Source organism: Thermobia domestica, chromosome 11, assembly GCF_964235325.1.
Source record: "Thermobia domestica chromosome 11, izTheDome1.hap1.1, whole genome shotgun sequence".
In the NCBI taxonomy this organism is placed as follows: Eukaryota; Metazoa; Arthropoda; class Insecta; order Zygentoma; family Lepismatidae; genus Thermobia; species Thermobia domestica.
Genome location: NC_137464.1, coordinates 191,484,112 through 191,556,200, shown reverse-complemented (window position 1 = coordinate 191,556,200; position 72,089 = coordinate 191,484,112). Strand labels below are relative to the sequence as shown.

At 36.9% G+C, this 72,089-nt stretch overlaps 1 protein-coding gene across 1 annotated transcript; it reads right to left on the bottom strand.

The window, feature by feature from the left end:
• Positions 1-24,161: 24,161 nt before the first annotated feature.
• LOC145664622 (tRNA (cytidine(32)/guanosine(34)-2'-O)-methyltransferase-like) lies at positions 24,162-68,482 on the bottom strand. Its single transcript, XM_081731444.1, has 7 exons — positions 68,074-68,482; positions 60,947-61,016; positions 48,712-48,893; positions 43,558-43,767; positions 32,811-32,986; positions 29,605-29,682; positions 24,162-24,765 (listed from the first exon to the last, which is right to left on the bottom strand). Exons 1-6 carry the CDS (start codon positions 68,192-68,194, stop codon positions 29,614-29,616), a joined length of 828 nt encoding a protein of 275 aa, XP_081587570.1. The 5' UTR covers positions 68,195-68,482; the 3' UTR covers positions 24,162-24,765; positions 29,605-29,613.
• Positions 68,483-72,089: the final 3,607 nt, after the last annotated feature.

The following is a 72,089-nucleotide window of genomic DNA, read 5'->3' as shown; positions in this document are numbered from 1 at the left end:
TGTACTTGAAACATTTCTTCTATGTTTTATCATTTTTCAGATATTTCCGTGGATTAATTAAAATGGCCCACCCTGTATATTATGTTAACAGTCATAACATTGATAACGTATATCGTCTTTCGCCGCTGTAGCTTATTAGTCAGAACCCTGATCTCCAGATATGATGTCGAAAGAAAAAATAAATTGATATGAACAGTGATGTGATTAATTTTACTGCGCCCTGGATCGATCTATCTTCGATTTACTCATACTCCTCCAAGCCCCCTGCCCCAGGTATTTCAGCTGCTGCGTTATATATTCGGTTCCATGTCAAACGGGCCTGACAAAAGGGAAAAGACCCAAAGGCCAGAGTCAATATGGCCTGCAACAAAAGGACCCGAGTCAAAACGGCCCTGCTTCAAACGGACCCGGGTTGAAAGGGGCCCCGCTACAAAGGGGCCCGAGTCAAAATGGCCCATGTGAAAATGACTCAGGTCGAAACGTCTCCGCAACAAAAGGGCCCGAGTCAAAAGGGACCACGCTACAAAAGAGCCAGACCACAATGACCCCGCAACAAAAGTACTCGAGTCAAAAGGGGCCGAATCAAAACGGCCCTCATAAAAAGAGCCCGGGTAAAAAGAGACCCACGACAAAGTAACCCAAGTCAAAAGGCCCCGGATCAAAAAGGGGCATCGCTGTAAAATGGCCCGAGTCAAACGGCTCGGCGTCAAAAGGTGTCCGGAACAAAAGGGCCCGAGTCAAAAAGGACCGAAACGAAACGCCCCTCACGAAAATGGCCAGGATCAAAAGAGTCCCGCTACAAAAGAGCCCGAGTCAAAACTTTCCCACGTCGAATGGGCCCGGGTCAAAAGGTCTCCACAACAAAAGGGCAGAAGTCAAAAGTGGCCCCTCTACAAAGGGCACGAGTCAAAACGGGCCCGCGAAAAAAGGGCTTGGGTCAAACTTCTCCGCAAGAAAAGGGCAAGAGTCAAAAGGGCAAGAATCAAAAGGGCCGCGTCAAAAGGGTCCCACGACAAAAGAGCCTGAGTCAAAAGAGACCTGCCTGAAACGAACCCGGGTCAAAAGGTGCCGCGCTACAAGAGGGCTCGAGTCAAAATGGCCCTCGTCAAAATTGCCCGGGTCAAAACCTCTCCGCAACAAAAGGGTTTGAGTCAAAAAGACAAGAATCAAAACGCCCTTCATTTAAAGAGCCCGTGTCAAAAGGATCCCACGACAAAATGACCCGAGTCAGAATGCCCCGCGTCAAACGGGCTCGAATCAAAACACCTCTCATCAATAGAGCCCGAGTCAAAGGTTCCCAGTACAAAGGGGCTCGAGTCGCAAGGGCTCTGCGTCGAACGGGTCCGAGTGAAAAGAAACCCCGCTACAAAAGGACCCGAGTCAAATGGCCCCCTTTCAAAAGGGCCTGGGTCAAAAGGTCTACGCAACAAAAGGACCCGAGTCAAAAGGGGCCGAATCAAAACGCTCCTCATAAAAAGGGCCTGGGTCAAAAGAGTACCACGACAAAAGGGTCCGAGTCAAAAGGGCCCTGCGTCAAACGGACCCGAGTCAAAAGGGGGCCCGCTACAAAATGCCCGAGTCAAAACAGCCCGCGTCGAAAGGGCCTAGGTAAAAAGGTCTCCGCGACAAAATGGCCCTGCGTTAAAAGGGCCTGGGTCAAAAAAGATCTGCAACAAAAGGAGCCGAGTTATAAGGACGCTGCTCAAAAGAGCCCGGGTCCAAAGGGTTCTGCGACAAAAGGGCCAAAATCAACAAGAAACTTCGTCAAACGGGCCCTGATTAAAAGGGGCACCACTACAATAGGGCACGGGTCAAAACGGACAGGCGTCAACTGGGTGTGAGTCAAAAGGGCCCTGCGTCAAAAAGGCACAAGTCAGAAAGACCCCGCGTCTAAAGGGCCCGGTAAATACGGTTCTACGTGTAAAAAGCTTGAGATCAAAGCAAGAATGGAGATCAGGCATGCAAAAGAGGATTGTGTCCCCTTAGTAAGTTGAAGTGTTTATGTAAATGAAGGAAATATATCTGTGGTTATTAATAACAAATAGGAAATTTGAATGATAATATTAGTTTTGTTTGCTTGTTGATTGTTTTGGAACAATCGCTATCGCTTAAGTCGTTCTCCATGAAAGTTTGCTTGCACTCCCGTCATAGGCGGACTGGGTGTATTAGGGCCTAGGCCGCGGTTACTATGGAGGGAGCTCAGTCTATAACACCAATTTCTAAAATAACGTACAATCAGTGGCGCAACGAGCTATGAACTCGGGGGCCCATGCCCTCTCCGAAGCAAACCTGGTCTATCTTATACAGCAGCGTTGCAGACAAATTTTGGTGAAATTTGAAAATAGATCAAAGCATAAATGAATATTGAATTAAGTCAAAGCACTGTACGAAAGGAGAAATACCCAGTGAAAACACCTACATTAATTTCTTAGAGTAATAAATGTTAGTAAAGAGTGCGTCATTTTATGCAAAAATAAAGATGTTCAAAATATTTATTATAGCGCAAATTTTAAAACTTGTAACCGTTAATAATAGGGAATTTGTGAATTGGAATTTTCATTTTAAGGTTTTTTTAGCATGTTAATAATAAGGATAATTAAATTGCTTGTAATGAGGAGAATTCAAACTTTCAATTTTGTCCACATCAAATGATGCAGCACGTCGTTTGCAGACTACTGTACTGGATATTTTTGGCCCCTCCCGAAATAAAATCCTGGTTGCGCCACTGCGTACAATGAACATCTGCGATGAGCCATCGCGTTGTGCAGTTGTAAATTCGTTGTTACTTGATAGTTTTTGCAAGCTATAATTTATCATTGGTCGTTGAAAATTTGATGTCACAGCAAGCACAGGATTTCCAGAAACAAACTTTCAAGAGAATATTTTATAATTATTATTGCATTGCCACACGGGGTGTCTAAAAAGTCCCCTGACATGGATAACTCTGTTGTTGTCAGAGTTACAACAAAATGTAAGAGGGAAAACCGCCTACAAATATAATGTTTTTAATAGACAGTAACTTCATTCATTTATGTTGTGGGTCCGGGTAAATGGTAACGTTGCATTTTCATGTAACATTGGGCGCATATAGAGTGTTCAGCCCAATCTGCTTGTCCGATTTGAAAAATTCTTTCACTTTAGATTGAAAACATCATATTAGGAGACCGTTTCCCCGCCTATATTTTGTTGTAACTCTGATAATAAGAGAGTTATCGTATGTCACGGGACTTTTGAGACACTCTGTATAGTAGCTGAAACACTAAAAAAATAATAGCGAATAACTTTTACTATGGAATGAACAGGACAGCTTACTAAAAATTGTAACACTAAACAACTAATAATAACTTTTGACTGTGGAATGAACACGACAGTTTTACTGACAATGATAAACACTGCTGAACTACTAAACAACTAATAATTTTAAAAAGTTAAGATTCTTTGCAGTTCAGCTTATGAATCGCGGAGTTCCTGAATAACTTCGTTCACAGACACTAAATTTAACATATCTCTTTCCATATTCATTAGCAAAAATGTGTCCAAATGTCTTCACACAAACTAGCTCTGAGATTTGTTTACTCTAACTTTAACTTTGAGAAGCACCTTCCACATGTCACTTGTGTGCATGGTAGAGACAACGCATGTTTGTATACAATGTATAAATTATTAAAGCAACTACACTGACGGAAATTGGTACAAAATTTTACCTGCACATGACACACAAATTTTATACAAGGTGTTTGCAGCATCATTATCACTCTTACCGTGAATCCCGTCCAAAGATGTTCCATCTTCCATAGCATGCTCAGATGCATAATCATCATCATCTTCTACGGATTCAGGGGCATCATTCTCTTCAGGATCATCAAAAACAAGAACGTTTTGTGAGAGTGAAATACACGACAGAGAACTGCTGGAGCTTTTTGTATATTTTCTCCTGTTTTATATTTAGTTTTTTTTCGGAAGAACTCTGAAAGCTCTTGCAGATACACCATTCTTCTTGATTTCTGGAAAGTGCTTAGGTTCCAGTATTTGGAGTTCTTTCGGCTGCTGAAATCTATCACTGACACATGTAACAACTGTATTCAGAATTTTCGTTGAAGTTTTTTTATTCTGAATAAATCATTTTCACTTATATTTAAGTTCTTTTCCAGTTCATCTGCTCTCCTGGCATTTTCTTCTTCTTTAAGATTCTTCTGTGCAAAAAGTCTTTTTCCATTGCTATCTCTACACCAGATTGCGCAAGCTGTTGATTTATTTTCACACAAAATATTTTTGTGTTTTCGTAAAGCATTAAACAGACATTTTTTGCCTCTATTTTCTTCTGAAGCTGCTGCTGCAAATTGTCTAGAAGTCTCTAGGTGGTAAGATAGTCCAATCCGTGAGACTGCAGGTATTTTGAAACAGGCTCCGTTTCCGTAAATAAGTCCAGAAACATAGAAGTCCTCATACAGTGTTAAATTCTGTCCATTTATTCAGAAAAGTTTAGCTTAAAATTTTCATTTCGCATTAAAACTCCTGTTCTGTACATCATCACTGAGGAACAATAAAAATGAAAGAAATCTTGATGATAGACAGTCGTCCTCGTCTTGGCTTCATATTTCGTAGCGAAACTCATTAGTGTCCACTACTGCATTCAGTGCCTTGTTTCTTCTCCATCATCAGGTTGCACCAACTTGTTGAACTTTTCGTAGTCTGTCATGTCCCTCGTGGCTTGCATCAATCATTTTCTTACAAACATCCTTTCTTTTGTTGTATTCAGACAGAACATGGCACTGGTTTCAAATAAATTTGCAGCTTCAGGGACCTACTCAATCGAATTTGTCATAACGAAATTAAGAGCATAACCCATGCATTGGGTGTAAATGATTTCAGGATTATCCTTCTCCAGTAATGCTTTAGCTCCTTAATAGCATCCACTGAAGTTAGCAGCTCCATCAAAAAAGCAACTTACAATATCATCACAAACATCAAAACATTTTTGTCACAAAGTACTCTTTTGATTTCATTATAAGTTACTTGTTTTGTAGTGTCACTGTTTACCACTGGCGTCTCTGGCATATACAATTTGGGGAGGACATCAAAGAAAGTTATTTAAATGGTACTATCTAGCCGAACCTGTTTATTATCTTTAATTCCATTTGTTACATTTCTGCTTACCTTCACGGACCCCGTGAGGCATATCAAGAGCTCTGTTACACAGCCTGAATATTATATGACAAATAAATATAATTATTATTATTTATATGTTATTCTGGCGTTAGTAAATAAATTAAATTAGAACAAAATATTGAATATTTTGTACTTCAAAATATTGGGTGACGCGTCCCCCTCGTCCCCCCGCCAGAGACGCCCAAGGTGTTTACGACAACTACTAACAGCCGCTCAAATACTTGACCGTTTATAACGCAGAGAATTACTATAGAAAGCTGATTAAGCCCTGAAACACCTTGGATAGAATCAACCATTATGTTGAAAATGCCTGCTTTCTTGGCGTCTTCCACTGTTTTCTCCTGTTATTTTGTAAACTTTTTGATAGAAAATAAATTTTTAAAAATGCGCTGTTTTCCCATTTTTGAATTATCAAATATAGAACTACAAGGTGTATTAACATCCATAAAGAACCAATCAGCCTGTGGTTAAATATGAACCTAGCTACAAACTAGGCACTAGTCTTCAACCTTGAAAGGGCCGCAACTACCCAACATTATGAAAAAAGGTCCCAGGTCCCAACAGCTCAACATGATGAAAAACATGCCTAGGACCGCAACTGCTCAATGAGATGAAAGAAAGGCCCCAACTGCCCAATATAATGAATAAAGGGCCCAGGGCCCCAATTTCTCAATGTAATGAAAGAAGGACCCAACTGTCCAGTATATTGAAAGAAGGGCCCAAGGCCCCAGGTACAAACTAAATCACAGTTTCTGATAATAAAAGACCATAGTGAAAGATGGACCTAGCCACAAATCTAGTAACGAAAGGACCCTATTAAAAAAAGATAACTTACTGATTGATGGAAGGATGGAAGAGGAGTGTGTGTTGGTAGCATAATAACACTGAGCTGCCGAATTATTTAGCTCTCTTTTGTTTTAGCTTTTCTTTCTCTTTCTTTCTTTATTCTTTCATCATTGTTTTCTTAGAGGGCCTAGGCCGCGATTGCGACCTAAGGGCCCTGGCCAGTCCGCCCCTAACTACCGTCTTTCTGAGTTTGTATTCTCGTGACATAGCCCAATCAAACTTTATCTATTGCTGACTTTTCCCTTACTTCTAAAATTCCATTTCTACTCCTGGATCAAAGTATAAAAATACATATTAGTATGAAAAATATTCTGTGGAAAACATTAGTTTAATTTTGCTGTGAGAAGACATGTGGATCTGTATACAGGGTTACTGAAAAGTATTGGGACAGAACAATAATAACGACATGTCAATTGCATTGATTTGGAGTGTGGTCACCACGGAAGGCATCTTGAATTCCGCCATATTGCATATCACACAATATTGCTTTAAATGTAAAAGGTTATGATTTTACACTTCAACTTAGACTTGAATATTCCCACAAATGAGAAGGTGAATTCATTTTTGACACTTCATCTGTTTGAGACAGGGTGTGCTATGTTTTACATATGTATCAAATTGGGAAAGCATTATGACAGGGCTGTAACAAAGAGACGCATAGACGGAGTAAAAGCAAATGTTACAATTTGGCATTGGTGTATAAACTGCGTTAAATGATTTAGTGCACATCATGGCAGCCATCTTGAATTCCGAATATTGTATACCACCCAATATTTTTAAATAGAAAGAGGTATGTGTTGAGTTTTGATTTAGAGTTTAACGTCCCGTTCAACAGCGATGTTATATGAAAAGAGGTATGTGTGTCACATAAATTGATGCTAGAATCTTCGTACAAACTACATTCATCGTCCGTTTCAAAAGCATCGGAGTCTACATTATCTATTATTTCCATAATTTCTCCGGACGAAAATACGCCTCTATCATAAGAACCACGACTTGTCGCGGTGGTATTCATTAGGGATGGCGTTTTTAAAAAATCTGTTTTTTGATTTTCGGAAATTTCATTTCTCGTGTTTTCGTTCGTTTTTCGAAAAAAAAATGTTTTTCGTTTTTCGGAAATTTTTTCGTCTTTCATTTTTCGAAAAAAAAATGTTTTCCGTTTTTTCGAAAGCATGTTCGTTTTTCGAAAAAAAATCGTTTTTCGTTTTTTCGAAAAAATCGTTTTTCGAAAAATTCGTTTTCCCTTTTTTGATGATTTTTCGTTTCTTGAAAAGTTTTCGGAATTCGTGGAATGATAATGTGGGAGGAAATGGGAGTACCCCGGGAAAATACACGGACACGATATTGTCTGCCACGAACTTACTTGGTCTGGGATCAAATGCACAAGAGGTAAGCGTTCTAACACTGAGCTACCGTGCTCCTTGGATTTGGATCTAATGAAAGGTTGAGTTGATTTTGAGTTTAACGTCCCGTTCAGCAGCGAGGCTATATGAGACGTGGACCTACTGATTAACATGGAATCCGAACCACATGAGCTCCCGCCGGGAATCGAACCAGGGTCTCACATGCCAAAGGCGCGTACGCTAACCGCTAAGCCACGGAGGAGCTCGATCTAATGAAAGGATAGTGTGTAGTGCCTACTATTGATGAAACTCATCCAATCACGACCAAAATTAGTATGGTTATGGACTGCAATGTATTTAGTACACATGTTAAATATTATGGTATTTGGAACTTTGGTTCCAGAGTTATTGCTAATCAAATTTGTGTTTTAAGTTAGTGATATCAAGAAATTTCACTAAGTCGCATTTGATTAAACTCAAATGATCTTGACGAAAGTTGATAGGATCGTAAATATTGACAAGCTTGGTATGCATGGAAGCTCATATAAAATATTATGATGTACAGACTTTTTGTTCCTGAGTTATTAGCTATCAATGTTAGGTTTGGAATCAGTGAAATCAAGAAATTTCATTAAAGCGCGAAAGATGGAACTCATCCCATTTTTACCAAACTTGGTAAGGTGGTAGATCTTGACGAGGTTAGTAACTATAAAGGTAACCAAGAAAGATCTGTCGCTTTTTCACCCAACACCTTCAAACATCGATATTTAACCTAAGACATACCTGGAAGATCAAAAATAGTCTCCTTCTGCCAACGTTTTGGAAGGCAATGTATTCCATCGCGGTAGAACTTGATGGGCCGTGAATCGAAAAAGGTATCAAGTGCATTTTGCACCTCTACTAGGGATTTCAACTGGTGTCCTCTAAGCTGATTGTCCAAGGAATGGAACAGGTAGTAATCGGACGGTGCAATGTCCGGGGAGTATGGCGGATGCAACAGTGTTTCCCATCCAAAGTGTAGAATGGTGTCCCGGGTTATCCTAGCCACGTGGGGCTTAGCGTTGTCCTGTAAGAGGAGGACCCCTTTGGGATCCAGAAGTGCTGGCTCCAGAGTCTTGAGTTTTTTTTTTAACACGGCTCAACTGCTGACAGTACACAGTTGCATTGATGCTCTGACTAGCCTGTAGCAGTATTTTTTTCTCAAAATACTGTTCAGAAAATTTTGACTTGAACTTAGTTAAATGAATAAATTTCATTAAAACGCGTTAATCTCATCCGATATTGGCCAAAGTTGATATGGTCATAGACTTTAACAAGTCTGGTACGCGTGCGAGCTCAGCATGAAATATTGTGATCCACAGACCCTTGGTTCTCGGTTCTTGAGGGATATAAATTAGAAATAATAATTCACAAAGATAAACAGTGTAAAATTTATATTTTACAGAATATTAAAAAATAATTATTTACTAGTGATTATTAATGTGTTATCGACAATATGGCATTACTGCTGAATCGCCGGACCAATTTGAAAATCGAAAAAAATGGAGCAAAATATACTGCATTCGGTTATATTTGGTTGGATTACATTAAGTTACGTTAGATTATGTTATTAGGTGCGCAGTTTTACTATACGGATCCATAGTATAAGTAGGAGTAGCAGTAGTAGTAGTAGGAGGAGTAGGAGTAGGGGTAGTGATAGTAGTAGGAACGGATTAGAAGCCCCACAGGGGTTTGTTGGTTTCTGTTCTCGACATGAAATGGGCAAATTAAAGATTTGCTCAAATTTATCTATACATTTTACAATCTATGGATCCGTATAGTAAAACAAGTGTACCTCTCCGCGAAATAGTCCATCCGTCTTCACATACAGTGCCGCTTACGACATCAAAAACAACCAGCAAATACAATCACTATCTGAGCTTTTACTATTCCCCTTACCTGACTTTCAATCACTCTTCCTCATAAACTTAAATAAATTCTCCAATTGACCCGATAAATTTCCTAAAATTAGTCTGGCGATACAGCAATTAGCCCGACATTATATTTTATAATGTAAAAAAAAAAAAAAAAAAAAAAAAGACTAACAAATTACCAAATAGAAGGATCCTGTATAAACTGATCGTGATAGTATCAGGCAACTCTGTAATAAATTCATTTTTAACAATTGATTTTAACAAAATATGAAACATGAAGTGATTATATGTACTGATACTAAAGACTTCTCACTAAGATCCCCCAGTCATTTCTCTTATTTTCTATAACTAATTAAGTCAGTATCAAAAACAACTTGATTGCTTTCAAAAATAGGCAATTTAATACTAACAAAATACTATTGAATGGTTTATTTGTTCTAAAGATGTTTTATATACGGTAAGACAAAGAACTAAGTATCTGACTATAATTATCTCATCAAACGAGAATTCAAATTTTAAACAGGTGGGTCTTCGTTTTCGTATTAGTTTTTACTGCTACTAACTTCAGTAGAAGAATACTACTAAGATGAAATATTTTTTATTTAGTTGTTTTTTGAAGTTCAGCGTCCCTTTTCAGAATCGAGCAAGACTATACAAGACGTGAACCTACATTATAAAGTGGAATCCGAACCACCATAACACGTTCAATGTTTTCCCACTCGGGACCCAGTGCATCAAAGGAATACGCGCTAGCCACTAGACCAGTTGCAGGGCTTGAAATCTTTTCTTGGAATTATGAAATTATATATTGAAAAGAAACGTTTGTCGCTTCCTAGTACTTCTCTCGTTCTATGAGAAAAAAATATTGTAACCAGAGATATAGTAAGTATTTATCACTTTCGGTTACATTAAACTTAGAGATGGAAACTACCATTGTGGCACAGAATCCATATCAAAAACTGCTTCCGGCTATCGTCTTTTCTTTACTATGAAATCGGAAATGGTAGTTTCTCACTATTTTCGGTTTACATAGAGGGATAGCGATCGATATGACAATCTTCGAATCCTGGATTCATATATATAAACATATCTCATTATCTCTTATTAGTTTTGCTCTATGGTGATCACTATTGAAATTAGAAGTGGTAGTAAATTTCTACCACAGGATAAAACTTGGAGATAGTCTATTGCGAAGAAACTGAATTCATGCTTCTCGCTATTACCATGCTTGCTCTATGGTGATCAATACTGAAACCGGGAGTTGTGATCAGGGGCGGATCCAGGACGGACTTCTGGGGGGGTTGTAATACTGCTACTTAGAGCTATTTTTACGAGCTCCAACTCTGGGATGGGTTTTATTTATATATAAAATAGGAGTGTTCTCTTCTGGGGGGCGATCGACCCCTGGATCCCCCCTAATTGTGATACATTTTTCCTACTTCCTGTTTTTGTAGAGAAACAAATGAGTTTCGTTTCACAGTGTAAAACTGCGGCAGACTAGCAATCCATGCGAATTGAATATTCAAAACTTCAGTACAACAAATAGCACAACTAAAACTCTTGGTTGGAATAGATTATTAAGATCAAAGATAGAATCTGTTCCTCGGATGCTGAATCCATATCAAAAAGCCATTATTAGCTATCACTTATCGTTTTTGTTCTATGGCGATAAAGATTGAAAGCAGGAATGGCTAATTTGAACCACTTCCGGCTTGAATAGAGGGTTAAGGGAGGAGACGGAATCTATTTTTAGGATGCTGAATCGATTTCAGAAAACTTCTCGATATCTTTTATAGTTTTTGTTCTATGAATATAAGTATTGGAACCGAAAGTAGTAGTAAATATCAAGCATTTCCGGTTTCAGAAGAGTGGTGCAGGTTATGAAGATATGTTCTCTTAAAACCCTGAATTGATTCCAGAAAATTGCTTGTCGCTATCTATTACAATTTTGTTTTATCGCGACAAGTGTTAACACCGGAAATGGTTAATTTGAGCACTTTCGGTTCAAATAAAGTGTTAACGAAGAAGGTGGAATCTATTCTTGGGATGCTGGATTAATTTTTTTTTGAAAAATGCATCTCGATATCTCTGACCGATTTTGCTCTATGGAAATTAGTATTACCTATAAAATCAAAAATAGTAATAACCTTCAACCATTTCTGCCTTTGTGGAGTGTTGTGGATTGTAATTGTATTTCCTCTTGAGAACCTGAATCGATTGTAGATGAACCACTTGTCGCTATCTATTACCAATTTTGTTCTGTGGCGATTAATGTTGAAACTTGTAATCGTTAATTTCAACCACTTCTGGTGTGAATATAGATCAAGGGAGAAGGTAGAGCCTATTCTTAGAACGCTTAGTCGATCGCGAAAAACCGCATCACTATTTCATCAATCTTTTGCTTTATAAAAATCCGTATTGAATCCCTATTGAATATACTAGTAAATTCAGCCACTTTCAATTTCGATAGTATTGTGCGTTGAGATGATACATAGCTTATATACTCTTGAGACGCTGTATAGATTCGTTTTTTTTTTTTAAACAAAACACTTGTGGCTCTATTACTATTTTTGTTCTATATCGATCAATGTTAAACCGAAAATGATTATTTTAAACAACTTCCGATCTGAATAGAGGATTAATGGAAAAGATACAGCTATTTCTAGGTAGTTGAATCGATTGCCAAAATCTACATCTCGATATCTCGTAATTCAGTATTGAAACCGGAAATAATAGTAAATATAAACAATTTCTGGTTTTGATTGAATGTTGTGGATAGTTGTATGTTGTTTTAAGACGTTAAATTGTTTGCAACAAATCGCTTCTCGCTATCTCTTACTCTTTTCGTTCTATAGCGATACAAATTGAAATCAAAAATGGTATTAGAACCACTTACGGTTCTAAATGGAGGGTTAATTTAGGAGATCGAACCTATTTTAGGGGCTCTAAATCGACCGCAAGAAACGACTTCTCAATATTTGTTACTGTTTTGCTCTGACACCTCTCGACAGACAGACGGACAAAGCCATTCTCAAGATTTCCGACACTTATGCATAGCTTAAGCTGCAAGTGTAATAGGGCGAACATTGAATATATTCTTGGGACACTGAATTGGTTCTGGAAAACCGCGTCTTTCTATATGTTACCGTTTGTGTTCTGTGTTGATCAACAATGTAGCAGAAAGCGATAGATCTCTACCACTTCTGGATTATTAAATAAAAGTCAAATGCATTAGATGAATCTATTCGTGTTGCAAACCCACATGTATGCTTCTCGCTATTTCTTGCCGCTCTTGCTCTGATACCAGCTGACAGACGAACGGATGGATAGGCAGACAGATGAACATAGCCCTTCTATAAGACTTCCTATACGTATGCATAGTATACTATAGTTTGGAAGTACTAACAAATGAAATAAACTCAGTTTGTTTTCCGTTTCTCGGTAGTTTTCGTTTTCGGAAAAATTTCGTTTTTCGTTTTTTCGAAAAAAAATCGTTTTTCGTTTTTCGAAAAAATTTTCGTTTTTGAAAAATTCATTTTTCGAAAAAAGTATTTTTCGAAAAAATGTGGCCATCCCTAGTATTCATAGCCGAAAGCTCAACTAAAAAGAAGAAGTGAAGGCTAAGCAAGCTACAAGAAGGATGTTGAAACAATGCTTCCACTGGCTAATAGAAAAATGAAAACAAAAGTAGCTACAGGTTTTTGCCTTTTGAGTACTCATCTTTTTGGGAATATATACTTGACACAGCATGCCTTTTAAATGTACGCCAGACGTGACCTGTACACATGAAGGTGAAAAATATTCGTGAAAAGTAAACAGAAGAGACTAGTTATATGCTTCTGTTTTCTAACAGTCAACTTCGTGTTCAACTGCAGGAACTGATGACCTTGATAACTACTACTTGACTCAACGCCTTGTAATAAGAGGGCAACTGTAGTTACCCATAGGTCTCTTGCAGCTACACAACGAGCTGTGTGTGTTCTGTCTCTCTCTCTCTGCCCCTGGTTGTGTTCGCGAAAATATTGTTTGCTTTTCATGCTTTGAGGAAGAGGGAAGACACCCTTGCACACCTTCGAACATAAAATGATCGAAAGCCGACCTATGTTAATGTAGAGTTCATAGTTTCAAACAGTGGCGTATACTGGTTTGAAGGCATGGGCTACCACTGACCTTGCATATTATTATTAATAAAAATGGTAATAATAATAAAAGTAATATAATAATAATAATAATAATAATAATAATAATAATAATCACAATATGCATAACAATGAACAAAAAGTGATTGATGTGTTTTGTTTAGTGATGAGCAAATGCAAGGTCTTGGTCTTGGTCTTGCACATCGAGCCTTGGTCTTGGTCTTGCACATCGAGTCTTGGTCTTGGTCCTGCACTGGAACCCTTGGTCTTCGTCTTGGTTTTGCATGCAAGAGTCTTGCAAGTCTTGCATTTAAGAAATTTCAAGCTTTTCATAGGTAAATTTTACTATGGATATAAGGGATAATAAACTCTACAAAGCACCAGTAGTAACGGAAATAGAATGTATGTTTCTAAATGTAATATAATTTAACGTCGTGTAAGTATGATAGCGTACAACATAGGTTATGACCTTTATTTTTTTTAATGGGTGCCCATGCTTCACTACTTATAAGATATGCCTAAATCACAAAGTTTCGTAATCTGTTTATATATATTTTTTAACAGATCCAACACTCCACTGGTTCCCAAACTGAGGAGGCTACCCCTGAAACGCATGAAAGAAAATCAGACGGAACAGATTATTGAAATACCATGAATTGCAAAATTATTTTTACACTCTAAAGGCGTCAGATTTTTCTTTCCAACCACGATTAGCTAATTCTTGTATTAAACAAACTTCCAATTAAATATTGAATCTTTGTTTTACTGATTCCAATATGTACTCTATGGGGCAGAGACATTCACATTACGCAAAAGCGATGAAAAAATTGCAGACTTTCGAAACATGGGCATGGAGAAAAAAGGAGAGAATTAGCCGTGTTGAACGAAAACGAATGAGGTGTTAGAAATATTAGCATAAATTAAACATAATTTTCTTACAAGGCTGTCTAAATTCTTTATTATAAATTAACGAGAAATGTTACAGTTTCGGAAGTATATCACTTCCTTCTTCAGAGTACTATTCCAACTGAAATCATAGATAACAAATTATGTTACGTTATCTATGATTTCAGTTGGAATAGTACTCTGAAGAAGGAAGTGATATAATGTAACATTTCTCGTTAATTTATAATAAAGAATATAGACAGCCTTGTAAGAAAATTATGTTTAATTTATGTTTAAGATGGACACAAGACCTTTTTATAAAAATAAATATTAGCAGTAGGAGCAAAAAAGAAGAATTTTAGATATTGTTAAGAGGGGGAAAGGGAACTGTTTAGGATATTGGCTGACGAGGAACTGTATTACGATGGACGTGCTAGAGAAAAATGAAATCTTTAAGTTTTACGTCCCACGTTTGTGCCGGTTAGGCTAAAGGAGACGGTGATGATGAGAGATGAGTGAAATGGTGGAATGAAGAAAGTGGGAGGAAACGGGAGAACCCCGAGAAAACCCACGAGCACGGTGTTTGTCCACCACAAGGTTCACTTGGCGGGGGCTGGGATCGAACCCGGGACCCCAAGCACCAGAGGTAAACGCTCTACCACTGAGCCACCGCGCCCCCCAGGACGTGCTAGAGAGTATTGTGGAAGGAAAAAGAGGGAGGGAGTGAAACAGATTAGTTGAAGGAAGGTATTGAAACAGAAAATTGCCACGTCAAGTCGAAGAGACTAGCTGAGGACCACCGAACGTCGAACCTTGTCTGTTGAAGCAAATAACCTGCCAATAATAGCAGAATAGCTATTATGATGATGATATGTTTAGCAATAATGACCGAAAAAATAGGGAAAGAAAATTAAAATAATAATTAATCAAACCTCTTAATATTTTAGAATAATTTGAGGGAAAACTGAAAATGACTCAACTGTCTATGTCTTTTGTGTAGACTCAATTTATATAAATACTGTTGACCTGTATTAGAAATACAAAATAAGGGCATCAAACTCCAAGTTATTTGAAGACTCACTTGTGAATATGGATTACTAGCATCAAGTATCTACTTTGTTGGGTTAAACTAAGATATAATATATATATATTTCGTTAGTCAATCACTTTTTTACTATTAGTAAAGCGCTCTCTAATATCGGTCATCTTCGATTATTTTTGTTTCCCTCTCTTCCTCCTCCCCAAGTTGCTGGACTGAATTTGGATTTAAACGGCATCACAAGTGTCACTGTTCGTGTCAGAGACCACGAAAACTATGGATTCGGCACTAATATTTGGTCACTTTTAATCATTATTATGCATCTCCCTCTTCCCCAAATTACGAGGCTGAATTTGGTCGTAAATGGTATAGGAAGTCTCAGTATTCAACTCAGTGACCTCGAAAACTATGGATTCGACACTAATATTCGCCATTTTCGATCATTTTTATATATCTCCCCTCCCCTCCGCCAAGCTACGGAGCTGAATTTTGATTTAAACAGCACCGGAAGTATCATTGTTTACCTTAGCGGTCCCCAAAACTATAGATTCCATTTCAATGTCGACCATTTTCCATCATTTTTAAATATCTTTCCTCTCCCTCTCCCCTAAACGATTCTCGGGCCCTTTTGTTGAGGAGACCTTTCGACCCGGGCCCTTTAGACGCGGGGCCGTTTGACTCCGGCTTTATTTGACCCGGGTCCGTTTGACGCAGGGTCTTTTGACTCAGTTAACTTTGTCGTGGAACCCTTTTGACCCGGACTCTTTTTATGAGGTGCGTTTTGATTTGGCCCCTTTTGACTAGGGCCTTTTTAATCCGCGACCTTTTGACTTAACGGCCGTTTGACTCGGGCCTTTTCGTAGCGGGGCCCCTTTTGATTCTGCTCCTTTTCATGAAGTGCGTTTTGACTCGGGACCTTTTGACTTGGGACTTATGTTGTGGAGACCTTTTGACCCGGGCCCTTTTGATGTGGGGTCGTTTTCACTCGGACCCTTTTGTAGCAGAGCCCCTTTTGACCCGGGCTCATTTGACGCAGGGCCCTTTGACTCGGATCTTTTCTCGTGGGCTCCTTTTGACTATGGCTCTTTTTATGAGGAGCGTTTTGATTCGGCCACTTTTGACTCGGTCCCTTTTGACGCAGAGTCGTTTGACTCTGGCTCCTTTGTAGCGGAGTCCCTTTTGACTCGGGCTTTTTATGAGGGACGTTTTGATTCGGGGCCTTTTGACTCGGGCCCTTTTGCTGCGGAGACCTTTCGACCCGGGTCCTTTTTATGAGGGGCGTTTTGATTCGGGCCCTTTTGACCCGAGCCCGTTTGACGCAGGGCCTTTTGACTCGTGCCCTTTTGTTGCGGAGATCTTTTGACTCGGGCCCATTTGACGCAGGGCCCTTTTGACTCGGGTCTTTCTCTCTTTGCCCTTTTGTTTGGCCCTTCTGACATGGAACCATATATATAATGCAGCAGCTGAAATACCTGTGGCAGGGGGCCTGGGGGAGTATGAGTAAATCGATGATTGATCGATCCAGGGCGCAGTAAAATTAGTTACACCACTGTTCATATCTATTTCTTTCTATTCTCTCGACATCATGTCTGGAGATGAATGTTCTGACTAATAGGCTACAGTGGCGAAAGACGATATACGCTATCAATGATAAATGTTATGACTGTTAATATATATAGGGAATAAAACGAAAAATTCTATATCGGACTTCCCCTCCACCCGTTGGAAAAAATCCTGCGGGCGTTAGTGATTATGATGTTGCTTAGTTACTGTATTATATTGTTCTATACACAGAATAAATACTTATGCATAATAATGAGAAACTTATTTACATTTATTACGACCCTTGTTTTATGAGAAACATTTTCACGTTCAGCGTAATCAGTTTCCATTCTAAAATAATTACAGTGAAGCGAATGAAATAATTCACGCACAGATTTAGGACTTAGAATAATGTCTTGCGAACATGTCGTAGTAAATCCCTGAAGATTAAAAAGCGCTAGTAGCAGTAATTAGATTAGTCGTTTCCTATAGTCCCTTAGTGAATTACATAAATCTTACAGATGTTGTATCTCTTTCTTTCTCCTCTTTATACATCATGTCTGGAGATTAATGTATGGACAAATAGGCTACAGAGGCAATTTTAAAAAGTAAGATGATCTACGCTATCAGTGACAGATGTTGTGGTGTTTAACTTAACATATAAGGCAATAATACGAATTTTTTCAGAGATGACAGTGCACTGATGCTTCAAATCTGTGCCTTTACTCCCCATACCTACGTTATTTTCCTAGTCAAAATAAAAACTCTTCAAAATTAATCACAATTTCTTATGCAACCATCCCTTCTTTAGAGTACTGCGCTGTCACATACCCGTCACGGCGATGTAAAGGCACTTTTGGCGACGAGGATACTTGGGAAATCATCCAGACATCTTAAAGTGTTTCGGGCTGATACTGCATCTGCACTAGTATCACGCAGAAAGCCTAAACAAGAGAAACCATCTTTAGAAAGCTTGGGCGAACCTCAAGTGAAAATATGTCGACCTATTGCTACGTGACCATGTGATAATACAAGGAAAGAGTTTGTTGTTCACTGGCCAGCCCACACATCTAAGGGAAGATGTCGTTTTCGTAAGTCGGGAGTAACAAGCTCACTAAAGAATTCCTTTATGCAGTTCCATCTGTAAGTATATGTATCACGATAAGGAATGATTTTGTCACTTGGTAATTGATATCTTTTCTAGACCCCTAAGTCACTGTTACGCTACGTTGATAATTCAAATTTAAAAATATAAAAAATGAAATAAAAAAGAATATTCTATAAAACTACGCATGTATTTGAATATCATATTTATTCAATCTGTATTTCTGCGAAATATAAATATTATTATTTTTTCTATATGGACTCATAGTACCTTACATTTTCTTATAAATTAATATTCCAGATTTAGATATTAAATCCTATAAAGTAAACAACTCTTACCATGTTTCATTTATTTCTCCTTTCTTATGAGACTACTTTTCTTTATTACTATATGGCTACAAGTACTCAAAAATCACTTTACGGAAAACTGTGCAAAGTAACCATTTGGGCACAACTCAGTTCTCGAAAACTACTTTCAAATGATATACAAACCAAATAGACGACATACTGCAAATATCATAATTTTTTTGATAATTTTGAAAGGTAGTGAACTATTAAGGGTTAACTAGAGCCCAAATTTGTTAAAAATGTACATGTGCTAGTGCTTTTGAATTTTTGTGACATTTGCGGTTTTCGGTTTTTGAGAAAACCGGTTTTCTGAAAACCGAAAACCGCAAAAGCGGTTTTCAAAACCGAAACCGCAAATGCGGTTTTCAAAAACCGAAACCGCAAATGCGGGTTTCAAAACAGAAACCGCAAAAGCGGTTTTCAAAACAGAAACCGCAAAAGCGGTTTTCAAAACCGAAACCGCAAAAGCGGTTTTCAAAACCGAAACCGCAAATGCGGTTTTCAAAACCGAAACCGCAAATGCGGTTTTCAAAAACCGAAACCGCAAATGCGGTTTTCAAAACCGAAACCGCAAATGCGGTTTTCAAAACTGAAACCGCAAAAGCTCTTTTCGAAACTGAAACCGCAAAAGCTCGTTTCGAAAGCGAAAGCCGCCCGAAACCGTGTTTGCGGTTTTATAAGGGATTGTCCTTTTCAAAGCAGAAACAATGTTTGCTGTTTTTAATTACACCTTTTAACAATTGTGAAAGCATCTATCGATCGAGACAAATGTATTGATTTATATGTGTGTTTTAACTTTTTTTTATTTGCTCCAAGGCTATTATTGTAATATGTGCAGCACAGTGCGAAAGGGATAGTTCGATGGTTGTACAAGTGACAGCTAAATTAGGGTTGCCATATTTTAAAATCAGAAAAGTGAGGGGTTCTAAACCGTAAGTATTGATGTGAACTTCTGTGTTACAAATACTGACCTGCGATCCTTAGTATTTCTTTTTTTAGTTATTTCTTTGATGACACTTCCAATGTACTTTTCGGCTGCAGGGAAGCAAACTGGACCCCACCTGATTTTCATATATGTTGTAAATTAGACCACAAGGAACACAAATCTGAAGGAATTTTGACATTTCGAATGTCGGAACTCAAGATATTCGAACATAAGTTGACCATGGAAGCAAACTGGACGCCACCTGATTTTTATATATTTTGTAAAGTAGGCCACGAGGAACGCGAATTTGAAGAAATTTTGACATTTCGACTTCCCGAACTCGAGATACTAGAACTTATACAGTAGTTTTATGTAATATGTATAAAAGTAACGAAGAAAGTTCTGTCGCTTTTTGACCTATCACTTAGAGCATCGATATGTCACCTAAGACGTACCTGGAAGATCAAAAATAGTACCCATCAGTATCAATGACCTTCTGCCAACGTTCGGGTTGGGCATGGATTCCTTCGCGGTAAAACTTGGTTTGCCGTGAAGCGAAGAAGGTATCAAGTGCATTTAGCACCTCTACTACGGAGTTGAACTGGAGTCCTTTAAAGTGAGTGTCCAAGGAAAGGAACAGGTGATAACAGGACGGTACAATGTCCGGACAGTATGGCGGATGCAATAGTGTTTCCCATCCAAAGCGTAGGATAGTGTCCCGGCTCATTCTAGCTATGTGGGGCATAGCGTTGTTCCGTAACGAGGGAACCCCTTAGCGATTGAGAAGTGCTGGCTCCAGGGTTTTGAGTTTTTCTTGAACACGGCTCAACTGCTGACAGTACGCAGTTGCATTGATGTTCTGCTCTGACCACCCGGTAGCAGTTCCCGATGCACGATGTCGTGAGCAGTCCACCAAACACACAGGAGGACTTTCTGCTGCATTGCTGATTTCAGCTGTTTTGGAACCGGTTCTTGGGATTTTAACCAATGATGACGACGCCGTGAAGCTTCGTACAGGACCCACTTCTCAACACATGTCAACACCCTGTCCAGAAATGGCTCCTTCCTCAGACGAGACAGCAAAGAATCACAGGTGTCTGCACGCGTAGCCTTCTGGCCCGGAGACAAATCATCTGGGACACATAGACCCAACTTGTAGTGCTTCCCAAATTGATGGAGGTGCTGGAGAATGGTTTCTCCATTAACATTGAATAGTAAGACTATTCATGGCTTTGGATTAATTGTTTTAACAAAAGAGACACTGACCAAAGCTTAAAACTTTACTTTATTTTAAATTATAATTTGTAACTGTTTCAATTACAATTTCAATTAAATTATAATTTGTTATAACAACATTTATATATATGTCTGTATTTTCATTAATTTCGATCGTGTCTGAAGAAGGATATGCTAGATATCCGAAACAGTTACAAATTATAATTTAAAATAAAGTTTTAAGCTTTGGTCAGTGTCTCTTTTGTTATAACATTGAATGTTAGCCCCAGTTCCTCACATGTCTGTCCACTGTTCGGCACCCTCACGAAAGGCCTGAGGTATCTTCCGCCCCGCTGCAGTGGCGTTTGATCCAAGTTTGAACTCGTACAGCATACACGCTCTTATGATGCTCTGTGGAGGTCTCATATTCACTCCATCCTTACACAAGTTCACGTTGTAACTGAACTGCCACAACCAGGTAGAATGTTGGATATACCCACACCAACAACTGACCTTCGCCTTATCTCCATTCGCACTCAACTCACGGTATGAGGGTCAATTGAACATAGACCTCCACAAAAAGCGACAGAACTTTCTTGGTTATCTTTATATATCTCACAGGACATAATATGTTTCGTATAGAGAATATTGTGTTTTTTCATATAGCGTCTATATTAAACTTTAAGTTTTAATATCTCGAGTTCCGGAGGTCGGAATGTCAAAACTACTTCAGCTTCGTGTTCCTCGTGATCTAGTTTACAAAATATATAAAAATCAGGTGGAGTCCGGTTTACTTCCGTGGTCACTTTATGTTCGAATATCTCGAGTTCCGAAACTCGGAATGTCAAATTTCCTTCATATTCTTGTTCCTCGTGGTCTAATTTACAAAATATATAAAAATCAGGGAGGTCCAATTTGCTTCCCTGCATCCTACGTTTCAAACGAAACCGTTTTCCAGAGTGTACATTTTGCTTCAAACTGAGTTCTGCCCTGGCTAAGAAACGTAAATTCGCTTCTATAAGAGTCTTGGAATTGTCGTTCGGCATTCTTTGTACCTTGTGAAGGCATGAATAATTCAAGTATGTTTGTTACAACATCTACAAACGAATATTCATTCGTATAGAACCTCCAATACATTACATTAAAAACACATGAACTACACAAAGAAAACCATTGTGCATTAGAGCAGATCTCTTATTAGCAAATGATTCTGCACACGTGCACTGCTCAGATAGCCCAGAGCCTGAGCCTGAGCGCGAGTCCAAATTTAACTCAATCGCGATTGAGATTGTGAGAGATGTAGCGGTTTACGTTGAATATACCATACCAACACTTTATCAACTAAGTCGTCTTAGATTTTTCTCCAATCCCAAAAAGCGGGTGGTTTTTCGTGAATAAGATATGTTTAAGAGGGAGACGAATATAGAACCTGAAAATCGGGTGGTACCCGCTAAAATAGGGTAATAAGCCAACACTAAGCTCAATAGAAATAAGGCATATCCCTATTTAAGATCACTACACATGCAACTCATGAAATTCAATTTGAAATATCATCCACTTAGACTGACATATTTTATATTATTATTGCTCTTTCCCCTTGTTTTTAAAAATAGTACTGCCACTCTTTCTTTTGTTAACAAAAAGGCACCACCTCCCTTTCTTAATAAAAAAGAAAGAGAAAAGAAAGAAAAAATCTCTATCTCAATACACAATTTTATTGTTGATTTGTTGCCACTCCGATAAATGTGAATGTTGTGGTTTTGCATGTGTTGACTGGTTTCTTATCGAAAGTCCCAGACACCTGCAGTAGTTTATACGTGAAGGAAACACCGATCATATTTTATTCTGCATCTTTTTACTTCCCAATAACGATAGCCGTGCCTCTTTGAGAAATTGCAACTTATTTTTTTATTCTGCCAATTATAAAAGTATATTCACCAAGAATTTTCCTTCACTTTAAGACATTTTAAGAAAAAAATAACTTCTTTTCCTTCTGCAAATTTTGATAATTTTTTCCCTACGCCGAGGGAAATTTCCCTCCATTTGGCAACTGTGAGCCGGAGTGGGGAAAGATTCTTAGCTGTTTTCTCGTCGTTACTTGATATTAGTGTGACATTTGCGGTTTTAAAAACCGAAACCGCAAAAGCGGTTTTCAAAACCGAAACCGCAAATGCGGTTTTGAAAACCGAAACCGCAAAAGCGGTTTTCAAAACCGAAACCGCAAAAGCGGTTTTCAAAACCGAAACCGCAAATGCGGTTTTGAAAACCGAAACCGCAAAAGCGGTTTTGAAAACCGAAACCGCAAAAGCGGTTTTCAAAACCGAGATTTCGGTTTTATGAAATTTCACTTTTTTCAAAAACCGGTTTTCGGTTTTTTCAAAAACCGATTTCGACAGCACTAACATGTGCCTATGCAAATGAATATACATGAAGTTACAAATCATTTTAATATTCTTAACGTATTGAATTCGTAGTTTCGTGTGTATTGCGTACTTCTTTCAGTAATGGGAACACTTATCTAACTGTAGGACATTAAATGTACAGTTTTCGACAACTGTTGAAACAAGTCTGGGGACCGCGACGGCTCAGTGGAAAGAGAGTTCACCTCTGGTGGGTGGAATCCCTGGTTCGATCCCAGGCCGCGCCAATTGGACTTTGTGATGGACAAAAGCTATGTGTACGGGTTTTCGTGGGGTTCTTGCGTTTCTCTCCCTTGCGTCACTCCACCATTATAACCCATCTCATCATCACAGTCTCCCATAGCTTCGATGCATAATTGTGGGGTGTTAAACTCAATAAATAAATAAATAAATAAAAAATCAAAATAATAGTTTGGAAACTCAGGATGCCTCTCTCTATGTCACCGGAACTTGTTAAGAAAATAATTTCATTAACCCTATTTCAAGCGTAACTGGAAAAAATCAGTGAAGTTGGATACTGTGCTTAACTCAGGATTAGGAAAGGTCAAATCAATTAACTAGTACATGGGTGGTGTCTATTAAGATTTGCCAGATGAATGTTGCGAACTTTCTGTCCATTGAACAAATATTGTTCAACAACGTCAATTGATTTTAGGTCACTTTCGGCCTATAAATTATTAACAGACAAGAGACGAAGTTGGAAACCAGGAAACATGGAAAAACTCCTTTGGAAATTCATTCTGCACACTGTAAACATTGTAATGGGTGAATCTGAAATGAACTTCTTCCTGAAGTGCATATTATTTTATTTATAGTTCACATTTTGTAAATTTTTAGTGCATATAAATCCTGGCTTTACTAACTATAACATGGCTACTACTAAGATAAGGCGAGCAGGAAATTCTAGGTTATCAGGCTCTTGTAGCTCCGCTACTGCTGTAAGGTGACAAATTTATGGAATAATACATATTCATGGGGTCATTGTGTTCAACATATATTAAAAATGTAATAGTTAATCACATAACGGAAGAAAACACGCGATTACTAATTTAATGTTAAGATTATAGTGTTTTCGCCAAAGGATACCGATAGATAAGAACTTATCAATGCGAATTAACTGTAACATACTTAAGGTATAAAGTTTTAGCATTAAGAATGATTGACCAGCTAAAGGATGAAAAGCATGTAGAAATTATATTTGCTAGAGACTTATGATATCGAAAATTTAAGAACAGCTAGAGATTAAAATAAAGTAAAAATGACATAGAAAAAGTTAAGTAAAATGAATATAATAATTTCTTATATACAAAATACAAGCTTCAAAGCTCTGAGCGAACTTATATAAAATATAAACACTCGATAAAGTTTGATGTTGTTCACTTCACAGTTCTGTTCTATGAAACAAGACATATCTTGCGAATCTTCAAGTACTTGATACTTGTTTAAAATACATTTTTACAAATTATCACTCCATCATCACATCATGCACAAAAATCGCAAACAACATTGTAAACAGATGACAATATAAGTACCTCTATTTCCAGCAAATCGAATGAAAAAATAAATCTTGTTCATAATTCAAATCAGCAGTGAGAGTAAAACTTCTCTAACTTATGAAAAATATGGCATTTTTTAACTAAAACTGTGGGGACTCAGTAAAAATATTATTTTTTAAAAACTCGTTCGGTTCGGAGAACAATCATGATTTAAAAATTTAATCTAATAAAAATTTCCATAACACTGTTTCCTCTTCATTTATTGTTGAAGTTCATTTTCATTTACGATTATCCAGTCTTCACGCTTGCCCTTAAGGTAAATTAATTTTAATGAATTCTCTTCTTCAGAATGTGCGATCATCTTTAGATTTAACGTTCGACCTGAAAAAGAAAAATAATTATGTAGTTATAAAGTGATCATTTTTCTTCTTACGGAAACACGATGGCTCAGCAGTAAAGCGTTCACTTCTGGTGCGAGTAGTCCCTGGTTCGATCACCGGTAACGTGAGTTTATGGTGGACAACACCATCTCCGTGGCTTCTCTAAATGTTCTCCCACATTCTCACTCCACCACTTATTTCACAACTATTCACTCTTATTAATTACCCGTCTCTTTTAGCCTAAAGAGCATAAGCGTGAGACGTAAAGCTAGAAATATAATTTCATTTTCTTTTTCTTCTTCTATGACTCACTAATAATAGTAAGTTACAGTTTATTTGGGGTGCTAGGAACCGCGATCAACCAAATATAGTACTATAGCAAGACTATCAATTAAATACAGTTACAAGAATATCAAGAATACAGGTAAGAAAACATTTACTCCCTTTCTTACAATTTCGTACCAGTTAGATATACATCACTTGAGGTTTCTTAGAATATTGCTTATATTAATATTATAATGTTAAAGTGTTTGAAGTCAAAACATATGATTTACTTTCTGCTGTTATTTTTTTCGTAGTTTCTTAACAACCCATCAAAACAGATATATTACAGATATATATGTGATTCTGAATCTATGAACGTTTATGACATAATCTATGAATGTTTTGAACTAGAGAGACAACCTGCTGCTTTCAAAGTATTTTACTAGCGTTTGGTCATTTAAGATGTGTCTATTTTATAATAATAATAAAAATTGTGGCATTATTGCAGTTTGGTAAGAATAAACTTAGGTGTTCGTTAAAATAAGTTCTGTGAAACAGTTGCATTATGGGATAGTATGCATGTTTGTAGTAGCACTGAGAAGATGAAAGAAAAACGAAAGTGTGTACGAGTTTACACGAAGATACAAGTTCCACCGATGAATGAGGATTAGAAATCATGTTTTCAAAGCACAGCTTAGGAACTTCCGCGGTTTCTCCTGAATCCCCTTCAAGGTGTCAAAGCTGTGGCTCTGGTAATTTAAGCGGATACAGAAGTGTGATGACTCTGTGATGGGTGAGACTCACGCGTTACAAGAGATCTGTGAGAGATGTTATGAGGCACACAATTGCATGTAAATTATAGCATAAGTCATTTTCGCTGAATGTCCTCCAATAGACGGCAAATAACACTGCAATAGCATTCGACGTTCACAGTCTGGTCTCTAGGGGGAAATTTATGCGAAAATTCTTCAAATGTCAAGGATAAACAATAAGCATCCTCTTGGTCGCGGTTCAGTTCTATCTATCTGTCAGTTCTGTCTTGGAATCCTGGATCCTTCCACTGCGAAGACAGTCGTTTCTTCTCTGGACAGGGCCAATAAAATTAACTTCCATTCCAAATGTCTCGGTTTGAAGGATGTTTCATGTAAGGAATAACGAAGCTTTTGAAAGACTGTAGCATAGTGCTTCTTCTACTCGGTAGTCAGAAATAAGGTACAAATTTTGCACCAACGCGATGCACATTAAAATTACATTTGAATTGTCTACACTGCTCTGTGTGACGTATTAACGATTCCAGCAATGTCTCCGATAATCATACACAAGCTACCGAATTCCAGTTTCGGGCACCCAAGTCAAGGACAGTCGCCCTGATCTCTTGGCGTCTTCAAGCAAAGTTTTATCCCTTTTCAATAGCCCATAACTCGGAGAACCTCGCCCGACTCATGACCACATTTCGTTATGTGTCCCAGCTCTAGATTGCCAGAATTCACGCAAATTTGATGTTTGCTCTCTGTTTCAGTTTCAAATCCATGCTGAAATCGCAAATATGAAGGAAGACGTTGTCACAAACACATGTGTTGCAGAATTCCCAGTGTTCATATCAGGAAAACAGCATTTTGTTTAAAGAAAGAAAAAAAAATGATTCGGAGGCTATCAAAATCATCTGCACAACGATTTGGAGACATATTGAAACTTAACAAATGCTAGGGATGATTTATCTGAAACGAAATGAAATCTTTCGGTTCAACGTTCCAAGATTATGCCTGTTAAGCTAAGGAAAACGGATGATTACGGCAAGTGAATGATGATGGAATGAGATTGTAAGAGGAAACAGGAGTAACCCGAGAATACCCACGGACAGTGATAGTTTAGATTTGCAGTCAAAAATGTTAATTACACGGATTGTCCTCAAAAGCTAGATGACGATGCTCTGAAGAATCTCGATAAAGCATATCCAAAACAAACCATGCAACAATTACCAAATACAGTAAATTCATCATGGTCAACTGTCCAAGAGAACTTATAGAAACTTGGCAAAGTTAATAAATAGGATATATGGATACCACATGAAGTTTCAGAAAACAAAGCACAGAGACGGGCGATTTCCAATTCATCCTTGGACATAGAACAAAGTGTTCCCTATTTAAAACACTTCGTAACTGATGACGAAAAATGGACGCTGTTAGTGCGTATCTTGAAAATGAGTATTTATCCTATGAAACTGAGCATAGGATAAAATGTTTACAATACAAAAGCTTTTCTCGACAGCCTATGTATTATATTTTGATACTTTATAACTCATGCATAAATACTGTCTTCGCAATAACCATATATCTACTACAAGTTGAAAATTAAGCATTTTATTTGAAGCTATTAAGGCCAAACTCACAAAATAAATTCCGAAGGGATGTATCTTATTATTTTTTTTAATTTAAAAACTTGGAACCGACTTAAAACGCAATTTTATACTGAGTAAATTTCAGATACTTTTGTAGGGTTCCTCTCGCAAGATCCTCCCTAGATAGGCCTTGGATACTCTACACATCAGAATAAGAAATGAAATCTTTCAGTTCAACATTCAATAATTATGCCCGTTAGGCTAAGGAAGACGAATAATTAAGCAAAGTGAATGATGGAAAAGTTGGTACAATAAGAATGTGGGAAAATCGGGAGTACCCTAAAAAACCCACAGACATGATGCTGTCCACCACAAACTTACTTGGCCGGAGATCGAACCAGGGAACTTACGCATTAGAGGTAAGTGCTCTATCACTGAACACCGTGTATCCCCTAACATATCAGAATTATCATTACATTCTGAACAGGTACGCTGACGCAGAAAGACTTGAATTTGACATTGAAACTTGAATATGTTAATAAACTGGAACTCTAAAACCACAATGCATACTCAACTGTCACAGTCACCAATTCTCCTATACTTTTTTCTTTTTTTAGTGTTTAAATCATCTTAATTTAATGGCCAAAGTGTGTACTGTTAATTCATCCGGTGCCGGATCGAACGCACTACAGTTGACAATTCTCATTTTAAACGTAGGTCTCGTCTTACATACCTTCGTTGCTGATGTAGGACGTAAATACAAATCAAACTATAACTTTATGCTTTTACCTTACATTTCAAGCTTACATGTTTACTAAAGATTAAAAGTACATCACTGTCATTTGTGGAGTTGAAAAGAATTATTCCAAATAAATTTAAATCCTATTTTTGATAAATTTTTCGACAAAACCTGCCCTGTGCTGTTAAAAGCAAAGATACAGAGCTGACTACCTTGGGCAGAACAAGAAAGTGAACGATAACGCAAATTCTTAACTTAGACTTTGGAGACGGATAGACGAATTTTTATTCAGAAAATATAACTTGGAACATACAGCTATAATTGAATGTATATATTATTAAACTGTGGTGTGATTTCGCCATTATGACATCGCTTTTATGAGACATATTATCTCCTGAAAGTTTCAATAATACCAAAGCTTCAGTACAGTACAGGATTATCCGCATACCTGAAAAATTAGGGGATATCAGGAAATTTGATTTTTGTCAGGGAAATTATTGAAAAGTGTTTTAATGTCACAGAAATAATAGAAAACTTTCAGGGAAACAAAGTAGTCGTTCTTGATAATAAAGTCAATTTTGAAGTAATAAGGTTATTTGGGATTTAGAGATCAATCAACGCAAGAATATAGAATAGTAGATTACAAATGCATTATGTTATATCAAGGTGTATTGTGACATGATTTATGGCTAGGTTCCTAACTATGAAATCAGTTGCGCTGCAGCACCTTAAATTCCTTAATGTAGACAGTTGGCGTCTCTGACCTGAGCTAAAATATATACATCTTTTTCATCGGCTTTAAAAAGAGACGAGGTTATCAATTCAATATGTTTATATGTATGTTATGTGTATATTCAAGCATAATTCTTCGACAAAGGTGCACCGATTATATTTATTTTTGAAAGAGTATTTTCCGGTAGTTCCACATAAATTTCATGAGAATTTAACAATAGTCTTCGGAGCTAGACCACGAAACCTTTCAATGGCTGACAACGCTATTCATATCATAATTGTGTATATGGTCACGCCTAAGTGCACCACTTTTGTTGACTTGGAGTCAACGGAGCCAAGATCATGAAACTCTTCAGCTTAATAGTGTCAATATCGTAATTATCCGACTTCATTGTGTTCATATGCACGCTAACTTCAATACAGATGTACCGATTTTGATTATTCTTTTTTAGTTTCAAAGAATATACTTTCCTGTACGTTATATATATATATATATATGTATATATGGTGACACACATGTTTCCTAGTCTAACCCATTTTATGGGAAGTTAGTGCTCTACCTTTAGTTTCGGTGTCTAACTAAACTAATAAGGTTACGAAAAAGGAAAAATTAAACAAACTTTTGTCAGGGAATATAATGGATAAACAGTTTACAAAAATTTGTGGGAATCCTGGTGGAATATATTTATTTAACTGTAGAGTTCCTTTTTTTTCTTTCTTTTTAAAATTTCAAGTATTTGAATAACAATAACGCATAAATCACTTACCATATTTTTCTAGGAACTATCTTCTTTCTTACTAACAGCACTAGAAGTATCAGCAACCGACACTTCACGCATTGCATGCTGAAATTAAAACAAGAAATATTACAATCAAACATGAATATTCGAAGTGCTTGCACGCTGAAAATGATATTTACTTCTTAGCATGATTACTAGAACTAAATATTCTACAAATATTAAGCTCCTCGTGAACTAATTGTCTGTTTTTAATATTTAATATAAAAGGAAAATTATGTACTTATTTACGAAATGTATTCATGTTACATGTAGAATCTTCAGAAAAAAAGGGGGATTTACGTATAACTACATTTATAGATACGAAATTGAGCGGGATAATAGTAGCTCAGTGGTAAAACATTCATTTCTGCTGCATGGGGTCCCTGGTTCGATCCCAGCTCGCGTCAACTGGGTTTAGTGATGAACAAACACCAAATGTGTGGGCTTTTTCAGGATTCTTCCGTTTCTCCCACTTTCCACTATTTCGTTATTGTCATAATCACCGTCTCCCTTAGTATACACGACATAATTGTTGGACCTTAAGCTACATAAATTACTTAATTTGTTGTAACCATTTATTTACAAGAAGCTGTGTGATGAGCATTTTTCTTCATTTCCCTAATTACCCTATAATTATTCAGTTGCAACTGTCATTCGTTTCCTCAGTTTACAGGGCATAACTGTGGGACAGTAAACTAAACATTACATTTAATTTTATTTCAAATCCACAATCAATTCATGTAAAAGAATTAGTGGTGCGACGCATAAATATATCATTGAATATTTCGTGGTGGCCTTATACATCAGTTGCACAGCGCTGCATACATAGCTTGAGAATTGCTCTTATATCTTTCGGATTTTAGTTTTATGTCCCATGGTTATGTCCTGTAGAATAAAGGAGGCAATGATGATACGAATAAATGGGTTGGCGCAAGGAAGAAAATTGAAGAAAGCGGGACAACTCTTGAGAAAACCCACGCACATGATGCTTGACCACCACAAAGCCCACTTGAGGTAAGCACCGATTGAGCCAGGAACCTCACGCGTAAGAGGTTACGTTCTACCACTGAGCCTCCGCGGCCCCCACCGCCGTTACAGTCAATCAAATGAAAACCGCAGAAGTGCCATTAAAATCATTTTTTTTCTAGGCATTTGAAATATGCAGACACAATCCTTGACGTCTCTCCGAGCACTACGAAGCAGTGCCGGTAAATGGTTTCAGCTGAGTAATAGCTGATTCAATATGCTGGCATCACTACGCAGTTGCACCAAGGAAGAACAGCGTGGAGTTATTCAATTTTTATGGAGTGAAGGTGTGAAATCGGCTGATATTAATCGAATAATAACGAAGAAATATGGGGATGCCTGTCTGTCACAGTGGCAAGTCTACGAGTGGTGCTAGAAATTCACAGAAGGTACAACTTTGCTGACTGATGCTCCTCGTCTGGGCCAAACTCATCGAGTAGTGATAGACGAATCCATAGCCCCAGCAGGTCGGCTTATTCAAGAAAACTGGCGTATCAATCTGGCTTAAATAGCTTCCTTGCTGAATATTAGCTTCGGTTCAGTACAACACATAGTACATGACGACCTTCGCTAAAGAAAAGTGTCCGCCAGGTGGGTTCCTCGACAGATGACGCAGGAACTGAAAGAACGTCGGGTTGACATATGTCAAGAGGCGCTGAAGTCTTATGAAGAGAAGGGTGAGGATTTTCTAGCTCGCACTGTCACCGGGGATGAAAGTTGAGTGCACTATTTTCAACCGGAGGCGAAACGTGCAAGCAAAGAATGGTGACATTCTTCTTCGTCGAAACAAAGAAGTTTTGCAGCCAGCCCTCTGCAGGGAAAGTCATGCTAACTTTATTCTGGAATAAGAATGGCCCTATTGTGAAACACTACATGCTCCCACGTACCGCAGTGACTAATGCTACCTAAACCGACCTCTTAAGAATAATTTGAAGCAAGCAGTACGCACAAAGCGAAGGGGATTGCTGAGTGTAGGTGTTCTGCTTCAACTTAATAACGCCCGTCCTCATTCTGCTCATGCAATCATGAAAACCACCGATAACCTACTCTTCAAGTGCCTCTCACATCCACTATACTCGCCAGATTTGGCACCATCAGATTTCCACATCTTTGATACATTAAAGAAGCACTTTGGAGGGCAGAAGTTCGAGTCTGATAAAGACGTCCCATCGGAAGGTGCACAAGTGGCATAAGTGCCAAGAACTAGGAAGAGACTATGTAGAAAAATAATGTTGAGTTGATTTTGAGTTTAACGTCCCGTTCAGCAGCGAGACTATATGAGACGTGGACCTACTGATTAACGTGGAATCCGAACCACATGAGCTCCCGCCGGGAATCGAACCCGGGCCTCCCACGCCAAAGACGCGTACGCTAACCGCTTAGCCACGAAGAGCTCTATGTAGAAAAATAATGTACAGCAAACGTTCTTCCTGTAGTAAAACAGTGGGAAAAATTAATTGCGGTTTTCATTTGATTCTCCCTCGTTGACTCAGGTTTTATACATATAATGTTTAATATCTCTTACAACACCATGCTTATATAGACCCGTGAACTATATAATACAGTGATCCTGTATCTTTTGTCCGAAATTTTAAATCCAAATCTCCAACTGATGGAACGCTACCGCCAACTTTAGTTGCTGAGAGATGTGAACAACTAATGCTCGGGTGTGGACTAATGAACTTTGATAATGAAGTATCCACAATAAGAAATTACGTAAAATAACTGTCATAGTATAAAAATAATGAAGCTAAATCATCACCAGTATCCTGAAGAAAATATTCCCTACAGCTTACAGTCCTCAATCATAGTATGAATACTGAATTTACTTGGATGCATATCACTTTTACTTTACCAAGCAGCCGCGTCGTGGACAGGTTGGTCCATATGAGAGCAGCGCTCACGGACGAACGCAAATTCAGCTGCCGCGCACAATAATAAGGCAACTAAAGTCACAGGTATTTCAATTAATTAATGCGACAGGTCTTACTTCATAGAAAATCTAACGGAAATTTCTCATGAGTGGTAGACACGAAAAAATTGCATATTCGGTGACTGAAAAAAAACATATAAAGATTATAGATTTGAGGAATGTTTGTGAAACTGTATCTGTAATAATAATAATAATAATAATAATAATAATAATAATAATAATAATAACCACTCACCTCTAAAGGATAACTTGTGTCTGGGTCGAAACCACTTAGATCGCCACATGACAAAAAGGGGAGAACTACTCGGCTAATGGTCTCATCGTCTTTGGCACAGTCGCAATGTAGACCTTCCTTCATTGCAGCTCTGTGAACTTCATACGGCGTGTAATTTTTACATACTACAAACGATTCTGTAAAAGAACAAGGACAAGATACACTTACAAATTCAATTAGCCACCAACTATTCATTATTTTTTTTAGAACTCTCCTGTAGGGAGACAATTTTAGGTTGAACACTACAGGTGTAATAGGACTTTTCACTGCTTTATACGGAGAAGTAAAGATAAAAAATAATTGGAAGTGATTTTTTTTTTTTTTATAGAAAGCCATATGAAAAAAGGATATTTTGATTTTTTTAAAATTACTACTTTAGTCAATTACAAACTTCATCTTCCTGCAGTGAATTCTGCAATTAACAGACTTTACAACGTAGGTATTCGTGAATTCTAGGTTTCATCCAGAAAGGCTAACTTGACTGATTTTCGAAATGACATTCCTTATTTGACTGCAAAGTTAAGTTATGCAACCAATTTCCCTATCTATTGTTCTAGTTCCTTAACTTCAACCTCATTATTGTCAGAAAGACATACACCTTATCAGTTTGATTTCTTGTTTTATCTTGCAGTCGAGAAAAATAATATTACATTGAATATAGGAACATACCAAGTTAATAAATGGTGTTTTTTTTTTTTTTTTATTATTTTTATTCTTGCAGCTGCTAGCTATACAATGCCAACTATGAATAATAACATGTATTGGGTCGATGCATAAGTTTGTGCAGTTTCTTTTTGGGTTGGCAACAATGCGGCGTCAAGCGATTGTTTATCGTTATTCCGTTGTTTTGCCGTAGTTTGGAGTTTGTGTGTTGTGAAACACAATTTTCTTGATTGTGAACGTATTATTGTATACATTTCAGACAAACTAATATGGAATGTCAAGTTGAGAAAAGTGATCATTTCCGTCACATTTTACTCTTCGAGTTTAACCAAGGATCCAGTGGAGCAGAAGCTGCGAGAACAATTTGTGCAGTGTACGGAAATGAAGCAATTGCTGAAAGAACAGCACAGAAATGGTTTGGAGCATGACGATTTTACTCGTCTGATGATCTTCAGATTTTGACGAAAATCGTTTGAATGAGTTGCTTCATGAGAATCCTCGTCAAACAACGCGGGAAATGGCGCAAGTTTTTGAATGTGTATGCAAGTATTGTTACACTCACAGAATATGTTAATGTTATGTCTATGTTGTATTTGTATTTGAATTAACAGAACAGCAGAATGAAAAATAAACTATAAAATATAAGAACTGCACGAATTTATGCATCGACCCAATAATACGAGAAAGTCTAGCATATTAATATTAACTTAATATAAAACCGTGTACCTGTATGTTTATGTAAAAATTTTCAGGAACCGTCTGGTCCCATCGTCTATCACAAAATTACGAAATATAACTGAAAAAGGGAAAAACTATGAGCATTCATTGATCAGTATACAGTTACAGGACATACGCTCAGTAAATGTTGTACTTTACATTTTCCCATATCCAGCTGCTGCTTTGAGAAAGAACACCTTTGCGCATTTGTTTTCTCAGAATGGCAAGGTAACTTTTTTTTTTAAAGCAAAACCGTTGATTAAAATATCTCAGACCTTACCCATCCCTCCTTTCCCTTCATCTAAATTTAGTTTAGATCTTTTTTCCTAATATAATTCATACATATACCTTTCTATTGAAGTAGTAGTTCGGTGGATGATCTTAACATCCCTAAATTCATGTATTGATTAATCTTTGGATTTTCACATGATAAATATATAGGCACAATAAAATAAATACCGTAAATGCGGGCTACTTGGACCCAATTTTGCAACAAATTCGTTCTTTCGGCCTATTTTCATCCACGAAAACTCGAAAGTTATTGTCATAACCCATATTAAGTGGAACTACAGGCTTTATTGCACATATCGAGGACAGTTTTAGTTACATATATTGAAAACAAAGCACAGGCGATTATTGTAAAAAATGGGTCCAAGTAAGACTCGCGTTCGGGCTACTTGAACCCACCCCCATATTTTCCTACAGAAAACCATTGAAATCTGCTCTGAGACTAAGTAGGACGTAGGTGTTCCAAGAACAACACTTTTTATTTACTGCAAACCACAAAGAGAACATGTTAAGAGGTACTATCAAATATAATGATTGGAATAGCTGATTACGTTTTCTTCTGCAGCTGCACGAGCCCTATCTATATTAGCAGCGAATCTAGTCGTTGACTGGAGGTGCATTTTCTAAAATAACTTCACTCAATCTCGACTGGGAAGATTGTCTTAGAAAGCAATGACAGTTCTCCCATGCATGGCAAAATAGGACTTCACAATAAATATAAAATCAAGTTAATTAACGAGGAATCCGAAATCACAAACTTTATCAAGATGACTAGCGAAGGCTATTCTTCTTCTTCAGTGAACACTTTCAGATGACCCGGATTCTGCCTTGACCTGTTCTTTAATCATCTTTCTATGATGGAACGACTTATCTTGAAGTGAGCTTCTGTTTCTTTTCGCGACATTTTCCCCGACTGAATTGCTGGTAAATATTCTTCAAGCTGTTATGAAAAATCAGCATATTTTCGACCTGCAGGCAATCTTTTATATTGATGTACCATTTTGTACCGGTATCCTTAAGGAAACAATGAAAAGTCCTTACTTGTGTGACACGTGACAACAGACTTTTATTTTTCATTGATAAAGATAACAAAGGATGCGGTGGGATAAAGATAACAAAAGATGTGGGACAAAATATCCATGTTTTCCAGGTCATATGTACACACTTCATATACTGTATAATCTAATTACGCACACATCTTATTGTATATGAGAAAGTTTACCATGTCAGTTTCATTAACCTATATGTAACTACTTATATGTTTACTTAGCACTGGTTCCACTTCCTTGTAAATAGTGTCCACACATAAAAGTTTGGCGGTCAATAAATACACTGTTTTCGTCAACGACCTTTCTCACCAATGCTGCTCAATCGTAGCCTACCACAGAACTAGTTTCAATGTATGTACACCTGCATTTTGATCCCATCGAACGGATCTAACTCTGAACTCACTCATTATTGCATTGCATATGGGATTTTAAACGAGTTTTTGGTATGGGTCCAAGTAGCCCCTTAAGGGTCCAAGTAGCCCGCAATTACGGTACTTTAATACGAAAAACATTTACTCCTTATTACAGGATTTATTATTATTATTATTATTATTTGTATTCCCTTATAGCACTAGATTGCTTCCTATAACCTGTGGAACTTCATATTTTATCTCCCTATTTTAACATTGTTTTATCATGTATGTTACTATGCTCTGTTTGCTTGTTATTCTTTTGTTTTACATTAGTGATGGAAAACTAAGAGCCAAATGCGGCACCCTGGAACATTCTATCCGGCCTGCGAATATGATTCCTAATCTGATGAACTAAATGAAGAATAGAATTACTTCGAATGAGTTGTATTAGAAACAGACATATGAGCATTTAACTTCACTTCTGAGAATAAGTGCAACCCAGTTCGAACCAGATTATGAGAAACTTCAAACTTTAATAGGGCTCAGTATTACAAGAATTTTGAAAAGTGTACTATCGTTGTTTTTAATAAATTACGAGGCGCATCCAGAAAGTAACTTTCCAATGCATCTCATAGCTAGGAAACCGTATGCTGCGCGAAGCGACTGCATGCACGTGAGAGAGTAAGGTCCTAGCACGGCCCATGGGCCAGCGGAACTTCCCTAGTGCTCTCAGTAGTGTCGTGGCAGTGGTTGAAGATGGACGTTCCTATTCCAACTCCCGCCACATGTGAAGCGTGAGCAGTGATAAAGTGTTTGAATGCATAGAATATAGCGCCGATTGAAATCCATCGTCAGCTGTGCCAGGTCTATGGGCCTAACGTCATAACCAAGCAGATGGTGCGTTGCTGGTGTAGGCAATTTGAAGCAGGACGCCAAAATGTGCATGATAAGGAGCACAGTGAGAGGCCAACGTCATCACAGACGACTGACCTTGTTTGGGAATGCATCATGCAGAATCGTCGCTTCACAATAACGGAATTCAGCGGTCAGTTCCCGCAATTTCCCGCTTCTTATTGCATACCATTATCACGGAGTGCATGTTGTTCAAGAATCGCTCTGCACGGATCATCCATCGTGTAGCCCGGACCTCGCTCCGAGCGATTACCATTTGCTCTTACACTTCAAGAGATTCCTACCAGGTCAGCATCAGCATTTCCAGAATGACGAAGAGGCGAAGCAGGTTGCCAAACAGTGGTTCCAATCTCAGGCGGCCGAGTTCTATGACACATGTACAGACAAGTTGGTCCTACGGTATGACGAATGTCTGAATTCCAGTGGTGAATATGTTGAAAAACAGCTAAACATATTCTGTATCTGGTGCAATACATGTTTCCATTCAACTGTGTTTTGTTTCTGTTAGGCCTTTAGGAATGTTACTTCCTGGATGCGCCTCGTATATTCGCCTGCCTAATTTTTTTTCTCTCTTTCTGTGGCCTTCTAAAAACAAGTTTACCCATTAATGCCTTATGTAAGCAATTTCATTCTCTTCTTATGCAGATCCGATTAACACGAAATGGCATATTAACAATTAGCTCTTTTTTTATCTATTCATCGATCGCTTTTGAGCATTATTTGCCCCTCACGCATCCCATATCTTGGCAGAGGTCACAATATAAATCTCTCTTTTCTGAATATCTACTAACAGCAGCTATACGGCACATATTCTTAAGAAAAGTAACAAGCCACTTTTCTCTCTTTCTGGAACTTTACAGATTTTTCATTATTATATAAAGACATACTTGGCCTATTTTCCCGCACAAAAAGAGCTGTATTTCTTGAAACATGTGACTGACCGATGTTTTTGTTATTAAATTATAAAATGACTAAATTATAAAATTCACAAATGATAATTCAGTGGCATAAAATTGTACTTTCAGTACAGCTGACACTGAGACTTACTTCAATACTTAAGTTCTGTTGAATATTATTCCAGTCATTTTACAAACCATGAAACTGAAAACTACTCGTTGGCACTATATGATTCACCACTCAATAATTTACGTATTTCTACTGTTCTTAATTTTTTAAACTTCTTTTTCCAAATACAGTAATTAAAATTTATTCGTGCTATAGTTGAGAATAGGTAGTTGGGGCTAACTATTATTTCTTCATTTAAATATGGATCTTGAAATATTGTTCAATTTTCCCGGCTAAAAACTTCTGAAAAAAAGTAATATATGGAGATGCTTCTTTTTGTACATTCATACAGCATAGTTTAGAATTTTACACTCTTTCTTGGAAACTCTATTGGTTTGCAGCATTACTGATTTAATTTCTTTATTCGATCTTTCCTTCTCCCATCTTCCGACTCCCATCTCCGCTGCTTCGATCCTCTTTTCTTCTACAGTATTCAACATCGATATGGAGGTCATTGAGGAGTAAAAGAAAAAAACAGGAACAGAAACATGTTTATGTTCACAAACAATGTAGTTTTATGAGAAGATACCGAAGCACAATGACATCTGGGGTAAATGTACAGAAGAATGGCTTCTGCATAAACTGAGAGAAAAATGAAGCCTTGATCATCTTAAGAAACAAATACGAACAAGACAAGCAAACAGAAATTCGTGGGAAACCACTGCAGATAGAAGAAAATTTCAAGTACACTCAGCATGTCTATAAATATGTTGTTGTAGGAATATAATTTGATAACGTATTCGCCCGGTATTTCTTACAGTGTTAGTATGCGTATAATCGGCAAAGACATGTATGTGGCAAATTTCATGCCAAAAGAGTAGTATATAAGAACAATAAAACGAAAATAAAACTTTCTTGTCCATTTAGTAACATTTTGTTTTACTTATTCTAATTATCGTATTTATAATTCTTTTCCTATGAAATTTACCACAAATATACATTTCCCGATTATACATATGGTATCAATATTAAAAGTGCTCTGCAAAATCACTATCAAATTATATTCTTACAAGAAGACAGTTATAGATATGCGACAATCATTTTGGACATGAGTGTACGTGGGGTTGATTACAATATGAGTACGTCGATCACTTGCATGAATTCAATAAAGTTGGAGCAGATGGAGGAGGAATTCTTTTCAAGCGCTGAATGTACAGTAAAAGCAAAAATTTTGGAATATGGGAGATACTTCTACATAAAATAAAGATATCTCATTAACTTGCACTAATTCAATGTGAAGAGAAAGGAAAAAAATGAAATCTGTAAGTTTTACGTCCCACGGTTATGCCGGTTAGGCTAAAGGAGACGGTGATAATGAGAGATGAGTGAAATGGTGAAATGAAGAAAGTGGGAGGAAACAGGAGAACCCCGAGAAAACCCACGAGCACGGTGTTTGTCCACCACAAAGTCCACACGGCACGAGCTGGGATCGAACCAGGGACCCCAAGCACCGAAGGTGAACGCTCTACCACTGAGCCACCGAGCGTGAAGAGAAAGGGATTACTGTATAAGCGAGTTTGTAAACTGTTTTCATGCATGGACTACTTTGCGGATCGCGATGATATTTGAAAAAAAAAAAAAATGAAATGAAATCTTTACGCTTTACGTGCTACGGTTATGGAGGTGGTAGACAGATGGTGACAATGAGAAATGAATGCAATGATGGAATAAAGAAAGTGGGAGGAAACGGGAGAACTCTGAGGAAACCTAAGCACACAGTGTTTATCCATCACAAAGTTCACTTGGCTTGAGCTGGGATCGAACCAAGAACTCCAAGTACCAGAGGTGAACGCTCTACAACTGAGCCACTGCGGCCCGCGATGATATTTGGACGGGCCATCAATTAGGGATTTTATTTTACCACATCGAACTTTTAAGCTATATTTAACTTTAATTCATACATTTTCATACAAGAATAGTACGGAAGAAATAATTATAATTATTTGTATATTTCTGAAAATACAATAATAACAGACGAATACTTGTATTACTATTCCGCAGAAGAAGAAATTTTAGTATTCTTACATACTAGCTAAAGCGCCCTTTCATCTTCGAACGAAGAGAATAGTTTATGGAAAATATTTGAACCCTTTCCCCCTTACGATATGCATTACAATGAAAATATAGTGATAAAATTCGTAATGTCACTTCTTTTCAAGCCAATCTGTCATCCCCTATGCGAATGAGGCACGAATTTCGACTTAAGTGACTCGGAAGTGTCACTATTCATCCTAGCGATCCCGAAAACTAAGAATCTGACACTAAAACATCGGTCGTTTTCGATTATTTTTACATATCACCGCTCAATTTTTTGCATAAATTCTGATTCCCTGGCTCCCCCCTAATATATGCATTTTAATCAACTTAATATCCCAAGATCCTTGAGAGGCCTCAGATTGATAATCATGTAAGCTTATTATTTTAATTGGTTCAGTGTTATTGGTTCAGTATTCATTCGATTTTTCACATAAATTATGAGCCGTGCTTCCTCCCTTAGGATATTAATTTCAATCAATTTAATATTATATGATTCTTAGAGGGTTAATTTGATATTTATACCATATATCACTTCAGTTGTTTTTGCGTGATCCAATCTAACATTCACTTTTATATAATAATTTCTTTTGAATTATTAGGCATAAAGGCACGAATTCGGTATATGGGAACTTTCTGCTTAGGAGCAAAATATTTTATTTGATTTTTAGTTTAGCGTCCCTTTCAGCAGCGAGACTGTATGAGACATGGACCTACAGCTTAATGTGTGATCTGAACCATATGAGCTCCCGCCAAGAGTTGGACCAAGGTCTCCCACGCCAAAGGTGAGTACGTTAACCGCTTAGCCACGAGGAAGTCCTTAGGAGTAAGAATACCTCATTCACTTCAACACTTATTGTAGTGTTTCCAAGCAGAAAATTAAATAAGACTTCACTGATACAATTTGACCACGAGATGACTGTATAAAGCTTATAAAACTAGTCAGAAAGTTTGAACAGGACTAGGATGAAGTATAAAAAAGAAGAAAAGACTGTTTAAAATTGTATAATTTTATGCACGATGAAATTAATACCTTGTATATTGTAAAAGAAAAATGAGAGATGCAGTCGAGAAAGAAGTAAGCGACAATGTATATTGTTCGTGAATTTGTTATCGTTGTAGATAACGAACGGTCATTCATAATTCGTTCTGAAGTTTCACATCTCAATCGCATAATAAGAAAGGGAGACATAGCAGAATAAAGCAATTGACAGGCATAGGACATCTCCAAGTTTTGATTATACCTTACAGGGCTTGAGATGTGTACCCTCTGTTGACGCAGCATACGTCAGTATCGTATCACAGTTTTTCCCGTACACGTTTGAATGTGTCACAGTGAGACCGGGGCTTGCATATACGTTTCAGTTTTCTTGAATTTGGTGTACCATGCATGAATGCTTTTGGTTGTAGGTGTTTCTGCTTGTTTCTGAAATTTATTACGAACTCTGGGCTGCACTGTCGCAACAAATGCACATTTAGCAAATTCTACGATGCACATAGCTCAAAGGTCGCTTTTCACTATTGAACGCCATGCTTCATCACGACTACCTTTGGCGGTAAAATCTGCAACTACGCTTCGATAGACGCTTTGAAACTTGGAGGATTCAAGCCTCCCAGCAGGACATTGAAAAAATACAGAACAGTTTGGGTTATACAATAGAATATTATGCTCTGAAGCACAGAAAAAAATATAAATGTATCGTAAGCCCATCCTTCACCACAATGGACAACTAGAAACAAGATTTAGATTAATACAAAATAAGAAAAAGAAATAGTTAACTTATTTATAGGATTAACATGGCATTTAATACTTTTTACATGTTGTTATTCATCATAATTTTGAATACGTAAATTTAATTAATGTACGCAAATATATTAACAGTTTCTCTGCCTTCCTACTATCCTTCTAGTTCTTTTATTTACAGATAAACTTTATTTTGACCTTATTTTTCATTACTTCATATCTTTCTAACGGAAGACTGATAACCTATTTCTCTGTAAAGAAATATTTGAATCTAATTAAACATTGAATTATTTGATCAACGTATTTCCCTCTGAAATAAATAATGTAACAGCATTTCATTCATCATAGCTCTGCAAATTATATATATACTTCTAACAACTGTTATACAACATAAATTTCTAGACATTTCCAGTTCATAAATAATTTCCAGGACATTTCCAGGATTTTCACCATTTTTCTGCTTTCCATGACTTTTCCAGAGCGTTTCCACGACACATTTTTATTGCCAGGTTTTCCAGGACGCGTGGAAACCCTGCATATTATTATGTACAGCAATATTGGAAGTCGGTGGGACATGTTGGTGAATACTAACACACCTCAATCCCTAGCCAATACTGCTGCATATACTGCTGAAAGAAAATGCTAACACAGCTTGCGTTACGAGAAACTGGAGCATGGCAAGGTTCTTAAGCTGAGCTTCAATGGGGAAGAATAAGCACATAGGAAACAATGAAAGAAAAAAGAGCGGACATGGGAGGATAGGAAAAAGCAAATTAAAAAAAATTAATAGTGAGGATTGGTGACTATCCCTCAGAAAAAGAAGAAAAAAAACCTGTTGAGACACATTTAGCATATTGCTAATATGTAGGAATTGAAAGTATCACTCGAACTGCCCTTGGATTGTATTTTTAATAATTCAATCACTGAAAAATATAGGAAATAAAGGACAAGATTAAAATATAGAAAATAAGGACAAATATACACAAATTGCAAAACATAGGAAAAAATAGAACAATAGGACAACTGGGAGCCCTGAGAACTTCTGCCCGTGCTAGCTTCATTTCTACTGTCTCCCTTTGTTACTATTCTATCAAGTTATGAAACTCCGAGTGAATTATAAATAATCATGTTTATTGCTTCAACCATAGATATTAAGTTAAATCAAGAAGTTGCGTTTGCTTAATTCTTGTGATATTGTAAGGCTGTTTTCAATAACAGTCTCAAGAAAAATAATTGAGTAAACACAGACAAACAATGAGGTGAACACAAGAAGTTCCATGATATAGAACTTCAAAATACGTCTAGTTCACCACCAAAAATTGGTATACACACTCTGTAAATTCTTTTGTAAATAAGTTCCATGCGAACTGACTAACTGGAGTATAGTTATCAATACTTTACAAAGAACTACTTCTTGTAACGGCACAGATGCCTGAATTTCTTGTTCCGAAGCGATGGATAGAACAACCTGACGGGAATTATATCCATTTTTGCTGATGTCCATATATGTCATTGAGTGCATCTTGGTTACAAGGCGCATTCTACTTGTATGTGAAATCCGCACGGAGTGTGTAAAGTTTGGGTTAGTACGGTTAAAAGAAGAGGTAAAAATAATTGGACTGAAAGGAAAGGATTCTAGCAATCTTGATGGATTTACATGGCAAAATATAAAATTTAATGGCGGAATTTCAAGGAACTTTTGAGTTTCTTAAACCATAGAATTAATCATTTTATGGACTATAGTAACTACAAACCCGCAAAATGAAAAGTTTACAACAGATCAAAGAAGAAGAAATACACCAATGGGTTAAAACATTAAAGTTGGTGTTGATATATGACAACATTAACTACAACGACAACATTAACTACCACTATAGCCTTACCTAAGCTCGAATTCCTGGAACTTCTAGGTTTCGCAATACTAACTTCACTAAAGAATAGCTGAAGTTGAGTGTAGAGGAGGTTTACATCTTTCCCTCTGAAAATTTTCGCTACGAAACATCCTCCGGTTTTCAGTATCTGTGACACTATATTCAAAGCAGCCATAATAAGTTCTGACTGGACATACTCATCCATATCATGCATCCCGGTAACTGAAAAATAGATAATAAGCATTGGATGATGTGACGAAACGTACTTAACTCTTAATAATTAAATTTTGATTTGTTTTGTAGACAACACACGCTTCCACATAATACACGCATTAAAAATAGAATGGAACTTACCAGCTAGTCAACTCAGTAAAATGTCACTATTCTCCACAATGTTCCGTGAGTCATTAATTGCTGTAAAAAGCTAAGTGAACACAAAATTATCTGGTAGGACTGACAGCAAACTGACAACAGGTACGTGTGGCAGACTCCTTATATGGAACTTCATCGTAACCTAGTAAGAGTTTCCTTTCAAATACCAGGTTTCTCACGATTTTATTTTTAATTGTTTAGAAAGGTCCAATCAGTGTAGTGAAAACATTTATTGAATTTAATGATATTGGTTTAGAAGAAACAAAATCGTTTAGTTACCAATTAAAAGAGGCAAATATTATATACCAAACGAATACCATTTTTTTAAATCACTGTCAAACATAGAGAAATAATACATAACATTGACTAGAATGCACAATGTCAGAGATTTTATTTTAAAAAAAATCTATATAAAGGCCAGTTGAAAAAAAAAAAAAAGTGCAGTTCACTTAAATAATAATTGTAATTATTAATTAATAATATGGCATTTTTAAAATCAACTTTAGAAATAAAATAAATGTTAGACACAACAAATTAAACTATTAGTTTTAACTATGAATCAGAAATGTCAAATTCGATGTCCTTAAATTTACCAGTTTAATAAATATTCTTTCATTATTAAAGTTCACAAAGGAATCTTTAAAAAGTTAAAACTTCTAACATGAAATAAAGTTACTTCAAATAAATCCAGGTATTTTTGGGTTAAATACCAGGCGTTTGCAGGTCTTCTAAGCTCAAAAACAAATTCCAAGTTAATTTCAGATTGTCAAAGTTTTTGTCGTTAGTTTACATCCTGGATACGCATGAAACATGGAGGCCCTTGAGAAATATTAGAACATCTACATATTAATGAAAGAGGAAACAACCGATGTTTTAACACACCATATTCTCTATTGATGTGAATTCAATAATGTACAAAGAGTGAAAAAATGACTGACTGGAGCGGAACTCGAACCCAGAGGTTCCGAGTTCGAGTCCCGGTCCAGTCAGTCACTTTTAAACTGTTTGTACGTTATTAGCATATTTTTACTGAAACTGACCTGTTGTAGCTAAGTTTGATTCGGTTTTTAGTAAATGTGGAAATCAGCTAACAGAAATCGATTCTGAAATCAGGAGGAAAGCAAAGTGTCACGTGTCACGTTATAAAAGAAGTATACAAGCTATGTAAAGTAAAGTTATCATACTCACCTAAATTTACTTAGGTAGGTTAATATGAAATTGGAAATATTAACCCTAGGAATCGGAAGTTATTTTAAGTTACAAGTCATCCCAAGGGGGGGGGGGGCTCCTGTAACATACTCTATAATTTCTTTTTATAATTAAAAATAAAGGAGTTATTTTAAATGTTGTTAGTCCATAAATATCTATGTACTCTCGTACATAAAACACACAAGATTTATTTTGTTTTCTCTACAAAAAGTTGTCGTATTCTTTATTGATGTCAAACTGATAAGAAAGTCTATAAAAACAAACACATCTGCTACCAATAGCGCAAAACTGTTACCTGGTTGAGCAGAGTGGTTAGATACATACTTTATTTAATTCAGAAACATGGGAGGTAAAATTACCTTTAGTATTCTGGTCAGATAAATAGTCCGGTAGATTAAATTTGTTATAATATTTCAAAGAAATGGTTCCAGATAGTCCTAAGAGAAGAGGAAGAGAGGGAATCCTCGGACACACTACCGTATTCTCTAAGCTACTTATGTACTAATTTTTTACATCTTTATGGCAAGTCGTCTAAGTAACTTACTAACAACTAACAACAAAAAAGAACAAGTGGCTGGTAACATTTTGTTGGATATATATATATATATAACAAAAACTACCTTATGGATACAAGAAGCCTTCTTGCTTGAAATTCCTGGGGTTAAACATTGATATTTTAAGTATCACCCCTAGTACTCGTTCAGCTCATTCATGTACATAAAATAAATATCAAGAAAGCAGTGGATATCCTAGTCTACTGTCAAGAGGAGTTGTTGGACAACTACTTTTTCACTGACAAAAACAACTTTCCAATTCCTATTTAAAATAATCAAAAGGTAATTATTTAAAAAAAAAATCCAGTAAAAGTAAATAAAGACAATATATAAGTGACTTAGAAAAGAAAATCTTAGTTGAATTTTATAATGTACTTCCACATTTATCTAAACACTGTAGAATAAAAAATGAAACAAAATAAATTCAGACACAAAATTTTATAGTATTTATAAATATTATAATCTAAAAAAAATCAATATTGTTGCGGAATACATCTATAAATAAATGCCGCTTCCAAATGTTGTAAAGGTAATTTTGATAATCTGAATGTTAAGTACAATAAATTCCAATACACTGTGATTTGCAGGCAATATTTAGCAAATGAATATGACTTTTACAGATAGTAGAATAGATCGTAGCTTCTATTCTAAATTTCTTCCTGCAAAACTTTACATACATCTGTAAAACTAATTAATTTGTTTCGAAATGGAAGTTTTTCTGTCTTTAACAACTTCTTACCTGATCCTCCCTTTCCCCGCATTCTAACGAAAAATGTAGAAGAACTGAAAATTTACTCTATAAATTTATCTAGAGAATTTCTTACCAAGGCTAGTTACTTGTTAATGTTACACACAAAAATGAGAAACTTCTTGAAAACACTTTCTCAAAATATTATGAAACTAACCACTACTTTAAGTTTCCTACTTGGTAAAGATTTAATATTTTCTTTCATTTTCTTCTAGTATTTAGAAAGAACATATGCAAGTGCAGTGAAAAGTTCAACAAACAAGTACAGGAATAAAAAGATTCGAGTTCAGTTTTCTGCATCATAAGGACTGATGCGTTTGATTAGAGAGAACACAGCGCTTCAGAAGATGTACTTGTAGATAAAATAAACAAACTTACAAAGAAACAAATACTGTTTGTTAACCAAAAAGAAAAATAACTGATATAGACGTATATTAACACATCCAAATATATATATAATTACCTCAACTCAAATTCTTATTTCGATTATTCTTTGCATTTTCAAGCTTTCGTTTTGTCCTTGGAGCCTTGTTTACGAGGATAAAATCGGAATAAAGAAAACGAAAAGTTAACGGATTACGGAAATATGAAGGAATGAACCCAATAGGAAAGAATTATGTTCAATCTACTGCTGCGACTGACTCACGAAGTAGAGGTATGACTTGTAAAATGGGGACGCTAAAGTCTTGTGTCCTTGTTTGAAAAGAAAAAGCTGTCAAATTGTATTGGTGTCTTTATTATGACAGCACTCAATGTACTTTTCACTCACTGTCTCCGTGTTACATATCTCACGGGATAAAAGGCTATTACATGGATCACAATTAAAAACCAAGAGTCTACGAGGCAAAATGTATTTGCCTTGAAGTTACATAGGTACGACTAAAAGAAATTTAAAAGTGTGTGCCACAGAACATCTCAGAGACGCAAAAACAGTAGCAACAGATTTCAGGTATTTCGCAATATTCGAAAGAAACATGACAAAATATTGTGCATTTAAGAATTTTATTTGGAGTCAAAAATGAAATCGAAAGACGTTTTTGAAAATGTATTTATTACCTTGAAACAATCAAACCTTAATAGAGATAATGCTTGGTTTAATAACGAGTGGAAAACTGTGGAAAAAAAATCAAGTACTGTCACAATGAAAACACCATTGGCACCCTTCTTTTTCCATAGGAACTTAATACCTTATTGCGTCTAAAAGTACCTTAAACTTATTAAACTGATTCAGCAATCACTGTCATCCTCATCAGTGGCTTGAATTGCCTAGAGTTAAGCGAAAGAGATTGCACAGTTTACTACGTTATATTTTTTACCAATTTTATAAATAGGCGTCAAATTAAATATCAACTTGACAATCTCATTTCACACCAAACCGTACTGCCACTTGATGTGATGTGATTTGATTTTATTTGAGAGGACGACGTGGATTTACAGCTTAACGTGTACCACGCGCTCCCGCCGAGAATCGAACAGGGTCTCCTGAGCCAGAGGTACGCATGTTATCCACAATGCCACATGAGAGCTCTGTGTCCACTTGACGAGTGAATCCTTGCAACGGGCTAGACAAGGTGTTATTTATACTGCTCTTATTCCATGAGTCCATTTCTTTACATCTCCTTAATGTTTATACCTCTCTTACTCCTATTTTTATTCTCTGTGAATAATAAGACTCCAAACCGGAGAACCGAATGGCAGGGATTATTCAGGAATATGTGAAGTGATTCTAATATATATTGCACTAATTTCGAAACCCTCATATTAACGCTTCTTGTTATCGACTAAGCATTCTCTCTCTCTCTTTTTCTTTATTTCGCAAAACGTGTACCGGTAATCGACATTTAAGTATTTCAATGCAGAACTCTATCGAGCTCCTTCGTGGCTAAGCGGTTAGCGTACGCGCCTTTTGCGTGGGAGACCCGGGTTCGATTCCCGGCGGGAGCTCATGTGGTTCGGATTCCACGTTAATCAGTAGGTCCACGTCTCATATAGCTGCTGAACGGGACGTTAAAATCAACTCAACTCAACTCAACTCTATCCATCACAAATGTCACTGAAATATTAGAGTAAATTAATCATGAATTTTAGAATATATATTCGCAGTCGAAAGCAATTTGAGGAGATAACTGAGAGACTTGTTAACCTCCCGTCAGTTTTGTTTGTTTATATAAGGATACATCGTAATGTGCGTAGACAAGTTATTTTAGAAATAGCTGTTTCCATCTAAGAATTTATAGTGTTCAGTTTCACAGTAAGCAAAACACACTGCATCAGGTAACTTACCATCCGGAGCTCCGTCACACACCACTAAATCTGCCTTTTCTCCTTCAAAATGGCCAACGATTGCCTTCGCTGTGGAATCTAATGTTATATCTCCTTGAAGCTGAATTACATGAGGAATAGGTGCCATTTCCTGCAAATCTACAGCTACTATCTTTACAGCTGAAGGATCTGGTACATCTTTCCTAGGGAAGAAAGAAATTTACTTTAATATGTGCTTTTAGACAGCATAACGCTGTTACTTTGTTCCAAGAAATGTCCGCATTATGCAAAATCGCGTTGTGCGAGGTCTACTTACAATGAGTTTGAATTGTATTATTATCTTATTACATACAACACAACTTTGAATATATGTATACTGATTAGTGAGCTAATAACTTTAAAAATAGCCAACAGCTTACTGGGAACAGCAAATGATCACCAGTACAGATAAAATTTAAGCGTAGCACTTAAAATATTTGGAAGAAAAATTGACTGAGAAACGTAATTTGTTATACAAAGCGGTCCATTTACAATGATAGTAGTAAATATCTCACAAAACGTAAAAGGCAAAAAGGCTAAATTTTGCACCAACAATTATAGGGAGGGGGACAACGTTCCAGGTACTTTGCAATATCACTGGATGAAATGTTGCCAACCCAATATAAAGTTATGTTTTTTTTTTTTCAAATGGCACTACGTCAGATTATTACGTATTTCCAATCAACATGTCAAACGAAAACTTAAAATCCACATTTATTATCCAGTGTTGCAAACTAAGGATGTTATAGCATCACAAACATCCAAAATTTGGAAGCCTCTATCACACATACAGCACAACGGAGATGGACAAGATAATGCACATCGAAAGTACATTAGCGTTGGATGTCATGATCAATGTATGACTTGTTTCGAATGAATAGGTTACAAGGGATTGGAAATTTGATTTTTTTGAAAGGGTTTATTTCGAGAAAAAAATGCTAAGATAAGTATAATATCTATTTACTTGTATAATTTGCAATTGGCAAAGAAATCATTTTGCCATTTACAGCATTTCGATATCGCAAACCGTTCCGGATATAAAGTTGGCAACACTGTTTAAATCATGTAATTGTGAGAACTTGTAATTACAGCTTCTAAACACTATTGCTGTAATGCTGTAAAAGAGAAGGAAAACAAAAATCGTTTTAAATATTTTTCACGAATACGGATTTTCAGCAGTGTTGCGAACTTTACCAATGTTTATCATATCTCCGGAATGATTTGAGATATTGAAGTGATGTAAACGGGAAAATGATTTGTTTCCCAATTGCAAACCACACAGGTATTTGGATATTTTACTTATGGCTCATTCCATGTCAAATGAACCAATATCAGATTTTATGGTTGCCCTTACATCATGGATTTTCTTCATATTTTGTCTGTGGGTAGATACCCATGAGAAATGACCACAGGAATATTTGCAGATTTTTATCTCCTAAACGGACCTCAGGAAAAATAAATGAAAATCTGGCATTTTCCGAGACTTCTGCCGCGGAAAAATCGACATGTAATGTTAAACATTCTGTAACTCCCTTATTTTTCGGCCAATTGAAGTGTTTCTGGTGTCAAATTAAAGCTAATAGTCTCTACTATTCAGAACTACTGTTGAATCAGAAAAAGTGGTTCATAGAAAAGAGATACAAACTCTGAAACACAATTTATATGATTTATATGTGATTTGTGTAAAAAAAATCATATCTGCTAAATCAATGAAAACACAACCTCCACATTTTTACCTCAGATTCACCTAAATATGTATGTTCAATAGTGCAAAAATGAAAAGGGTGTTTTTTGTGGTTTGTCAGTAAGAAATTATAATGCAGGGACACGACTTATGGCACGTTATTAACATTTAACATTAACATGTTATTAACTATAGAAATGTTGCATTTTGTTGGAATGTTTACTACATTGGTTACATTTGGCTTGGTTGAGATGAACGCGTAACGTGCAAAAATTAATATATTGAAACATTATTTTATGAATACGGAAGGGTATCATAAATATTGAAGGAAGTCAATTGCAATGACATTCTCGCTCACTCACTCCCCATCACACATACCCACGTTACTATTACTAGTGGCTCTAAGGACCAGGTGCCTCACGTGAATTTCAAAAATTGCGCCGTATAGAGTGAATGGCCGCCATTTTGAAAAAGTTTGCCGCCATTTTGAAACTGTACATTGGATCACTTGATTGTTAGATACACTAAATTTTATGTCTTTTGCTTCTATTCTCAAAATTTCAAGTCAAAATACTGAAAATTACGACCTGGAGTGTAGATGGCCGCCATTTTAAAAATCGACCGCCATTTTGAAAGTTGACATTGCTCCACTTTAATGGTACGCACAGTAAATTGTATATGTCCCATGCTTCTATTCATAAAATTTCAAGTCGAAAACCCGAAAACCGCCCTATAGCGTGGATGGCCACCATTTTGAAAATCTGGCCGCCATTTTGAAATTTTACTTCTGTTCTATACTATAAAGCAAATTTCGAGCGTCTCACGGTTCTTACCTCAAAATTTCGTGTTAAAAGACTGGAAATTGCGCCGTAAAGAGTGGATGGCTGCCATTTTGAAATTTTACTTTTGATCACCGCCAAAATCTATACAGCAAGTTTAGGGTATCTCGTAGTCCTACCCTAAAAATTTCGTATTAAAATACCGAAAATTGCGCCCTGTAGCGTGGTACAGACAGACATACAAACAGACAGACACAGGAAAATCCAAAAGCAGATCGAGTCCAAGTAGGAGCCTCACTGACGTTCGGCAATTAGTTTATATATATATATATATATATATATATATATATATATATATATATATATATATATATATATATATATATATATATATATATATATATAATGTTACTGAGTGACTGTTATTTGGTATTTCGAATTTACTCTAATAATGTTACAAATGGAACCAGATGACCAGTGTTCGGTTTGCAGGCAGTATGAGGAATGTGAGGAAGTTCCAGACAGAAAAGTAACTTCCGTGTGTGATATGAAAGCAAGTGATGTGGAACTTATCAGACTTAGAGCCAAATGTTCTGACTTGAAATTTATTTGTGATTTCCATTTAAAGCAGTATTTATCTCTTTATGAAGGTAGGCAGAGAACATGCATTGATCCTTTTCTAAAGCATAAGAAAAGGGTAGTGAAAAGTTTAAAATCTATTTCGCTGGCATTTTCCAGAAGATGTACAGATATTGAACTAATTCCTGGCACAAAATTGTATATATCTTGCAGGAAAGCAGTGATAGCAAACAGCAGCAAATCGGACAGTGAAATCAACTTTGATTCTGATGACGCTTACGAACCAGATGAATCTGTCTCAGAAAAACCTAATAAAGCGTGTGAATTACTTAACTGTTCACCACTGAAAGCTACCAAAAAAAAAGTGGACAGAAGAGGCACATACTTAACACATAAGGCTAGTCGTCTTGCTGCCAGTTTCACAGGGTTAGCAGCAAACGCTTTTGGTACTGAAGGGCCCCAGTCCTGTAAGAATGAGGTGGATGAAGACAAAAAATGCAAGGATTGTGAAAGTCTGATGGAGAGACTTAGCGCAAAGTTTTCTGCCAGCAGTGTTGATGAGAAAGTCCAAATATTAACCCTTGTCCCTGAATCATGGAGTATTCAAGACACAGGGTCTTATTTCAATACCACTGTGTATTTAGCAAAAAAAGCAAGGAAAATATTACAAAATATCACGAAATTTTGAGGTAAGAACCGTGAGACGCTCGAAATTTGCTTTATAGTATAGAACAGAAGTAAAATTTCAAAATGGCGGCCAGATTTTCAAAATGGTGGCCATCCACGCTATAGGGCGGTTTTCGGGTTTTCGACTTGAAATTTTATGAATAGAAGCATGGGACATATACAATTTACTGTGCGTACCATTAAAGTGGAGCAATGTCAACTTTCAAAATGGCGGTCGATTTTTAAAATGGCGGCCATCTACACTCCAGGTCGTAATTTTCAGTATTTTGACTTGAAATTTTGAGAATAGAAGCAAAAGACATAAAATTTAGTGTATCTAACAATCAAGTGATCCAATGTACAGTTTCAAAATGGCGGCAAACTTTTTCAAAATGGCGGCCATTCACTCTATACGGCGCAATTTTTGAAATTTACGTGAGGCACCTGGTCCTTAGAGCCACTAGTAATAGTAACGTGGGTATATGTGATGGGGAGTGAGTGAGCGAGAATGTCATTGCAATTGACTTCCTTCAATATTTATGATACCCTTCCGTATTCATAAAATAATGTTTCAATATATTAATTTTTGCACGTTACGCGTTCATCTCAACCAAGCCAAATGTAACCAATGTAGTAAACATTCCAACAAAATGCAACATTTCTATAGTTAATAACATGTTAATGTTAAATGTTAATAACGTGCCATAAGTCGTGTCCCTGCATTATAATTTCTTACTGACAAACCACAAAAAACACCCTTTTCATTTTTGCACTATTGAACATACATATTTAGGTGAATCTGAGGTAAAAATGTGGAGGTTGTGTTTTCAGTGATTTAGCAGATATGATTTTTTTTTACAAAAATCACATATAAATCATATAAATTGTGTTTCAGAGTTTGTATCTCTTTTCTATGAACCACTTTTTCTGATTCAACAGTAGTTCTGAATAGTAGAGACTATTAGCTTTAATTTGACACCAGAAACACTTCAATTGGCCGAAAAATAAGGGAGTTACGTAATTTTTAACATTACGTGTCGATTTTTCCGCGGCAGAAGTCTCGGAAAATGCCAGATTTTCATTTATTTTTCCTGAGGTCCGTTTAGGAGATAAAAATCTGCAAATATTCCTGTGGTCATTTCTCATGGGTATCTACCCAAAGAAAAAATATGAAGAAAATCCATGACAAAAGGGCAAATGGCATTGGTTCATTTCACATGGAATAAGCCTTATATAAGCATTTTTTTTCAAATAAAGTGTTTTAAAAAATTCAGATTTTCAAGCCTTTGTAACCTTGTTTCTGTTTATTCGAAACAAGTCAAACCATGATCATGATATCTAACGCTAATGTACTTTCGATGTGCACTATTCTGTCCCTCTCCGTTGTGTTGTATGTGTGATAGAGGCTTCCAAACTTTGGATGTTTGTGATATTACAACTTCTGACAATAAGTTCGGTGAATGATCCCGTAAATAGAAAGTAGATACAATATGAATTAAACTTACCTTACTATCCTTCGAAGTAGTCTCCCCCCGCAACTATGCAACGCTGAGCTCAGGAGTCCCGTCACGTTTCGTTGGATGTCTGGAATATCGTCAAATCTCTTTCCTTTCAGCGCGAGTTTGAGGCGTGGGAACAGGAAGAAGTCGGGAGGATTCAGATCTGGCGAGTATGGTGGATGGTCAATTTGGGCCAGTAATTACCTGACGATACTGGCTGTGTGAGGGCGAGCATTGTTGTGAACCAGAAACCATGAATCTTGTCATGAGCACTGGGGTTGTACCCTTTGTACATGTTTCATGAAACGTCTCAAAATTTCAACGTACATAGCAGCATTCAATGTTGTTCCCTCTGGTAGAAATTCCTTGTAGATTATGCCATTAATGTAAAAAAAAAAAAGTATAACAGACTTAGTTTGCAACATTAAATAATAAATGTGGTATTTTAAGTTTTCATTTGACATGTTGATTTGAAATACGTAATAATTTGACGTAGAGCCATTTGAAAAAAAGCATAACTTTATATTTGGTTGGCAACACTATTTATCTAGTGATGTTACAAAATATCTAGGACGTTGTCCCCCTCCCTATAGTTTCTTGGTGCAAAATTTCGCTTCTCTGCCTTTTATGTTTTCTAAAATATTTACTACTATCATTGTAAATGGACCACCCTACACTATGTGATCAAAAGTATCCGGACACTCGACTGAAAATGACTTACAAGTTCGTGGCGCCCTCCATTGGTACAGCTGGAATTCAATATGGTGTTGCCCACCCTTAGCCTTGAAGTCAGCTTCCACTCTCGCAGGCATACTTTCAATCAGGTTCTGGAAGGTTTCTTGGGGAATGGCAGCCTATTCTTCACGGAGTGATGAAGTGAGGAGAGGTATCGATGTAGGTCGGTGATGTGTGGCACGAAGTCGGTGCTCCAAAGCATCCCAAAGGTGTTCTATAGGATTCAAGACAGGACTCTGTGCAGCAAAGTCCATTACAGGAATGTTATCGTCGTGTAACCACTCCGCCACAGGCAGTGCAGTATGAACAGGTGCTCGATCGTGTTGAAAGATACAATCGCCATTCCCGAATTGCTCTTCCACAGTGGGAAGCAAGGTGCTTAAAACATCAATGTAGGCCTGCGCTGTGAGGGTGCCACGCAAAACAACAAGGGGAGCAAGCCCCCTCCAAGAAAAAAACGACCACATCATAACACCACCACCTCTGAATTTTACTGTTGGCACTACACACGACAGATGACGTTCACCGGGCATTCGCCATCCCCACACCCTGCCATCGGATCGCCACATTCTGTACCGTGATTCGTCACTCCACACAACGTTTTTCCACTGTTCAATCGTCCAATGTTTACGCTCCTTACACCAAGCGAGGCGTCGTTTGGCATTTACCTGCGTGATGTGTGGCATATGAGCAGCCGCTCGACCATGAAATCCAAGTTTTCTCACCTCACGCCTAACTGTCAGAGTACTTGGAGTGGATCCTGATGTAGTTTGGAATTCCTGTGTGATGGTCTGGATAGATGTCTGCCTATTACACTTTACGACCCTCTTCAACTGTCGGCGGTCTCTGTCAGCCAACAGACGAGGTCGGCCTGTACGCTTTTGTGCTGTACTTGTCCCTTCACGTTTCCACTTCGCTATCACATCAGACACAGTGGACCTAGAGATGTTTGGGAGTGCGGAAATCTCGCGTACAGACTTCTGACACGAGTGACACCCAATAACCTGAACACGTTCGAAGTCCGTGAGTTCCGCGGAGGGCCCCACTCTGCTTTGTCAGATGTCTAATGACTACTGAGGTTGCTGATAATGAGTACGTGGCAGTAGGTGGCAGCACAATGCACCTAATATGAAAAACGTATGTTTTGGGGGGTGTCCGGATACTTTTGATCACATAGTGTATATATATAAAAGTCTGACCCCGGGTCATTTGTTCGAAAACGGTTGGGTAGATGGAAAAATCAGCGAAGATGTATTCCATTACTTTTAGGGGCACACGATTTGAGTGAAAAAGTGTTGTCCCAGAGTCCCCTGGGGGAGGGTCTCAGATGGAGTCCAACTCAAAATTTTCAAATGGCAAGGGGGTCAAGTAGTAACTTATATCGTTGTTAAGCTATTGTTAAAAGAAAAAAGATAGTACCAGTCCCGAGTCCCTACATGAACCCTGTGCAAAATAGCGGTCGGTCAAAATGTCAATACAGTGTGCATTGCAGATTCTATGGCCATCCTTAGCAATCTGAAACAGTGAATCAGACGTCAAAAGCAAACAACACGTGTCGCATCATTTCAAATGAGTTTCATCTCAAACGTATGTCATATTTTATGTCGTGCGCAAGATCTGAATAAAAAATATTGTTATAGCACGACTCTCCAAAAATAATAATGTCGTCAAAAATATCGATCAATCATGCTTCGTACTACGACGTTTTACTAGTAATGAGTGCGAAATCACTACGTAAGACACATGGATTTTCAAATTATACGAAACTGATGTTGGAGGTATTGAGCTCAACTCTGTTAGCCATCGGAGTACGATATACTGTAGGTTTAGTGTAGAAAGATTCGAAGAATTGCACACAGAAAGAAATAATATGAGATTAGGCTTTAAACCAACATTCCGTACAAACAGGAACTGAAAATCCTATTTTGTGCTTCGTGCGGAAGAGAGTTTGCTTCTGCGCCTGTGTAGCCACACTGTTTCGTTTGCGTGTTAGTCAGCAACATCAACAGTTGCGTCAGTAAAGCATTGCCTGTACGCATTAATAGGTGTGTTTTTGCTTTAGTTTCAAGAAACAAAATCGAAACATTTACACTTTCATTTCTTATGTAATTTCGCGCTTTGTTTTCGCATTTACCGGTCATACGATGCTACGCTCAGCGGAAGGGAAAGTGGAAATAATTTTCCTTTGTGGGGAATGTGGTTGAAACTGCAGAGCAACCTCTAGAAGGTTCACTGAATTATTTCCTGACCAACCAATTGATCACAAGTCGTATCCGATTTAGTACAGACATTTCGCGAAAAACAAAGTGTAAAAGATCGGTCACGCTCTGGTCGACCTCAAGTGGATGAATGCACAGTACTGGAAGTTCTTAGGAACGCTATTATAACACCCCAGGAACCCTTGAGTGAAATGAGTGCCTCCTTGGACGTTCCCAAATCCATAATCGGCCAAATTCTGAGAAAACATTCGTTTCATCCATATAAAATGCACATTACTCACGAGGTCAGTGAGGATGACTTTGATCGTCGTCTTGAGTTTTGTGAAGTAATGACGGCACGAATCGCTGTAAATAATCAGTTTGTACACAACATTAATTTCAGCGACGAAAGCACATTCTTACTTAATGGACGTGTTAACACCTAAAATGTGCGTTACTGGAGCGATGCAAATCCCCATATTTTAAGAGAAGGACATACTCAAGAACCACAAAAAGTAAATGTTTGGGCTTGAATTTCAGGAAACCACATCATAGGGCTTCTGTTCATTGATGGCACTTTAACTGAGGAAAGATATTTAGATCTGCTCGTAAATCTAATAGCCCTTCTCATTACAATGGTTATTGAAACTGCTACGACTGAAGAGGGCGAGCCAGAATTTGATGCAGAAGGAATTATATTTCAAGTGGATGGTTGTCCTGCACATTATGATCGCACTGTGCGTCAGTATCTGGATCATAGATTCCCAAACAGATGGATTGTTAGGCGAGGAGCAATTGAGTGGCCGGCTCGATCCCGATTTATCTCTAAATGACCTTTTCTTATGGGGACATCTGAAAACTGTAGTCTACAGAAGGCAACCAACTTCATTGCTGGAATTAAGGACCCGAATTACTACAGCTTGTCGGGAGATACCACCACTACTTTTGAGCACGCACGTCAGAAATTTGAAGATCGTTTATATTATTCTTAGGAGGTGAATGGTGCACAATTTCAGCATTTATTATGCTAAAGTTCAATCCAGTATTACACCACGTAATTGTACTCGGAATTTGATCATAGCGGGGCAAGAGAAATGTGAAGAATGGCCTCTGCATCTACATATACTCAAACGACACAAACATAGACGAGGATTTTACGTACCTGATTCAGATATTTCGAACGACACTCCACTTCACATACCTTTCTATTTATAAATAAATTGAGTTGAACACCACTTGGGACTCTAAGGCACGCCCTGGGGCTTTTTTTTTTTTTTTTTTTCACGATAAGTATTGTACTTTTGAAACGATGAGAATGTGTTTGTCTCGTTTCACACCTGATTTCCTGTTGTAGCTATATATGGGTGGCTACAGACATTTCAATGGAAACTGTGTTGACATTTTGACCGACCGCCATTTTGCACAGGGTTCGTGTAAGGACTCGGGACTGGTACTATCTTCTTTCTTTTAACAATACCTTTCCAACGATATACTACTTGACCCCTTTGCCATTTGAAAATTTTGAGTTGGACCCTACCTGGGACCCCTAGGGGACCCAGGAGCAACACCTTTTCACTCAAATCGTGTACCGCTAAAAATAATTGGGATACGTGTTCGCTGATTTTTCCATCTACCCAACCGTTTCCATATATATATATATATATATGACTTACTTGTTTTGAGAAATATTCTATTCTGCAAAGTTCCGAATACTGTTCTAAATATGTCTGCAACAGATGTTATACACATATAAAAGAAACATTGTGAAAAGAATATGAGACGAAAATAAATGTAAAACTGGAATGAAGGAAGCTGTAAAAATTACAGAATTCAGAGAGAGGAAAGTAAAACAGATGACTAGTTTTTGGTATCTAGGTAGCGTTCTTAATGAAGATCTCAAATGTGAACGGAGAATAGAAAAAGGATAATAATAGCAAAACAGTTTTAAGAAAAAGCTTATTATATGGGTCACTGAACGATGGTATACAAAGATGATTTATCAAATGTTAAGTATTCTATTATGCGAACAACAAAAATGGTCATTATGAAAACGCAATGGAAAGGAACCAGACTTCTCCAAAATTTGTATGCTGAAGTTAATGAAGTCGCTGCTGAATAGAACGAAAAATCAATGAGAGGAATTTGGAATAACAAAGGAGCAAAAAATAACCGGATAGGTTAAAAAGAGACACCGTGGGGGAAGAAATTGTATTCTGAGGGATGTGGTATAACACTACCGCGTACCTTATATTTTAGGAGATATGTGAAACATTTACACTTTTTTGATTCTGTCTGTAAAAGTTTCTTGTACAATTTCAACAACTTATTCTGTGGCCTTGTTCACTAGGTTGTTACTAGGAACACTAATCAGTTTACAAATAGATCTTGTACTTTAGGTGTAACGGTTCTAAAAATAACACTTAACACTTCTTGATAAACTGGTTGTTTACGTAGAACTTTACGCCGATCTCTTTATGAAAGAATTGAAGATCTAAAGACTCCTCTAACAATATAAGTCTCTTTCTTAGACACAGCTTCATTTTTTGATATAAATTATACATATAACTTTTAACATCTACTCAAAAATTTAACGAAATAAATGTTTCCCTTACCTTCTTGAAATTTAGGTTGAAAATGCGTCAATTCATGTCTTTCAATAAATATGGTGTATTTTTACTGATCGATGATGTAGTATGCATATTCAATATTTCAAAAGACAAAAGATTTTTACCTAAACAGTCCTGTGTTACTTTAACGCAAAAAGTTTCAGGACTTACTTGATCCCTTCTCCTCAATGAGCAGTATTCCTCCACGCTTCTCAACTCATGACATAATGACTGGATTTATCACTCTTGAGAATCCCATTACTCAAGTTCTGCAACTTTCACCACGATCCCGGGTTCGATTATCAGTGAGAACACTCGGTTGAAAAGGTGTAACAGCTTTTTAAGACCAGCCAACCTGAGTAAGGTTTTTTTTTTTTGGGGGGGGGTTCCTCATTCACACAATTCATTTCCTTCCTTCCCGATTCCCAGAATAGACGTCATCCCTCATACCTCCGTCATACCTGACGAGCTTAAGACTATAGATGCTGGTAATGCACAGAAATATGAATAAATTATTGGTGGGCACAAAAACAGATTTTTGAAAATTTTCAAAAAACCGGTTTCGGTTTCTTCCAAAATGTGTTCTATTTCTGACCAGAATAGTGTTTCGTTGTTCTCCGAAACCGAATCCGTTTCCACAGAAATAGTTTTATGTGTTTTCCAAGTTTTCACCGAAACCAGTTGTAACGTACGAGTTTAAGACAGCTTCGGTGAAAACCGAGCCGGTTTTAGAGAAAACCGAAATGTCGGTTTTTCTAGAAACCAGTTTCCGGTTTTATAAAAACCGGTTTTGCCCATCCCTAGAATAAATCAATTTTTGCCAATTTTATTCTTACGACAGAATATTTTCCCCAGTGCCTTAGATGCTATTGTAGCATCAGAAAAAGTACTTCTAGAAACGCTCTCAAATTCGAAATAGCATATGATTTTCCCATTTACATTTAAAGTTTTCAATATATTAAATTAATTTGTGAGATTGGTCTTTCTACAATTCAGATTTCCTAGATAGTCTATTCCTTTAGTTGTTAGTTTATCAGCGCGGCGGAAAATTATTTCTAAGGAAGAGGCAAGAGAAGCCTTGGAACAATTGTTTTGAAATTAACATAACGATCTTGAGATACAATGTCTGTACCTTTTTAAATATGATACATCTTGTTAAAACAATCACTTGATCTGGTATTTGTTATCTTAAATCAATAACAGATTTGTACAAAAAATAGGAAGAGCTTCCCTAACGTAAACAATGTATTAGCGACTATGTGTTCTATAGTTGCTATCCGAGCTATGTGGAATTAGAATTGTACCAGCTTTCATCAACTGTAACACATCATAATATAAGTAGAGTTTTTGCATTAGATGGCCTGAAACGATAAATAAAAACGTAATTATTCTTCTTTTTAAAATTACAACACAACATAAATTCATGCACCATTTATTATTGAACATAATATTAATAATCAGTTTCTCTTACCTTAACCTGTCCGCTAATACTTGACTCCAGCTTCCTGGAGCTGCACATAAGTCCACTGCACGAGTAACCCCTGCAAAATTGAAAATATACACTGTATTAACATCAGGGTGGATTGATTTAAATCAGTCTGATTTAAATCACGATTTTAATCAAGATTTAAATCACTTGATTTTTTTAATAAAAATCGTTGATTTAAATCAAATTTCGAAATAAATTAATTTAAAGTGAAAATAAGTAAAACCCCGTTTCTGTTCTGTTATTACGATTATGGAATGCAGTGGCGTATTTACGATTTTGTTTCGGGAGGGGCTTTGCTAACTTTTGGGGGGGGGCTTTGCCTGAAAGTGTGAATATTCTGCGAGATATTTCATATACTTTACTATAGTAAATTAGATTTCGGGGGGGCTTAAGCCCGGAAGCCCCCCCCCTAAATACGCCACTGCTCCAATGTATGTACAACACAGTATGAAAACGAGTATCATGCAGAGGATGATTAGGGAAAATCCCGTTTTGAACGGGTAACGGGAGAATCCTGCTTTCTTCTCTTCGTAACATAGGGTTTTTAAATCGTTAACTATTCCAACGGAGAAATCACCATGGACATTTAAGACAAAAATTCTTTTATGTCCACGTCTATTTGTTTGTTTCCAAATAATAGGGGCGTATGAAGAGGGGCCCGATCCCCTTTCCGAAACAATAAATAAATAAATAAATAAATAAAACTTTAGGCGAAATTTATGTACTAAATACATAGAACGAAGTTCCTCGGGATCGTAATACGGCAAATTTTGGATGTGTTAAAATATCGAATAATACTTTTGATAAAGTGGATTCTTTCAAATATCTAGGATCAATATTTAAAACAGACGAAAAGGATATCTACAAAGAAATTAAATGTCGACTAAAAGCAGAGAATTCGTGTTATTATTCAGTTCAAAATCTCTTGTCGTCACGGGGGCCGCGGTGGCTCAGTGTTAGAGCGTTCACCTCTGGTGCTAGGGGTCCCGGGTTCGATCCCAGCCCCCGCCAAGTGAACTTTGTGGTGGACAAACACCGTGTGCGTGGGTTTTCTCGGGGTTCTCCCGTTTCCTCCCACTTTCTTCATTCCACCATTTCATTCATTACTCATCATCACCGTCTCCTTTAGCCTAACCGGCATAACCGTGGGACGTAAACCTCAAAGATTTCATTTCATTTTTCTTGTCGTCACGAATTCTGTCCAGGAATTTGAAGATTAAAATATATATGCTTGTTGTTCTCAGGGTGTCTAGAAGGAAGCATAATCAAATTCCCTGAGTTTCCCTGACAAAATTATAATTTTCCCTGACTCTGTCATTCTTTTTTTCTTAGTAACTCATGAAAAGTAACTTATATTTAAATCATGAAAATGAAATCTTTCAGTTTTACGTCCTACGATTATGCCAGTTAGGCTAAAGAAGACGGTGATGATGAGTAATGAATGAAATGAAGAAAGCGGGAGGAAACGGGAGAACCCCGAGAAAACCCACGACCACGGTGTTTGTCCACCACAAAGTTCACACGGTGCAAGCTGGGATCGAACCAGGGAACCCAAGCACCAGAGGTGAACGCTCTACCAGTGAGCCACCGCGCCCCCAACTTATATTTAAAGTGAACTGTAAGTTTTCACCATTGTTTATATGCTTATACAATATTGTACAGACGTACAAACGAACCAATTCATTTACCTGTAATTTATGACTATTTTAGTGGCATTTCTTCACCCCTCACAGCCTGGGAAACATTTTTTCCTGATACACAATGAAATTCCCTGACATTTTCCCTGACCCTGCAAATTCCCTGACTTTCCCTGACTGGTAGACACCCTGCTTCTGTATGGTTGTGAAACATGGTCGCTTACTATGAGGGAAGAACGTAGACTGAAAGTATTTGAGAACAAGATCCTGACGACATTCAGATGAATATTCAGACCCAAGAGAAGCGGGAATGGGGGAAACTTCATAACGAGGAATTACTTAATTTTTACGGTTTATCAAACATTGCTAGAGTCATCAAGTCTAGGAGACTCAGGTGGGCAGGTCATGTAGCCAGGATGGAAGAAAATAGGAACACTTTCAAATTCTTAACTGGAAGACCAATCGGAAAACTACCATTAGGAAGATCTAGGCGCAGATGGGATGACAATATTAAGATGAATCCAGCAGAAATAGGAATACAAAATAGAAACTGGATCCAGTTGGCTAAGGATAGAAGTCAGTGGAGCGTTTCCGTGAACGCGGCATTGAACCTCCGGGTTCCATAGGCCATAGAGTTAAACAGTTAATTTTGGGCGAAATTTATGTACTTTACATGTATTTCGTGCCGCTGGATAGTTTCGATGTTTTAAAAAATATACTCCTGCCAAATATCAGGAACTTTCGTGAAAAGAAAAGTGTTATGTTGATAAACGTTGCTGTACGTTTTTTCCTTAATGCTTAAGAAATATTGTTTCGGATTGAAATAGGTTAACGATTGAGGATTAATCCGAAATTAAACCAAAATACTTTCACTTAAATGGCATAATTGTCATTTAATATTAATTCCTAATGTTTTTTCTCCAGTTCGCGACTTGTATTATACGAGGAGAAAGATTTGATTTAAATCAAAAAAATCGATTTAAATCAAAAAAATCAACAAAAATGATTTTTATTAAAAAAATCATGATTTTTTTCCACCCTGATTAACATTAGACAAATTATATAAATCTTATATGCATGTAAAACATGCAAATAAACTATCACGAAGTTTTAATTTAATTATACGGACCTGCCTGCTATTAGTAGGAAATACAAAAGAATTATGAAAATATCAATATTTTATGTACACACTACGCTATGAAACCTTTAAACGAGAGACAAATGGCATTTCATTTATTTTTGTAACTATGAAGCCATAAATACAAAATGGAAAAGTTATACAATGCAGAACTCCACAATAACTACAAGTACCGAATGCTATGGATAACACACACCTATGAATTTGATACACATAAAATGGGCGATTATGATTTTGCCACTTAGCCTAATTGTTTTTCCTAGTATCACGAAGAACGGACGGAAATTAGAGACTTAGTCACTTTAATTTCAAAGTTTCGTTCTAACTTATGTCAAAGAAGGGAAAATTTGGTGCAAGTCAAGAGTAAAATATAAATATCGGTTAACTCCTACTTGTTTACATCATTCATTACTCATCATCACCGTCTCCTTTAGCCTAACCGGCATAATCGTAGGACGTAAAACTCAAAGATTTCATTTCATTTTCACTTACCCATACCCATCATCACTAATGTACCATGTGTGGGAAAAATTGAAAATGAAGCGAAATTGGGTACATAGGCTTTAAAAGAAAATGTTACAAAGTATAAAAGTTCTCACCTTAAGAACAGTGGCTCACCTCGTGCCTCCACGTTGTTTTTACTTTAATTGAATACAGTAATAAAAATGGTGCTGATGACATTCCCAGAGAAGCAGGAAATATTCAGTTAAAGTAATAAACAAAGAAGCACAAGATGAGCCACTTTTCTTACAAATATGTACCCTATAGTTTCTTTAAGTGATGAGAAATTGTTACCTTATTGATTTTCAAGGCCTTTAGTTTATAGATGTGATATCAATTATATAATAATACTGATTTTGGCGTATTGTGCCGATTGACAATATTAATTGGTACTAGAGGATGAGTAGGTATCATGTCGCTGGTGAAAGTCGTGGAGCAGACGACACCATCAAACATTGTAATGGTACCAGTGAGTGAGAGTCCCTTACTGTGTTTAAATGTCTATATTAGATTAGGGTATTTAAAAAGTTACAGATTTAAGGAAAGAAAGGTATCTCGGTAAGTCTTTACTTTGACTCCAACTGTGACTTTAATCGGTTCTTATAGGTTCAGTTACTTCCTGGAACTGTTTGTGCGTGAGTCACTTGTTAGAACTGTTCGTGCCTTTGGTGTGACGTCTTAGTTCATATTTTTCCCACTAGGTGTTTGTGTAGTCATATGGTAGTTGGTTAGTGTGATGTCACATGTTCTGTGTGCATGTATGTGTGTGCTGCTGTTTGTGGCATGCGGGAAGCGCGTAATTGAATTGGTTGAATTGAGTTAGAGAAAACCTATCATAGTTGTGGTCTAAACTGAAGATATTTTCGACGTATTGTAAAAGTGGACGTTTATTGGTTTCTTGTTTGTAATAATAGCAAATGTGCTCGGTTTAATAAAACGACGTGTGTGCGGAAAGGAACATTTTTCAGTAATGTTGAGTATTGTGCATGTGTTCTTGGTATCTTATTTTTTCGTGTGTGGAATCAGCAGTTATGAGTTCATTATTCATGAGTGTTCTCCTATGGCGAAATGGTGAGTGTTTTCTTTTTTTAATTCATATTATGTTTATTCTTGATTTGTTTTGCATTTGAGTATTAGGCAAAGAATTTGGTTTGCTGCTGCTTGTCCTATTGTCTTGTTGAGATGTAATTTTTTTTTTCTTTGTCATGCACTGATTTATGATTAGAGACGAGTGTTTTTTTTTTTTAAATTTTTCCCTTCTTATCTTAGCTTTATAGTAGTGGTGTGATTATTTATTATTATTTTGGATGTTTTTATGGTACTTGAGCGGGGGTTTGGGGGGCGGTAGCCCCCCATTTAGATCTGAAAATTCATAGTCACCGCTTCACCTGAATTGATGTTTAGTAACATTGTGGCCCTTGTACTTATAGTATAATTCTTAACATCGTACATTACTTTCACTGTGTTAGTAATTGTAATCGATTCATGTGATCTGGTTCCGGGAGCAGTTTAGGAATGATTCCTAAACTGCTCCCGGAATCGAATCACATGAATCGGTTGAAGTCACTGTTTTGCTCAAAGTAAAAATTTGCCGGTATCTCTCCTGGCACTGAATGGTGCAGCGTAGAGTAGTCGATACTGTGATTTCACGATGATTTCCGTCCTCGTAGCTAGCTAATCAAGATAAAGCTGTTGAAAGAAAAATGCAATGAAATCGCAGTATCGACTATTAAGTTTTTGTCCCACGATTATGCCGGTTAGGCTAAAGGAGACGGTGATGATGAGAGATGAGTGAAATGAAGAAAGTGGGAGGAAACGGGAGAACCCCGAAAAAACCCACGAGCACGGTGTTTGTCCATCACAATGTCCACACGGCACGATCGAACCAGGGACCCCAAGCACCCGAGGTGAACGCTCTACCACTGAGTCACCGCGCCCCAAAGCTGTTGAAAGTCACTTATCTGACAATGATTTCATTCAATTGGATATAGATTAGTGGTTATTTACAATAATTTCTACACATGCATAATATTCTTCTAATTATTATTTTAGCTGATATATTATACATTTAACATTATGATTTGAATCCTTTTCAATAGTTTTTTTTTGATCAGGGTGCATATCTTCAGTGCATGAAGTCTAAGATTCGATTCCCGATGAAATGCATGGAACACCACTCTACACTGAAGGTCTTAATCCTACACAGTCTTCTTCCTGACAAAGGAGATAAATACAAAAAGCCATACGTTCATTTTTTAAATTATTCTACCGAACTTCTTTACTTACGTATCCCACGTGACTCCCGCGTCATTCTGCAAGCAACTGGTTTAAAAGTAAATTTGTTTATAGTATAACCTAGTATAAATTGGTCCGTGGCAAATCCACTAACAGAAGCAAATTGCAGAGTGAACATGTATTACTGTGGGCTAGATAGATGATTTTCAGTGAAATGTTAATTCTTACTTGTTTCTGGTTTTCCCTCCCCTTCAACTGCGAGTGAGATTAACGCGTTGTCCAGTATACATTCAATTGAAAAGAATTTGATTCTCTGCGTGTTTGTGATAGTCTCTTTACCAAATGGGTAGGTCGCCGTTGTAACTTATTGCAAAACAGTGTAGCGATAATTTGCGAAAGTTTTACTCTTTAGACATGTGTTCCTATAGGTGGTACTAAATTTGACCTATATAATTATATCACAGGCCAACACCGAAACTTGTGCTCCCTCTGGGAAATGGAACGGAGACGACTACATGTATAACAGGCATGGAACGCATATGCCTAGCACGGCCAATACATTACCATTGGTGCTGATTTAAAATTAGGCCTACCTGTCATTAAAATGTTAATTTTACGGTTAAAATGAGTGAACTCATATGAAAGAGGGTCAATGTTCCGTTAAGGGGGTCCAGTGTCTTTGACACCACTTCCCTCTTCTCATTTAGCCGCAATAAAGACAGAAAGCAACGTGCCCTGCGGGCCTCTCCCGCTTTCACTTGCTAAGGCTCGCTCGGCAATACTATGTGAATTAAATATTAAACTTTGGTACAGAAAGGAACGAACGTAGCTACTAATATATAGAGGACCTGCTCTAGAAGCTTCCCCTAAAAATCGATGATTTTTAAATGTTTGTAGCTGTTATTGTGCTTTTTGTCGAAAACAAGACGGAGACCAACTTCGGAATATATGCCCAATATAGGGTAATTTCTTGTTTCTGAGTAAGTATACCAGCTGGAGCGGGTATTGTAGTTAACCCGAAAATAGGAATGCAACATGTCTTAAGAAATCATTTGAGGCACGAAAAGTGAGTTAAAATTTTAAGTTGACTGAGTATTTGTAAACTTGCATATTATCATTTTGGCATATATTCCGAAGTTGGGCGTCCGCTTTCGTCAAGTTTTTTCACTGTTATCTCGTTTCCACACTTTCTGCAATTTATTATTAGGTTCATTAATCAGTGCTGTTCACAAACTTACAAAAGATTTTGCTCGTTATCAATGTATTCCTTCACAAATGTTAAAACTGCTAGTTCATTGCCCTTGTACATTCGCCATGTTGATAACATAAATGCTAGTTTCTTTCCCACAATGCAACTGTTCGGTTACCTTGCGCCAAGTAGTTCCCTCCGCTCGCCATATAGTCCCATGTTTATAACCGCTTATATATAACAAATAAACAGAGTTTTCGAGACTCTTATATATTATCAAGCACACAAACGATCAAATTATCCAAATATTTCCTGTAAATTTTAAAAATTTCGCTGGAAACGGACGCCCAACTTTGGAATTTAACCCATCATTTTATAGTACTATCTTGTAAGATCAGGGATCTCATACCTTCAAATAAATTGAAGTGGTCGTTTAGATGAATAAGTTTATATGCGCTTCTCGCTCTCCATCCTTCTTCCTTTGCTAGACGGTAATACACATCACGTTTGTCTTTGGATGATCTTCCCATTGCAAGTTTATTGCTGTACTTCAAAACTAAAGTTCTGTGATAAAAGTTAAGTTCCTCAACCTAGCTCGATATCCCCTGCACGACATTCACAACACATGAACAATAAAAACAAAACAACCAGAATGGATATCCAATTTGGAAAATTTCTGCTTCTGTTTAATTGTATTTCTGAGGATATAAACTTTTTAAACATAATCATTTACATATTTTTACTTGTATAAACACAAACATTAAGAATAGTTTTTCTTCATTATTTTCGATTCTTTTTTTTTTCCTTCACCTCAGTGGTGCCAGTTCGAATAGTGTTGCCAACACTCAACGTAAAAAAGTGGCTAAAATCAACAGGTAAAAATGGCCAGAAATGGCTTGAAAAAAGCAAGCTTCCGCTCTGTGAGACAAAGATAAATGAATCCGAATTCTATAATAACAAAATTAAAGCAAATCTCCTCTCACAGAGATAAATATCATCATCTTCTTCAGGTTAAGGCGAAGCCTCTTTTGTCTCGGTTGTTTGTACTGGGCTGCTTTTGTTTCAATTAGTTTCAAAACTTGATGAAATTTCGCGTAGAGAATAACGGCGCAACCAAAATCTCACCATTAAAATTAAAGAAAGTGTTTTCGTTTTCAACCTGTACCTGAGTCTGTTTTCTACTTTATTCACCTGATTGAATACACGCCTCATTTCCGCGTTCGAACGTGGAAGCATTAGTATTTAAAATATAAATAAATAAAATAAAGAATAAAACAAAACTAATTCTGAAAATTTATTCTCTTCTTCAGCATCTGTGTAAAGGACAATCAAAATGAAATCGAATGATGATGGTTGCTGACAAAATTTAGTTTTTTATTAATTTTTTTTTTTTTACCTAAGTTTGTATCACATTCAGGAAGTTGAAAACGGGTATTCATTTATTTTTTGAGCGCGTAGGTATTGTCGTAGGAGCCATTTTGTATAGATGCCTGAGCGTATTTTGAAGTTTTTAGTGCATTCCGTTCAATGCTGTAACTTTCTAGGTTTTAAAGATAATTAGTTCAAACCAGGGCCGTCGCGTGGGCGGGGCGACCGGGGCAATCGCCCCGGGCGCCGGGACAACATAGCAACAAAATTCAAGAAATTCAGATTATGTTGGTAAATAAGTTTTTTTTTTTTAAATATTGTTAATTCAGATATTTTAATAATGATCAGGCCACGGTTAAGTAAAATTACCGCTACTGTAAAACATCGTCTAGGATTATTCAATGGGAACTCTCTCCAGCCCTCTGTGAGAAGAGATTTTATCGTGGAGAAAACTGACCAAGATCTGCTATTACTTACTTCTTATCCGTATGACAGTTTGGTACAAACTGAAGAAACTTCAGTGGAATTCAATAACATTTCTTTATTCCTAGCACGTACTTTCCAATCAATAACAGAATAAATATTTTTTCAGTCCTTCAATTCTGTACTAACCTCATACAACAACTGTGTTTATTAACTATCAGGGATATAGCTATGAAGGGGGCTCAAGGGTCCCCCCAACTAAAATTGAAAAATAAATCTTAATAAAATTTAAATTTAGGCTATCCTATATTGGTTTAAACTAAAAAAAACAATTAAAAAAGATTACAATGTAATTTTAAGGCTTAAGTTTCAGAAAAAGTTTCGAAGGATACTGCCGCACCTCGTGTACTCGGGAAGAGGGTGTATCCCAGACACCCTTTTCCGCTGTCCCCAAATCGAAATTCTGGCTGCGTTCCTGCAACTGTTACAATGTGGAGCCCTGGTTCAATCCCTGCTCGCGCCGTGTGGACTTTGTGGTGGACAAACACCGTGCTCGTAGGTTTTTTCGGAGTTCTCCCGTTTCCTCCCACTTTGTTCATTCCACTATTTCATTCATTTCTCATCATCACCGTCTCCTTTAGCCTAAGCGGCATAACCGTGGGACGTAAAAACTCAAAGATTTCATTTCATTTTTCAACAACACAAATCGTTTTCGTGTCCAACAAACATCTGTTTTTAAAAAATTATTTTCTACATTTTTTTTTTTTTTTTTTTTTGTATTTATGTAAGAATGCCTGTCCCATTTACAATTTAGTAAGTTAAAGCTGATAAAGACGTATTTACACTCAACAATGGCCCAGGGAAGACTTAATTCATTGGCCATAGTAGCTATTGAAACTGATGAAGCCAGAAAGTTACATTTCAAAGAGATATTGTCCATATTTACTCACAGAAAAGTAAGGAGAATGCCATTTAGTGTTTGAATAAAGTATGTACATGTCATTATGCAGTTAATTTTGCTCACTTCTATTTTAATTTATTAGTATTTTTATGTTGTCATTAATAATATTTTTATGTTATCAATAAGAGCTATTATAGTTCTTATTATATTTACACTATTAAGAGCTATTGGGCCTTATGCAGAATCGTTTTGACGTGTGATTAGTTACATACTAAAGAGTTCGACTAACATATGTTTCCTGCAGTAGTCAGACCTTTAGTATGGCACTAATCATATGCCAAAACGACTCTGCATAAGGCGGATTATGTTTTGAAACAACGAATCGTTAACTTCGTCTTGCAGAACAGACATTAACAAACTGTACATTTTGATTTTGAACATAGCCCTAAATTTTATAATTGTAGGATTGAATTGAAGCAAATACTTACAAATAATTAAAAATGTTTCCTGAAAAAAAAAATACTTTATTATTCTAACGCTGTGATAAATTTACTGAAAAATTTATGTGTTAATCGCAAGGAAAGAAAAGTTCATTTTATTGTTTTTTAAGCAAAAGCCAGAAAATAACAAAGTTTTTGTTATCACTTACACATTGGGCTTTAATATTTGTATTGTTATTTGTACATGCTATGCTATTATTATGTTGATGTGTATGAAGTTCACAATAAACAAGAATAGCACTCGATTACAATAATTCAAAATTTGTTTTCATTAACTTTTTTTAAAAAAATACAAAAGCCATTCACTTTAGAAAAATACATAATACTAACTTCTTTTATCTTAAAATATGATCTTACATTCCATATTCAAATCTAGGAGTACAGAATAAACTCTGGTTGTTTCTAATAACACCTTTTGGGGGGGCTTGGAATCCTCGCCCCGGGCGCTTTTAACCCACGCGACGGCCCTAGTTCAAACCAAAACTACAGTGTGCGAATTGAAAATTTTTCCCAGAGGATGAATTTCACGCATATGCGCACCCAGTCCTCCCACTTATATCTATCTATCTATTCCGATTGGAATAAAGTTATTCATAGTTCAATTATTAATTCTTTCTCGTCTTTTAAAACTCACGAAAATGCTACACCTGAATGCTCATCATTGTTTCTCAGAATGTTAGGGGTACAATGGTGCGAGAACTCCTAATTAAAGCCTAGGATATGTGTGAGTATGATGTACAACATTGTCCTCATGGATTTTCTCGACGTTCTTCTGTTTCCCCCCACATTATCATTCGACCAATTCTTACTTCACAATTTCAATTTATTAATCGCCTACAGAGCAAGACCATGGGACATAAGTAAAAAAATATTTCAGTTGAAAAAAACTAATTTGATCGATGCAAAGATTTAATCGAAAATGTTTAATCTTGTCAGTCAGCAGTAGAATATCAGGACGCTATCTTATATAGTTTTATCTGATCCGTCTCCTTCCTCAATCATTTCTTCGGTAAGGATCACTTCTATCTATACGTTCAGCAAGGATCATTTGACTCAGTTCTATCAGCACGAAGCTGGTGCCACGCAAAGTCAGTAATATAAATTGAAGAAAGAAAAGTGCATCTATGCTTAGAGTCTGCAGATATAAGCCAACAACTCCCATTTAGCAAAATACAAATGAAATCGAATCGGAAAAGAACTACATGTAGTATTAGATAGTCTTTCTACATAAAT

Coding starts and splice junctions, on each gene's coding strand:
- LOC145664622 (XM_081731444.1), bottom strand. CDS start 68,194: ATGGGAAGATCATCCAAAGACAAACGTGATGTGTATTACCGTCTAGCA. Junction 61,017..68,073: donor CCACTTCAATTTATTTGAAG/GTATGAGATCCC, acceptor TCAATTTTGCAG/GGGTTACTCGTGCAGTGGAC. Junction 29,683..32,810: donor ACACAAGTTATCCTTTAGAG/GTGAGTGGTTAT, acceptor TTTTAATTTCAG/CATGCAATGCGTGAAGTGTC.